The 60,496-nt window shown below is 38.1% G+C and overlaps 2 protein-coding genes and 1 pseudogene across 2 annotated transcripts; 2 read left to right on the forward strand and 1 right to left on the reverse strand.

The window, feature by feature from the left end:
* Positions 1 to 4,265: 4,265 nt before the first annotated feature.
* Positions 4,266 to 5,508, forward strand: LOC107828092 (large ribosomal subunit protein uL3-like; annotated as a pseudogene).
* Positions 5,509 to 33,852: 28,344 nt separating this feature from the next.
* LOC107813231 (subtilisin-like protease) lies at positions 33,853 to 36,402 on the reverse strand. The gene has a single exon (XM_016638472.2). The coding sequence runs from the start codon at positions 36,105 to 36,107 to the stop codon at positions 33,870 to 33,872; it is 2,238 nt and encodes a 745-aa protein (XP_016493958.2). The 5' UTR covers positions 36,108 to 36,402; the 3' UTR covers positions 33,853 to 33,869.
* A 15,194-nt stretch (positions 36,403 to 51,596) lies between these two features.
* Positions 51,597 to 54,168, forward strand: LOC107813232 (subtilisin-like protease 4). The gene has a single exon (XM_016638473.2). The coding sequence runs from the start codon at positions 51,829 to 51,831 to the stop codon at positions 54,061 to 54,063; it is 2,235 nt and encodes a 744-aa protein (XP_016493959.2). The 5' UTR covers positions 51,597 to 51,828; the 3' UTR covers positions 54,064 to 54,168.
* Positions 54,169 to 60,496: the final 6,328 nt, after the last annotated feature.

Below are 60,496 nucleotides of genomic sequence, written 5' to 3' on the forward strand. Positions count from 1 at the left end.
ACATGCACTTCTGGTGCATACAAAATCTGGTGAAAGCTTCATACTGATTTCTTACGACTCAGCTCTATGGTACGATCTGGAAATAAAAGAAGGGTAACATTTCCTAAATGCCCTATAGCCTCTCAATTATAAATATGGAGCGCAACACACCCATAAGTGAGACTCTACTAGGCACGGCTTTGTAGACTCCCTAGGACACGACTTGCTCTGATACCACTTTGTCACGCCCCCAAACCTTGGGAGGCGTGGCTGGCACCCGGTGTCGTGCTGGCCCGAGCAAACCACTATGTAACTCATTATCGTTCGACCAAAACTAAAACATACATAGGTCGAGTTAACTGAACTTATTCCTTTAGTATAGTTATATATATAATACTTCTCTTTGAGACTATTATCTATATCGTATGATGCATGACTACCCAACAGATCAGTGGTAACTGCCCGACCGACCGTAGCGCGGTGCTAAATGCATGACTGCCCGATCGGCCGTAGCTCGATGGTAAATGTGTAACTGCCCAACCGGTCATAGCTCGGTGGTAAATGTGTAACTGCCCAACCGGCCGTAGCTCGGTGATAAATGTATGACTGACCGACCGGCTGTAGCTCGGTGGGAAATGCATGATGCATATAATACCATTATGAACATTAACATCTTTATCACATACCTCAATAGGGACTTAGGCACATACTTAGACATGCTTGAATATCATTTTACAGGAATAAATAATATAGACATCCTTAACTGCTAAGAGTAGAAACACTTATGAAATAGCATTACGTTTGCGTATCGTTACTTGGATCATGCCAAAAGAAAGAAGGATTAGCCTTAACATACATGGACCGATTCTCTTGACAATTCCTCTAACACACGTCTTTTGTTATAAAACACGTAACGACAGGTTGAAGTAGGAAAAAATCCGTATGATATTTTTGAGAAAGATTGTACCGTGCTTTCTTAGATTCGCATATCACGTTATTGTAGCGTTATAAGGATTCATATGAAGTCTTGTTGGGATTTTTCATTTGTTGTCTCAAGATTTAGTCCCTTTTTGATATGTTATGTAGTGTTTTGCTGAAATTTCTATGAACATGAAGTTGGAATTTTCTTTGCTATAGGGGTTAGATAAGCGATGAACGTAAAATGGTAAAAGAGACATGAAAATGGCACATTCCGTGTGCTGTTAAAAATAGTAGCATTTGCAAGATTATACATCTTACGTGAATTGTCTTTATCAAAGTGAATATGGGCCTCACTTAGGTATGACTTGGCCTATAATTATCTCCTAAAGATGCCACCTTAACTAAAATCACTAATTATCCAATTATCCATATAATTAAGAATTATCTCAAACTACTTAAAATACTACTTACTTTTAACACACTTTATACACCTTACTATCATAGTCATGTGGTACCTTGTATGGTAATAGTCCATAAATACCGGGTATTATAGCTCGGACTGTATTTTATCCCAAATTGACAAACTTCGATGAAACTCATTTTCTTCGATTTGCTTACCCTCTCACCTTCACGAATTTACTTATCACTTGTTTGAAATAGGATAAATATTTATAACCTCAAAATAATCTTGTTCTCATCCTAAAGTATTACTATTAAAATATTAAAATATTAATAAATCATGGTACCATATAAAATCAATACATACACTATTATTTCATTAAAACATCCATGTAAAAATATATGTATTTTTTCAACTTATAATTTTCCTAATCTCATATAAAGAATACAAATTTTCGTATGCTTAATTCTTAAAATGGTAAAAAGATAACCTTCTTTTCTTGTGAGAAAATAATTTCTATCTTTACAATAAAGAAAATCTCGTAAAGATTCTCATATTATGTGTATAATTTAAAGCATATTCAAAAGTAGTAATATTTATAATTATATAAAATCATATTTTTCAAACTTTTTACAAAAATGTTTCACTCAAAATACCATATCAAATGTATATAACGATATCAAGGTTGTTAAACTTACGGGATCTTACAATAACATAGTCACAAATCCTCTATAATCTCATGAATGGTCTTAATCCCTTCAAGTTCATATGGATTACTACGACTCATCCTAATATTAAAGTACGGGATGTAACAATGTCATTGTTCTGAAACTTCTGGAAATATTGTATCCTGTTTTACCTGAACTTGGTAATGTGTAACTGACTTGACTTAAATTTCCCAGAATTGAAACATGTCTATTTTCATTGCTGAAATGAACTGTATTTGTATAGCTCGTCTTTATCTTTCAGTTCCTTAATTATTATTGTTACTTACTGAGTTAGTTGTACTCATGCTACACCCTGCACTTTATGTGCAGATCTAGGTGTTTCTGGTCACGAAGGACGTTGATCTCTTGCGTGGTAGAGTATCGGAGATTCACGAGGTAGATGCCGGCGTTCGCATTCCTTGTCTCTCCTTCCTTGTTATCTTTTCTTTCTGTATTGGTATTTTGGACACAGACTCTTATAGACACTGTTTCTTAGACTGGTTGTTTAGATGCTCATGACTTGGTGACACCCGATATTTGGGGCTATTTTTCCGCACTGTACTTTGAGTTTAACTCTTGTTTTTACGAAAACTTTGTCATGTAAAAGCTTATGACTTATCTTTTGTGAAACATTGGAAGTATTTTTGAGAATCGGCTTGCCTAGTACCATCGATAGGCACCATCACGACAGGTTAGGATTTTGGATCGTGACAGATAATTTAGTTTTGGACTATAGTGAAAGAGAATAATTTGGGCCTCAATAAGCTGAACTTCATCCGGCCCAGTATAACAATTCTAGCCATTTTCCTTAAATAATTGAATAAGCTAGCCCGCCTTTCCATAACTAATTTATTACATTTTCCATCAATAACTCCATAACTCTTGGACTTTCCCAATAATCTAAAATCTTAGGAAAATAATCAACTCATGAAACATTCGTAGAATACTTAGGCAGGCTTTTAATTTACTATCATAATTGTGTACACGTTCGCGTGACATAATTATGATTCCCAAAATAATCAAGGTATGCGTTCACACGACTTTGGGCCAAACAATCCTTAAGAATAATAAAGCGTGATTAATCGTGTACACGTACGCGTGACACGATTTTAGCGCCCCAAATAAAATGGATTCACGCACACGTGATCCGTTTCAAAGATAAATCCATAACGCCATAATTTAAAAGCGATAAAAGACAAAACGCACATAGGTTCTTAAACACATAATTAACAATTAATTCAGGTATGACTGAAGCGACTGTGCTAAAATCATGTAATCCAGGAATGCCTAACACCTTCTCACGGGTTAACATAATTCTTTACCCGGTCTTCTGTGTTCGCAAACCATAAATAAGAGTCAATTTCCTCGATTTGGGATTTAAAAATAAACCGGTGACTTGGGACACCATAACAAATATTCCAAGTGGTGACTCTAATTAAATAAATAATCTCATTTCGAATAATGTTACTTAAATTGGAAAAACTCCCATATCCCTTGGAAAAAAGGAGGTGTGACAGCTCTGGCGACTCTGCTGGGGACTCGATCCCAGAATCTCTGGTTCAGGGTTCAGAATTCGAGCTTGTAATATAATCTATACTTGGCTTTCTTGATTGTTGTTATTACTGTGTTTGTGGGCCTAGTGTGCTAATTGCCGCTTATTTAGTGCTTTGATATTATTTGAACTGTATTAAATTGGCTTCTTACGCTTCCTTTCTGAGTCTTCTAAATATATGTTTCACACGTACGCGTGGCCCACTTTTCTGTTAGAGTTCGTACCAAATAGAACGAGGCTGGATCAGCACCTAGGCCGGGTAGACTTTCGTGCTCCCGGTATATTGCCCCCACCTCGGCTCGAGTTGTCTGCTTGGGTAAGCCATGTCTAGAACACACCCCCAGGGTTTTAAACCTAGAATAACATAGCCTTATGCTAGATCCCTAGTAGGAACCTTTGTTTGTGTCACGTGTATTTGACTTTTTGGACTCAACACAGGGGTTGAGTCCGTCTAGGAAAGGTGTACCCGAAATAAAAGACTATCCTGATACATCTTACGTGCTATTTGTGCATTTATTTATTTCGGCTTGCATGTTGATCGACTAGGGAAAGAAAATCAAAAGAAAAAAAATAAAGAGTGAGTTAGGAGAGAGAGATTTGCCCGGTTCTGAGAACCTCGGTATTTGGAAAGTCCCGAAACTCTGCCGAAATTTTTGAAAAATAAAAGTCATTTCCAATTGAGTCAACATCTTCAAAAGCAGAGCGAGGCCCTGTAGTTCCCCAGTAGCCGTCTCTTGCAGATAGGAGGAGGAGAAAATATCTCATAGGAAGTTTGAGCATCCAAGACACGGTTCTTTGGGATTTCTGCCCAGGAAGCGTGCTGCCAGACACAGGGGAAATGTGAAGGCATTCCCAAAGGATGATCCAAACAAGCTCTGCAAGCTAACTGCCTTCTTGGGCTACAAAGTTGGCATGACACACACTGTTAGAGATGTTGAAAAATCTGGATCAAAACTCCACAAGAAAGAGACATGTGAAGTTGTCACCATCATTGAAACACCTCCAATGGTGATTGTTGGTGTTGTTAGGTATGTGAAGACACCACATGGTCTTCATTGCCTGAACACTGTCTGGGCTCAACATCTCAGTGAAGAGCTTAAGAGGAGGTTCTACAAGAACTGGTGCAAGTCCAAGAAGAAGGCCTTTTTGAAATACTCCAAGAAATATGAAACTGATGAAGGGAAAAAGGACATCCAAATACAGTTGGAGAAATTGAAGAAGTATGTTTGTGTCATCCGTGTTTTGGCTCACACTCAGATAAGGAAGATGAAGGGCCTGAAACAGAAGAAAGCCCATTTGATGGAGATCCAGGTGAATGGTGGGACAATTACTCAGAAGGTTGACTTTGTATATGGTTTCTTCGAGAAGCAGGTTCAGTTGATGTTGTTTTTCAGAAGGATGAGATGATTAACATCATTGGTGTCACCAAGGGTAAGGGTTATGAATGTTTTGTAACTCGTTGGGGTGTGACACATCTTCCTCGCAAAACCCACAGGGGTCTGCGTAAGGTTGCTTGTATTGGTGCCTGGCACCCTGCTAGAGTTTCCTACACAGTTGCCCGTGCTGGTCAAAATGGATACCATCACTGTACCGAGATGAACAAGAAGGTTTACAAACTAGGGAAGGTTGGCCAAGAGTCCCATGCTGCCGTAACTGATTTTGACAGGACCGAGAAAGACATTATTCCCATGGGTGGATTTCCCCATTATGGTGTGGTGAATGATGATTACCTATTGATCAAGGGATGCTGTGTTGGTCCTAAGAAGAGGTTTTTAACCCTTCGTCAGTCCCTGCTCAACCAGACCTCTCGTGTCGCTCTTGAGGAGATTAAGCTGAGGTTCATCGACACATCCTCAAAGTTTGGACATGGTCGCTTCCAGATCACTCAAGAGAAGCAGAAATTCTATGGCCGGTTGAAGGCTTAAGTGTTTCAGTATTCAGCTCATCGGGTGGAACACAAGTTTTAAACAAGTTATTATTGTTGTTACTCTTTATTTTCATCAGTTGTTTCAGAAGACAATTTTGACATTTTAAAGCTCTCTGCTGCATTGAGGATTCTAGTTGAGAATATTAGTAATGCAAAAGTTGTTGTTGTGGTTCAAAAAAAAATCTTCAAAAGAATATTTTTCCGGTTGTATCAAAACTGACCGAACTACGCGGGTATTATTCTCACCGGATGTGAGATACGTAGGCAAATTTCATCGGTTCCGGCCCTCAATTTTTAAAAATCCAAAAATATTTTCCTTTTTCCTTCTTTAGAAGTCATTCTTTGAGACGTCAAATCTAAAAATATTTTTTTCCTTTTTCAAAAGTCTTTCTCCAAAAAAAAAAATTCAAAATTCAAAAAAATATTTTCTTTCTTTCGAAAATTATCAAAAAATAAAAAATAAATAAATAAATAATAAAAATCCAAAAATATTTTCTTTATTGTTCAGAAGTCTAAAAATATCGGATAAAAAAAGAGAATTCAAAATCCAAAATATTTTCCTTGTTAGGAGCTTTTGTGGTATGATTTTCAAAAAATATATTGATAAATAAATTAGAAAAAGAGTTAGCTTATTTACTTTATTTCTGATATTCCTGAACTACGTAATGATCTGATTCATGCGGCGTCATGATACGTAGGTAATCCCCATTGGATTCAATCATAGCCATTAAATAAATCCAAAAAAAGAGAAGAAAGAAAGAAAGGAGTGACAAAAATAACAAACAAAAATAAAGAAAAACAAAGAGCGAAAAAAAAACAAGAGTGAAAAAAAAATCCAAAAAAAGAGAACTCTTTGTCCAATTTGAAAAAAAAGAAAATCGCGGAAAGTTTCTGTGGGTATGCTGTCAAATGGAACGAGCAAGCCGCCAGGGTAAAGCCTCCAATGGACGAAGAAGAAATGGTTACGGTTTTTCTACAGGCCCAAGAGACGGACAACTTCCAGAACATGATGTCCGCTATGGGTAATCCATTCGCCGAAACTATCAAAATTGGGGAAATGGTCGAAAATGGTTTTAAAACGAGTCGCATCTTGAGGCATGCTGCACCTCCCAGAAATGCCCGTCCCTACTAAGCTCCATATAATCCCCAACCAAATGTTCCCCAATATAATCCTCACCCAAGAGAGCCCCTCAGAAGGAATCAGTTCACCCATATTGGTGAATCGTATTCAAGTTTGTTTCAAAATCTAATCAGGCTAGGTCTGTTGCAGCCAGTGGCCCCGAACAGGCCAAACCCCGAGTCCCTCTCGCACCAAGCTGATGCTAGATGTGAATACCACTCTGGAGTAGTGGGACATGATACATAGGACTGTTGGACCTTCAAAAAGGCAGTTGAAGAATTGATGATCCAACATTGAAAGCCAAAGTATCCATTGCCGCAGCAGAAGAGAAACCTAAAAATGGTTGCCGAACCTGAAAAGTTCTCTGTCAGATAGCAGTCTCGGTAGCTGGTCTTGCTATCTTTTCCGCGTTTGAATTATTTTAGGGTGTAATCCGGATATTTTACTTCACTGCTTTGCTTTCTGATGTAAACTCTTCTATTTTTAAAAATTTTAAAAAAAATCAAATGAAATTAATATTTCATTGTCTAGTAATGTTTCTTTTCTTAATCTTGTCACCTTTTTTATTCTCTTTTCAGTTCTGTTAATACAGATTTTAATAATATGATATGCTTGCAGACTTTATACCCAGATCCTAAAACGTTGTCAGACCTCGAAATAATGAATCAAGAAGTAGAATGTGTTGAAGATAAGGTTTGTGAGAAAATAAATAAAGAATTGGAACATTAGGCCTAAGCCAAGTCCTAATGAAATTGGAAGAAGTTGAAATTCCCTCTCTTCGGATCACTGTTGAAGCCGAGATTGAGGATAAAGATTGGGTCAAGAATTGATTGGAACAATTGATACTGATTGATGAAAAATGATTGACCGCAATTTGCCACGGAGAGTTGTACCAATAAAGAATGGTCTGTGTCTACAACAAGAAAGTGCGGCCTAGGAAATTTGAAATAGGACAACTCATTCTGAGACGTATCCTCCCACCTCATGAAAAAGCTAAAGGAAAATTGGCTCCAAATTGGAAAGGTCCATACATTGTAACGAGATTACTGCAAAAGAGAGCGTTGTGCCTGGGAAGCGTTGAAGGAAATGTCCCTGAAACAACTTGTCAACGTGGATGCAGTCAAAAGGTACTATGTTTGACCCTCTATGTAGCATTAATGTTCTCTGATTGGGGTGACGAAGGCTTTCATTCTCGCTATCCAAACATTATCAACCATTTGCTAACCCTTTTGAGCCGGTTACCTTTCTTTGATTACCCTCTTTGGAACCTGAAGATGTTATTAAAAAAGAAACAAGAAAGAAAAACAAAACAAAGAAGACAAAAAAAAATGAGAAAGAAGAAGAAAAAGAAAATAAAACAAAAATCAAAACAAGTTCGACTTGATTCCAAAAGGATACGTAGGCAGCCTCTTTCTGCGGTTCAGTCACACCAAAATAAAAATTCACATTCCCAAAAAAAATTGATACTGGGGCAGATATTACAATGGTTCGACGATGGTTTCGCCTGAAAGGTTCCAGAGTTGTAATTCAATCCAAATCCTTTTTGCCCAAATCCTTTTCAAGTCCTTCCGATCAATCAACGAGAATGTTCAAGAATTGGAGGATATGATTACTTGGATCTGATACAACTAAATAAGAGAAATTAAATAAGAGAGTCTTATTGGTGAAAACACTCACAGGCACCGTAGGGCGATGGCGAGCAGAGAAAAAAAGAAAGAGTATTGTTAGTGAAAATCCGCAAAGGGCACTATAAGACTATGGTAAGAAGAGAAAAGAGCACTACTGATCCAAAAGAGGATCTTCACAGTCATTGGCATCGACACAGTCCTGAGCAAGGTTTCGAGGTTTCGAGGCAAAACTTGTGATGAATTTCTAAGGATCGAACGATTTACAAGGATCAGGCGTCCAATCCAAAAGGCATGTCATGTTCATTGAAGTCAGCATGTACTCCCAGATAAGTCCTTCTTTAATTTCTGTTCCCCGAAAAGGACACCTCTTGTTTAAACTCATTCTCTATTCCATTGTTGTTTTTCTTTGAATCCATTTCAGAATAACTTTGTGTCAAAATAAAGGCAAAGAAAGGATGGTCAGGCCGATTACAGGGCTCTCGTTTGAAGCGAACAGATTCATTAAAAAGGCACTCAACCTCAGTAAGGGCATCAAGGCCACAAACTGACCACCACTTTGAACACTCATAATTTTTCTTTGTTTGAAGCAGGAACAAAGCAATGTAGAATGGCGATTCCTAAAGGACGGATGTCACCAAAGTTAAGTTTCCTCAAAATCTCCAGTTTTCTTTATTTTTAGCATGCATGACTACTGTTCATACCTCTCATTTTCGTAGCTTAACCCAAGTAGAACCTTTTTCGCGTAGAGGGATCTAACTCATATTTTCGGGTAGAAGTATTCTTCGCCCAGTCTTGTTTTACGTAGCTTAACCAAGATAGAACCTTTTTGTCTAGGGAATCCCGCTCATAGTTCCGAGTAGAAGTACTCTTCGCTCAGGATGTTTTACGTAGCTTAACCTAGGTAGAACCTTGTCGCCTATAGGGATCTAGCTCATAGTTCTGGGTAGAAGTACTCTTCACTCAGGATATTTTACTTAGCTTAACCCAGGTAGAACCTTGTCGCCTAGGGGGATCCAGCTCATAGTTTCGAGTATAAGTACTCTTCGCTCAGGATGTTTTACATATATTAACCCAGGTAGAACCTTTTCGCCTAGGGGGATCCAACTCATACTTTCGGGTAGAAGTACTCTTCGAGCAAGATGTTTTATGTAGCTTAACCCAGGTAGAACCTTTTTTCCTAGGGGGATCCAGCTCATAGTTTTGGGTAGAAGTACTCTTTGCTCAGGATGTTTTACGTAGCTTAACCCAGGTAGAACCTTTTACGCCTAGGGGATCTAGCTCATATTTCCGGGTAGAAGTACTCTTTTCCTAAGCTTGTTTTTCGTAGCTTAACCCAGGTAGAACCTTTTCTCCTAGGGGGATCCAGCTCATAGTTCCGGGTAGAAGTACTCTTCGCTCAGGAAGTTTTACGTAGCTTAACCCAGATAGAACCTTTTCGCCTAGGGGATCCAGCTCATAGTTCCGGGTAGAAGTACTATTCGCTCAGGATGTTTTACATAGCTTAACCTAGGTAGAACCTTTTCGCCTAGGGGAATCCAGCTCATAGTTTTGGGTAGAAGTACTATTCGCTCATGATGTTTTACTTAGCTTAACCCATGTAGAACCTTGTCGCCTAGGGGATCCAGCTCATAATTCCGGGTAGAAGTACTCTTCGCTGAGATTGTTTTACAATAACTTAACTCAGGTAGAACCATTTTTCCTAGGGCGATCCAGCTCATAGTTCCGGGTAGAAGTACTCTTCGCTCAGATTGTTTTATAGTAGCTTAACTTAGGTAGAACCATTTCGCCTAGGGGATCCAGTTCATATTTCTGGTTAGAAGTACTCTCCGCGCAGGCTTGTTTTACGTAGCTTAACCCAGGTAGAACCTTTTCGCCTAGGGGATCCAACTCATATTTCCTGGCAGAAGTACTCTTCGCCCAGGCTTGCTTTTCGTAGCTTACCCCAGGTAGAACATTTTCGCCTAGGGGATCCAACTCATATTTCCGGGTAGAAGTACTCTTCGCCCAGGTTTGTTTTACGTAGTTTAACCCAGGTAGAACCTTTTCATCTAGGGGGATTTAACTCATATTCTCGGGTAGAAGTACTCTTCGCCCAGGTTTATTTTACGTAGTTTAACCCAGGTAGAACCTTTTTGCCCAGGGAATTCAGCATTTTATCAGCAATACAGGGCCCCAACCCCCGATTATATTTTATATCAGTAATATAGGGCACCGACCCCTGGTTATATTTTCTTTTCAGTAATACAAGGAGCTAATCCCTGGTTACATTTCATATCAGTAATACAGGGTACCAACCCCTGGTTACATTTCATTTCAGTAATACATATAGGGTACCAACCCCTAGTTACATTTCCTTACCGGTATGAGGGTACACCAATCCCTAGCTATGTTTTCCAACATAGGGTCTCCACTCGCTAGTTGATGTGATCTTAAATGCAGGGTACACCACTCCATGATCTCCTTACCAGTATAGGGTACACCAATCTCTAGTTGATTTTATTTTAGACATAGGGTCTCCACTCCCTAGTTGATTTGATCTTAAATACAGGGTACACCACTCCCTGATATCATTGCCAATATAGGATATACCATTCCCTGGCAGCATTTTCCCAATATAAGGTACACTAATCCTTAGTTGAGACATCTTTTTGACAATAAAGGGTACACCATTCCCGACACTTTAGTGTTTTTAATAAAGAAGTAGTTTAGAATTTTGTTACAATAACTCACGAAATTTTCCTTGTGAAAATTGGGGCAGAAAAAATTTTGTTTGTTTATTTATTTTGGTGTATGAGCAGGTTTTACCTCGAGGCACAAGGTTCGAGATGACCAAAAGAAGAATTCTCAATCCAGAATAAAGAAAAAAAAAGGAAAAGAAATGAATCCAAATGCAGAAGCAGATGGAAATGATATGGACTGCTCAAGACATGACTGAAGTTACGAGCTTTACATTTCCCGTTTTAATCAGAAGAATCCGCAGAAGAATGAACTAGCACCTGCAGCTAGCAAGTATCAAGGTTCAAATCAGAGTCTGCGTGAATAACTAGTCAAGACTCAAGATCAAGTTTTAAAAGACTTATAGATATAAATCTTGTAACTCATAGCTGATAAGGCTTGCTTAGTTTCTTTTGATTTTGATGTAATAACAGGACTATAGACCGGAGCCTCGACGGAACCTCACTCGGCTCTCCAACTCAGCATTCCATCCTTTTTCTTGAACTACACGCGACATGATTCCCTTATAACCCAGGATATGTAGGTTGTCCAAAACCAGGCTTCGGTTGCACTCTTTTCTCTTTATCTCTTCCTTTTTGAATAATGGTATGGCCAAAAATTAGTCATATCGCTCATCTTGTCTTTGCCTGAAAATTCTTCATGTTTCCAAGCAAAGAGGGGCATGTTGTGAGCACCTAATTTTTGATTATATTTAAATTTTTGTCACTTTCTACTATGTAAATATTTTTAGGAGTTTAATCTACAGTTTTTAGCTTTGTTACACCTTTTTTATGGGGTAAAAATTAAAAATAATTTAAAAGGTCAATTATTACTATTAATATTATTTTAATTTTTATCTTTATTTAAAATAAAACATAAAAAATAAAAAAGAAAAAAGAAAAAAAGGAAAAAATTATTTTTTTTTAAACTTTCGGTTTGAATATAAAAAAGGGGGAAAAGGAAAGTAGGGAATTAAAAAATAAAACTAAAGGAAAGAGGAAATTAAAAAATAAAAGTAAAAGAAAGTGGGAAATTAAAACAAAAATTAAAGGAATGTGGGAAATAAAAAATAAAATATAACACAAAGTGAAAAATAAAAAAATAAAAGTAAAGGTAGGTGGGAATTAAAAATAAATTAAAAGAAAGTGGAATTGTTTTTTAAAAAAAAATAGAATTGTTTTTAAAAATAATAGAAGAAAGTGAAAATTAAAAATAAAAGTAAAAGAAAGTGGTAAATAAAGTGGGAAATAAGAAAATAAAAGTAAAGAAAGTTGGGGAATATGTTTTTTTAAAAAGAAGGAAAATGGGAAGTGGGAATTGTTTTTATTAAAAAAAATAAAAAAAATCTGAAAATTTTCGAAATTTCTTCTATAAATAGAAGAGAAAAATGGAAAAAAAAAAGGAGGGAATAGAGAGAAATATTTTTCTTTTTCTACACTAAGGGAATTTCTACTCGTGTTATTCTTTCTTCCTCTTTCTTTCGAAAAATCCAGCCAAAAAGGAGCAGCAAAACCAATTGGGAAATAGCTTGAAAACAGCTTCAAAATCAGTCCAAAATCAGTTCCCAAACCATCGTTAAAGTGAGGTGATGTTCGAGTTCGTCGGTTCAAGGTTCCGGAGATGTCGCATTTAGAAGTCTCCAATCTTGGTTCAGATCTCTAGGAGAAGTATTAAGTCGAATCTCTTCATTGTACTTGGATTTGAGAGCTCCCATTTTAAATGAAAATTGCGGTTGATTGAGGTCCGTTCTTGCCTCTTTCGATTTATATTTTTTTGGTCGATCTTTTCATTATGGTTGTTCATGAATCTCTGTTTATGTGTTTGCTTGTGGTATTTGTTGAAGAATTTTCATTGTTTCCTATCCTGATTTGCCGTGAGTTTTGATTGTTTTGCTGATTAAATTTTAGAGTTTATATTTGGTTAATTAGTTAATAAATTAAGCCATGTGATTTGTTTGTAAATTTATTTTGGGCCGTGAAGATTTGGCAATTAGTTAGGATTGGTTGACATATGATAATCTAGTTTTGGACTATAATGAAAGAGAAGAATTTGGGCCTCAATAAGCTGAACTTCATTCCACCCAGTATAACAATTCTAACCCTTTTTCTTAAATAATTGAATAAGCTAGCCCGCCTTTCCATAACTAATTTACTACATTTTCCATCAATAATTCCATAATTCTCGGACTTTCCCAATAATCTAAAATCTTAGAAAAATAATCAACTCATGAAATATTCATAGAATACTTAGGCAGACTTTTAATTTACTATCGTGATTGTGTACACGTTCGCATGACATAATTATGATTCCCAAAATAATCAAGGTATGCGTTCACGCGACTTTGGGCCAAACAATCCTTAAGAATAATAAAGCGTGATTAATCGGGTACACGTACGCGTGACATGATTTTAGCATCCCAAATAAAATGGATTTACACACACGTGATCCGTTTCAAAGATAAATCCATAACGCCATAATTTAAAAGCGGTAAAAGATAAAACACACATAGATTCTTAAACATGTAATTAATAATTAATCCAGGTATGATTGAAGCGACCGTGCTAAATTCACATAATTCGGGAATGCCTAACACCTTCTCGCGGGTTAACAGATGTCCTTACCCGATCTTCTGTGTTCGCAAACCATAAATAAGAGTCAATTTCCTCGATTTGGGATTTTAAAATAAACCGGTGACTTGGGACACCATAACAAATATTCCAAGTGGCGACTCTAATTAAATAAATAATCTCATTTCGAATAATGTCACTTAAATTGAAAAAACTCTTCTATCCCTCGGAAAAAAAAAATGTGACAATTGAGTTTGATCGAACCCGCACCCGCACCTAATATATACATCTATCATGTTTTACACTTGAATTCTACATAGCCACAGTATTTAATAGGTAGTTGGGCATGCCAATCAGGCTAAAGAGTAAAGACCAAGTCCAACAACTTTCTCTCACTGATTTAAAGTTTTTGGATATGCTTATAGTTCAAGTCGCTCATTCACACTTGCGTTGTGTCGCTTTCTTTTCCTTATCTTTTAAGTAGTGCTTTTTCTTCTAATCGTGGTTTTTAATCCCCCACAGAATACTACTTTAATGATTAATATTCCGGATTTTGACATAAAATTAAGCTCATCAAAAGTTTTTTGATAACATACAACGTACTAAGAACTTTTAACTAGGGACCTGGGTTTGATTTTTGAGACTTAAAAAGTTCATCATAGAAGCGCTTTATCCTTTAATAGTCTCTACCCGATGCAAGCTCGTATTAGTAGGGCTAGTGAATTTCGGCGATAAGACTGTTAAATAAAAATTAAAAATATCATATGTACAACTTGATTTAGAAGACGTCGTTACACAAAAGCAAAATACGAGAAGAAAATCAGTCTTGTTCTTTACTGACCTGAAAAAGTATTCGGAGGTTGACACTTGGCGTATTAATTGGTCAAGAAATTAATTATTCCCTGTCAATTCCATTCTCTGTAATACAATTCAGAGGACAAGGATTAAATTAATTAATTTTTTTTGTGTGAATTCGAACATATAATTTTCAGAATTTTCAAAATAAAATTTACACGTTTAAAATTATGTAAAAAAAATACTACAAACTATATAATTAATAATTCTATATATTTAAACGATATTTGCAAATACTTGGTCAAAGAAATTTTTTTGTTGACTGTTCAAATAGACATCTGTATCTATATATATATTAAAGGAATAAAGTTACCATATATAATTAGCATTGTGGTTAAGCCAAGTGGCAAGCTATTAAAAAGTCACTCGACATTCTTAAAGTGAATTTAGGGGGAGATTTTCAAATAAGAAAATAGAACTTATATGGAATCCAATTTAATAGAAATCTTAGTTTTTCTTATATAAGAAATAAAGTTACCATATATAATTAGCATTGTAGTTAAGCCAAGTGGCAAGCTATTAAAAAGTCAATTGGCATTCTTAAAGTAAATTTAGGGGGAGATTTTCAAATAAGAAAATAGAACTTATATGGAATCCAATTTAACGGAAATCTTAATTTTTCTTAAATTTAGTTTTGACTCTTATATAGCAATCTTCACTTTAATTTTGTTATGGATCTTTAATTATTTCATATCCGGCTAAGTAGTTTATTTTGTCCCGACAAATCTTATATTTATTAAAGGAATAAAGTTACCATACATAATTAGCATTATGGTTAAGCCAAGTGGCAAGCTATAAAAAAGCTACTTGGCATTTTTAAAATAGGAATATAGGAGGAGATTTTCAAATTCTATATATATATTATATTAGAATAAAGTTACCATATATAATTAGCATTGCGGTTAAGCCAAGTGGCAAACTATTAAAAAGTCACTTGGCATTCTTAAAGTGAGTTTAGGGGGAGATTTTCAAATAAGAAAATAGAACTTATATGGAATCCAATTTAATAGAAATCTTAGTTTTTCTTAAATTTAGTTTTGACTCTTATATAACAATCTTCACTTCAATTTTGTTATGGACCTTTAATTGTTTCATATCCGGTTAAGTAGTTTATTTTGTCCCGATAAATCTTATATTTATTAAAGGAATAAAGTTACCATATATAATTAGTATTATGGTTAAGCCAAGTGGCAAGCTATTAAAAAGTTACTTGAAATTTTTAAAATAGGAATATAACAGGAGATTTTCAAATTCTATATATATATATATATAAGAAATAAAGTTACCATATATAATTAGCATTGTGGTTAAGCCAAGTGGCAAACTATTAAAAAGTCACTTGGCATTCTTAAAGTGAGTTTAGGGGGAGATTTTTAAATAAGAAAATAGAACTTATATGGAATCCAATTTAATGGAAATCTTAGTTTTTCTTAAATTTAGTTTTGACTCTTATATAACAATCTTCACTTCAATTTTGTTATGGATCTTTAATTGTTTCATATCCGGCTAAGTAATTTTTTTTGTCCCGACAAATCTTATATTTATTAAAGGAATAAAGTTACCATATATAATTAGTATTATGGTTAAGCCAAGTGGCAAGCTATTAAAAAGTTACTTGAAATTTTTAAAATAGGAATATAACAGGAGATTTTCAAATTCTATATATATTATATTAAAAAAATAAAGTTACCATATATAGTTAGCATTGTAGTTAAGCCAAGTGGCAAACTATTAAAAAGTCACTTGGCATTCTTAAAGTGAGTTTAGGGGGAGATTTTCAAATAAGAAAATTGAACTTATATGGAATCCAATTTAATAGAAATCTTAGTTTTTCTTAAATTTAGTTTTGACTCTTATATGAAAATCTTCAATGGGATTTTTTTGTTCCTATATAATATTTAAAATTTATTTATCAAAATTTTTCTAATTTCGTATATTACCCGTCCTAAACAAGGATTACTTATAAATTATATACATTCCACCTTAAAAGGCTCCCAATCCATTATTAGTGCCTTCAATCAAGAGATTTAGTTACACCCTTTTTTATTTTTCTCTCCTCTCTCCCCTCTTCTCTCCGGATCGAAAATATTTAGCAATCAAGTCCAGTAGCAGATTTCATCACAAAAATTTAAGTATTACGACACAACAACTGAGTTAGCAACAATTAACTTAAAAGAAGATAGGAATTTTCATTCCAAAAATTTTAAACGGAAAAATTTATTCAATCATTAAAGTCGATTACTTTAATTATCTCAGCATTGAAAGTCTTTTTATTGGTGAAGTCGAGAAAGAAAACTAAAATTTGCAAAGTTTCAATTAAAAATCTCAAAATATTCAACTTCAACTTTGAAATCTAAAATTTGTTAGTTGTTTTTGAGTGGGTGTGGCTGGAATTTATCGAAAATACTTGGACAAAGTTATATACAAAAGTTGAAAAAAATTGAAAATGATTTGGACTGGTTTGAATCAAAATTCGTAACTGAAATTGGTTGAAAAATGTCTTTACGACATATGTATCTCAATTGATACCCATGTATATAAAAATAAATTTCATACAACTAATTATATATTATACAACTTATTTACAACTTATCTACAACTTTCATACATTATTTCTACCCAGTTAAATACAACTACAATATCATACAACTTAAATATAAATTTTATACAATATGTATTTTGTATATATTTTATATCTGATTTGTATATATTTTGTCTGTGGTGTGTGCTTCCTCTCTAAAATTCCAATCAAAACTTACTCTCTTAATACAATTTTGATACATATCAACAATTTTATGTAAAAAGATAGTATTGATAACTTAAATACAAATTTTATATAACGATTCATATATTATACAACTATTTTTCAACTTTCATATAACATTCAAATAAAAAAAATATAACTACAATAAAATACAATTCACATACAATTATACTACAATTTTACTACAATTTCATAAGTATATTGTATAACTTTACTACAATTTCGTAAGTATATTGTATGTCATGTATTTTTCTTCTTCTTCTTCTTCTTCTTCGAAGAGTTTCAATATGAAATTAAGCCAAAATCAAGTCTAATCTTCACCAAAACACCCTCAAAATTGAGATATAAACTCCAAATAATATTCTCAATTGCTTGCAACAACACTCATTCCAAACAAATAACAGCTTTTGAAAAACCAAATTTGATTTCAAAGCTTCAAAGTTTTTCAATGGATGTCAATGGTGGAAAGTCAAACACCTTCAAAATTTATTGATTGACAATTTCAGTTTGAAAACCAATTGTGCAACATGAAAGGAAATTGCTAAGTTAAAACGATTGAAATCCATTGATGAATTCCATTAAAACTCTATACAACAAAAAAAACATAAAAAAAATCAGAGAACATCAACTGGAAAAAATAAATTCGGGAAAAAATGAGAAGGAGAGTAGAGAGAGAGAGAGAGAGAGAGAGAGAGAGAGAGAGAGAGAGAGAGAGAGAGAGAGAGAGAAAGTATAAAGGGATAAGAAAATAACTGATATTCTTTATTCAATTCCTAATATAAAGGGATACTCATTTAAAACTTATTTGTACATAATTGGTAAATTGTATATGACCATGTAATTTAATTGAAACTTGAGTAGGGAGGGTAATAAGGTTTCAAATAGTGTATAGGAAGGTAAAAATTCCATCTTCAATTCAATTTTGTTATGGATCTTTAATTGTTTTATATCCGGCTAAGTAGTTTATTTTGTCCCGACAATTCTTACATTTATTAAAGGAATAAAGTTAATATATATAAATATCATTATGGTTAAGCCAAGTGGCAAGCTATTAAAAAGCCACTTGGCATTTTTAAAATAGGAATATAGGAGGAGATTTTCAAATAAGAAAATATAATTGATATGGAATCCAATTTAATGGAAATCTTAGTTTTTTTAAAAATAATTAGTTTTGACGTTATATGGCAATCTTCAATTCAATTTTGTTATGGATCTTTAATTATTTTATATCCAGCTAAGTAGTTTCTTTTGTCCCGGTAAATATGCAAAAAAGGAAAAGTATGAATTTATTAAGATAATTAAAAGCCGTATCAATTTTCTATAAAGATGCACATGTCATATAGAATACTATAATTAAGGCAAAAAAAAAAAGAAGAAGAGAAGACAAATCCATCAAAACATTCATGGATATAAAAGCTATAAGAATTATAACAAAAAGGAAGACGAAATAAATAAATATATATGAACTGTTAAAAAATAGTAAATTACTCTTTCACACAATAAATAACGAAAATTTAAAATAAAATTAAAAATCAATATTCTATATTGAAAATAAAGGAGAACATAAATTTACGCTTCAAATAACTCTTATGCGTTATGCTATATCTTTAAGATTTATGTATTTTTTTTTGTTATGTGTAATAATAATAATAATAATAATAATAATAATAATAATAATAATAATAATAATAATAATAATAATAATAATAATAATAATAATAATAATAGTTTATATTCTTCTATCTATATATTTTGTTAAACAAAATCAAACAAAAACTTATCCAAGCTTTTGAATTGAAAAAAAAACTCCAAAAACGAAACAATAACTTGAGATTTTGGTAAAGTATAAGTATGCACATATGCACTTCTATTTTTTTTTTTTTATTATTAAATTAAATACTAGATGAAATAATTATATCAAATTTTATAGTAAGAGAAATAAAATAGAAAGAGGAGGTGGAGATAGTGTGAGAAAATTTATACTTTGAGTAGTGTAAAAAATAAAATAAAGATAATAAATAAATAATACTCAAAAACATTATTAATAAGTTTAAACATTAATCAAATGTAACGACCTGACCGATCGTTTTGCCTTCTGGAATCCCGTTTCCCAAGATAAGACTTCTCGTACTTGCTTTTACTGATTTATGACTTGCGGGGATGGTTAGTTCGGGATTTGGAAGAGTTCGGGTTGAAATCGGAACACTTGGTTCCTTAAGATTGGCTTAAAAGGCCAAGTTTGACTTCGGTCAACATTTTGAGTAAACGATTTCGGAATCGGAATTTGACGGTTCCAATATGTTCGTATGATGATTTCGGACTTGGGCGTATGTTCGAATCGGGTTTTGGATGACCCGAGAGCATTTTGGCGCCTAATAGCGAAAGTTGGTTCTTGAAAAACTTTAAAGTCCTTTAAATTTGGTTTGGAGCGGATTTTGGTGATATCGAGGTCCGAATTGAGTTCCGAGATCAGAAATAGTTCCGTAATATTATTTAAGACTTGCACGCAAAATTTGGTATCGTTCCGAGTAGTCTAAGTATGATTCGGCGCATTCGGCGAATTTGGAAAACTTGAAGTTCAAAATATGATTCAATTTGGTTTTGGGGTATGATTCTTGGTTTCGTTGTTGTTTTTCGTGTTTCGAGAGTTCGAACAAGTTCGTATTATGATTACAGACCTGTTAGTGCCTTTGGACGGGGTCCCGAGTGACTCGGGTGAATTTCGGTCCCCTCAGAGCAAAGTGTGAGAAACCAGAAATGCCCAGTTCTGGTTTCCTTCTTCGCAAACGCGAAGGGACCATCACGTTCGCATAGAAGGAGTTGGGGTTAGGGGGAAAATGTGTTACGCGTTCGCGATAGCTAGTCCGCGTTCGCGAAGATCTGGGCCAGTGACCTTCGCGTTCGCGTAAGGCGACTCGCGTTTGCGTAGAGTAGCTGAGCTGGGCTGGGGAGCCGCTTTGTTCTTCGCGTTCGCGAAGGGTAGGCCAAGCTAACCTCCGCATTCGCGAGACCTTGGTCGCATTCGCGATGAAGGGTCTTCGGGGGGCCTGAGTCCTTTGCCTTCACGAACACGAGGCCTCTTTCGCGTTCGCGAAGAAGGGGCCAGCTGGGCAATGAGTTTAAAAAATTGGGACTTAGGCATTTTTGGAGTCATTTATTACACTCTTGGGCGATTTAAGAGCTCTTAAGGAGGAGAGTTCGACCTAGCTTTGTGAGGTAAGTAATATTTACCTAATGTGAGTTTAATACATAGTTTATGGGTAGATTATAACATGTAAATTAGTGAAAATTATGAGTTTAGAGGAAAACCTAGGTTTTTGATAAAAAAGAGTTTTACCATGAAAATGATTATGGAATTAAATGAAAATCATATATTTGTGTTCCTAAGGTTATGGGTAACAACTTTCTTCAAAAAATTTCGGAATCCGGACCCGGGGGTGAATTTTAAGAATCTTGCATTTAGAGTTGGGAAATTACTTAAATAGTTGGGATATGAACTTTTAAGCATATATTTATTAGTATTCACACTATTTGGATAATTTTTGATTGTTCGGCACCAAATTGAGTGTTCGGGCATAAGCTTGGACCGGAAAGTATGCCTTGAAGTGAGGTAAGTCTCTTTTCTAACCTTGTAAGAGGAAAATTTCTCCATAGGTGAACTTAATTAATATATGATTATTTGTGGGGGCTACATACGCACGAAGCGACGAGAGTCCATACGTAGCTACTATTTTTGTTATGTCCAGGTAGTTTTAGGCTTACACCATGCTTTGTGGATACCGTTACCTAAACATATTTATGGGTTTGCGTTGAATGGAACTAATGTGAGGATTTCAACATTTCAAAGGTTTCAAGTAAATTATTATTTTGAAAAGAATTGAGAAAAGTCACGTATGTTTATATTTAACCGCGTCGCAAGTATATTCCGCGAGCGGGGTAACTATTTCCACTACTCTCATGGGAGCGAGCCGTTCGCCTCGGCAGGTTAATAGATGCATCTATGGTTCGCGCCGTTCGACTCTCGACAGTGCATAGTTTACATTCTTTATGTTGGATCGGGTCGAACCTCCTCGGTGGAATTTGTGTGTGATAATAGAACTGGAAACCCTTTTATAATTGGTATAAATTTACTGTTTTAGAGATCAATTGTTTAAAATGAAGGAAGTGCTTTGGGTTCTTAATTACGATAGAAGAACTGTTCAGTTATTTCTTGTTCTGAGTTTATTGTTAGTTCTGCATATCATGCTTAGTTAGAATTACACATTATTATATTGTTGGCCCTAGTAAGTGTCGAAGTCGACCCCTCGTGACTTCTTCTTCGAGGTTAGACTAGATACTTATTCGGTACATATTTTTATATACTCACACTACACTTCTGTACTTTATTGTACAGGATTTGAGGCAGGTGCATCTGGCCACTAGTCTGGCACGTAGACTTGATTCCCCAGCTTGAGACTTCCCGGTGAGCTGCCCTTTTGAGCCATTCTGCAGCAACTAAAGTCTCTCTTATGTCTTATTTTCTGTCTACTTCCTTTCATACAGTAGGCTAGCATGGTTTTGTATATTCTACTAGATTGCCCACATACTTGTGACACCAGGTCTTGGCACATACACTAGTAGACTTATGATTTTGGTTTACTTACATGATTACGATTCATACTTATTGCTTCCATTTATTGATGTTATAATTTCAAACTCCTAAATCTTTTAACGATTAAGGAGAAGCTATCACTTACTAATTTATTTAAAACAGAAATTCACTAGTTGATCAGTGTTGGCTTGCTTAACAACGGTGTTTGGCGCCATCACAACCTATAATGGAATTTGGGTCGTGACAACATGGTATCAGAGCGCTAGGTTCATGTAGGTCTCACAAGTCATGGGCAGGCCTAGTAGAGTCTTGCGGATCGGTACAGAGACGTCCGTACTTATCTTCGAGAGGCTATAGAGTGTTAGAAAACTACTCTTTATTCATCTCTTATCATACAGTTGATGGTATACTTAAATTTCCTTCTTCTATTCTCTCACAGATGGTGAGGACAAGTACAACGGACGTTCCATACCCAGAAGGAGTTGCTCCCCCCATTGCTAGAGGTAGAGGCAGAGGCAGGGGGAGGGCACCAACCCGAGGGAGGGGACGAGGGCATCCCAGAGCTTCCCCAATAGCACCACCAGCGGATCCAGTGGAGGATCCCATCATGGAGGAGCAGGGCGAGGTGCCCGTTCCAGAGCCAACCTAGGTAGATTTCATGACAGCACCGGGCTTTCAGGAGGTCATGAGCCGTATGTTGCGGTTCATGGACACTATAACTCAGGCTGGTTTATTTCCAGCAAACCCGGCCACATCTCAGACAGGAGGAGGGGCACAGACCCCTACTGCTCAGGATCTTAGGCACACAGTTGTAGTATATTGGACTCCGGGTACACTACCCGTGGGCGGGGCCCAGCCAGTTTTTGCGCTACACCTGAGCCTAGACTAACCGCGAACGTCAATCCGCAGAAGCTATTGGACAGATGGACTAGGCTACACCCTCCTATCTTCGGGGGCGAGCGGAATGAGGACCCCCAGGACTTCATTGATCGGTGCAGGGACAGACTGCACAACATGAGGATATTGGAGTCCCAAGGAGTAGATTTCACTGCTTTCCAGCTAGATGGCAAGGCCCGTAGATGATGGCGGTCTTTCCTTCTCACCAAACTAGTGGGTTCTCCTCCCATGACTTGGGACCAGTTTACACAGCTTCTATTAGACAGGTATATTCCACCCTCTCAGAGGGAAGAGTTGCGATGTCAATTCGAGCAGCTCGAGCAGGGTCAGATGTCAGTGACCGATTATGAGGCAAGATTTTCTGAGTTGTCTCGCCATGTACTTATGATACTTCCTACGGACGCGAAGAGAGTGCGGAGATTTGTTGCGGGGTTACACCCCAGTATTCGGGCTATCATGGACAGAGAGGTTGATATGGGTACTGATTACCAGCTAGTGGTAGAGATTGCTTGGAGGATTGAGGGCTACCGCCAGAGGGGTAGAGAGAAGATGTAACAAGACAAGAGGACCCGATTCTCGGGAGAGTTTAGAGGTGCCCCGGCTAGGGGCAGAAGTCAGTTTGGGAGGGGTCAACCTAGAAGGCCCACATATCCAGCACCACCACCGCCTCTTCGGGGTGCTCCAGTGCGACCCTATTTCAGTGTTATGCCATAGAGTTCTTACCGTCAGGGTTCTTCTGGTGCCTATTTCAGTGCCATGCCAGAGAGTTCATACCGTCCACCAGCCATTCAGGGTCCTTCCAGTGGGTATTCAGGCCATCAGGGTCAGACTTCGGGGCAATAGTCTATGGAACCGAGGGGTTGTTACGAGTGTGGGGATCCGGATCACATGAAGAGATTTTGTCCCAGGCTTTGGGGTAAGGGAGTACATCAGGGTCATTAGCCTATGATTACAGCACCAGCCGTCCGATCGCCCAGAGGCGGAGGACAGGCAGGTAGGGGCCGTCCTAGAGGTGGAGGTCAGGCAGAGGGAGGTCAGCCAGCAATTGTTCAGCCAAGCGAAAGCTAGCCAGCCGGCGCTCCAGCTAGATTCTATGCTTTTCCGGCCAGATCAGATGCAGTGGCCTCAGATGCCATGATCACAAGTGATATTTCTGTATGCGGTAGGGCTGCTTCAGTATTATTTGATCTAGGGTCTACCTATTCATATGTGTCATCTCTGTTTGCTCATTTCCTAGATATTCCTCATGAGTCCTTGGGTACTCATGTTTATGTGTCCACACCTGTGGGCGCTTCTATGGTTGTGGATCGGATCTACCAGTCCTGTGTGGTCACATTATGTGGTTACGAGACTAGAGTAGACCTTCTGTTACTTGATATGATCGACTTTGAGGTCATCCTAGGCATAGATTGGTTATCCCCATATCATGCCATCCTTGATTGTCATGCCAAGACTGTTACTTTATCGATGCCAGAGTTGTCGAGATTGGAGTGGAAAGGTTCCTCCGTTAGTGTATCTTATCTCTTTTCTGAAGGCTCGACATCTGGTCGAGAAGGGTTGTTTGGCTTATCTAGCTTATGTTCGGGACACCACCGCAGAGTCTTCGATGATTGATTAAGTGCTAGTAGTTCGGGAGTTCGCCGATGTGTTTCCTTCCAACCTTTCAAGCATGCCGCCAGATCGTGATATTGATTTCTGTATTGATTTGGCTCCAGGTACCAAGCCTATATCTATCCCACCATACCGTATGCCTCGAAAGAGTTGAAGGAGCTGAAGGAGCAGCTTGAGGAGTTATTGGCAAAGGGGTTTGTCAGACCGAGTGTATCACCTTGGGGTGCACCAGTGTTATTTGTGAAGAAAAAAGATGGAACTATGCGGATGTGCATTGATTACCGCCGGTTGAACAAAGTTACCATCAAGAACAAGTACTTGTTGCCGCATATTGATGATTTGTTTGACCAGTTGCAGGGTGCTAGGGTGTTTTCTAAGATAGACTTGAGATCGGGTTACCATCAGTTGAAGATTCGGGACTCGGATGTTCCGAAGACTGCCTTCCGTACTTAGATATGGTCATTATGAATTTCTAGTGATATCCTTCGGCTTGACTAACGCCCCAACGACGTTTATGGATTTGATGAACTGGTTCAGGCCTTACATTGATTCCTTCGTTATTGTCTTCATTGATGACATCTTGATTTACTCGCGTATCGTGGGGGGCACGAGCAACATTTGAGAGTGGTGCTTCAGACATTGCGAGAATAGAAGATATATGCTAAGTTCTCCAAGTGTGAGTTTTGGCTAAAGTCTGTGGCATTCTTGGGGCATGTTGTATCAGGAGAGGGTATTAAGGTGGATCCCAAGAAAATCGAGGCAGTTCAGAGTTGGCCACGTCCCACTTGGGTGACTAAGATCAGGAGTTTCCTAGGGTTAGCAGGTTATTATTGCCGGTTTGTGTAGGGTTTTTCATCCATTGCGGCACCTTTGACTAGATTGACCCAGAAGGGTGCTCCATTACGTTGGTCCAATGATTGCGAGGCGAGCTTTCAAAAGCTCAAGACAGCTTTGACCACTATATCAGTTCTAGTGTTGCCTTCCGGTTCGGGGATGTATACAGTTTATTGTGATGCTTCACGCTTTGTCTTGGGTTGTGTCTTGATGCAGGAGGGGTGAGTTATTGCATATGCTTCACGACAGCTGAATATCCATGAGAAGAATTACCCTGTGCACGATTTGGAGTTGGCCGCGATTGTGCATGCCCTTAAGATATGGGTACATTATCTATATGGGGTATCATGTGAGGTTTATACTGATCATCGCAACTTACAACATTTGTTCAAGCAGAGAGATCTCAATTTGAGACAGCGTAGATAGATTGAGTAACTGAAGGATTATGATATCACCATTCTTTATCATCCGGGCAAGGCAAATGTGGTCGCAGATGCCTTAAGCAGGAAGGCAGAGAGTATGGGTAGCTTGGCATTCATTTCAGCAGAGGAGAGGCCACTAGCCTTGGACATTTAGTCATTGGCTAACAGACTTGTGAGGTTGGACATTTCAAAGACCAGCCGAGTTCTTGCATGTGTTGTTGCCCAGCCTTCACTATTGGGGTAGATCAAGGCTCGGCAGTTGGATGATCCGAATTTGGCAGTTCTCAGAGAGACGGTACTACAGGGTGGTGCCAAGGAGGTTTCTATTGGCGATGATGGTGTTCTGCGACTCCAGGGTCGCCTATGGGTCCCTAATATCGATGGCTTGAGGGAGAGGATTCTAGAGGAGGCACACAATTCTTGGTATTCCATTCATCCAGGTACTACGAAGATATATCGTGACCTAAGACAACATTATTGGTGGCGGCAGATGAAGAAAGACATAGTTGAGTATGTGGCTAGGTGCTTAAATTGCTAGCAGGTTAAGTAAGAGCACCAGAGGCTAGGTGGCCTACTTCAGCAGATGACTATACCTGAGTGAAAATGGGAGCGCATTACTATGGACTTCGTTGTTGGATTGTCGCGGACCTTGCGAAAGTTTGATGCAGTGTGGGTCATTGTCGACAGGTTGACCAAGTCGGCACACTTCATTCCAGTTGTGACTACATATACTTTAGAGAACTTGGCCCAGATCTATATTCGGGAGATAGTTCGGTTGCACGGTGTGCCTGTTTCTATCATATCAGATAGAGGCCCTCAGTTCACTTCACAATTCTGGAGAGCCATACAGAGAGAGTTGGGGACCCGTGTAGAGCTCAACATAGCATTTCATCCACAGACCGACGGGCAGTCAGAGCGGACAGTTCAAATACTGGAGGACATGTTAACAGCATGTGTGATTGACTTTGGAGGACAGTGGGATCAGTTCTTGCCTTTGGCCAAGTTTTCTTACAATAACAGTTACCAGTCCAGCATCAAGATGGCTCCATTTGAGGCTTTATATGGTCTGCGATGTCGTTCTCCCATCAGGTGGTTTGAGCCCGGAGAGGCTAACTTATATGGTACTGATTTGGTAAAGGTAAAGTTGATCCAGGAGAGACTTCGCACAGCATAGTCCAGACAGAAGAGTTACGCAGATCAGAAGGCTTATGGTCAGCGAGAAGGTTCTCTTGAAAGTTTCGCCGATGAAGGGTATTATGAGATTTGGAAAGAAGGGGAAGTTGAGCCCAAGGTTTATAGGCCCATTTGAGGTGTTGAGGCAAATTGGGGAGGTCGCTTATGAGCTTGCTTTACCTCCCAGCCTATCAGGGGTTATTTTTCACGTGTCTATGCTCCGGAGATACCACGACGACTTGTCACATGAGCTAGACTTCAGCACTATTCAGCTAGATGAGAGCTTGAGTTATGAAGAAGAGCCAGTTGCTATTGTTGCCAGATAGGATTGCCAATTGAGATCCAAGAGGATTTCCACGGTAAAGGTTCAGTGGAGGGGCCAACCAGACGAGGAGGCGACCTTGGAGTCCGAGGAGGACATGTGGAGTAGATATCCACATTTATTCAGTACTTCATGTACGAATCTAAACCCATTCGAGGACGAACGTTTGTTTAAGAGGTAGAGAATGTAACGACCTGACCGGTCATTTTGCCTTTTGGAATCCCGTTTCCCTAAATAAGACTTCCCGTACTTGATTTTACTGATTTATGACTTACGGGGATGGTTAGTTCGGGATTTGGAAGAGTTCGGGTTGAAATCGGAACACATGGTTCCTTAAGGTTGGCTTAAAAGGTAAAGTTTGACTTCGGTCAATATTTTGAATAAACGATCTCGGAATCGGGATTTGACAGATCTAATAGATTCGTATGATGATTTTGGGCTTGGGTGTGTGTTCAGATCGGGTTTTGGATGACCCGGGATCATTTTGGCACCTAATATTGAAAGTTGATTCTTGAAAAACTTTGAAGTCCTTTAAATTTGGTTTGGAGCGAGTTTTGGTGATATCGAGGTCCGAATTGAGTTCCGAGTAGTCTAAGTATGATTCGGCGCATTCGGCGAATTTGGAAAACTTGAAGTTCAAAGTATGATTCAATTTGGTTTTGGGGTATGATTCTTGATTTCGTTGTTGTTTTTTGTGTTTCGAGAGTTCGAGCAAGTCCGTATTATAATTACAGACCTGTTAGTGCCTTTGGACGGGGTCCCGAGTAGCTCGGGTAAGTTTCGGACCCCTCGAAGCAAAGTGTGAGAAACCAGAAATGCCCAGTTCTGGTTTCCTTCTTCACGAACGCGAAGGGACCATCACATTCGCGTAGAAGGAGTTGGGGCTGGGGCGAAAATGTGTTACGCGTTCGCGATAGCTAGTCCACGTTCGCGAAGTTCTGGGCCAGTGACCTTCGCGTTTGCATGAGGCGACTCGCGTTTGCGTAGAGTAGCTGAGCTGGGCTGGGAGGACTCTTTCGCGTTCGCGAAGAAGGGGGCAGCTGGGCAGTGTGTTTAAAAAATCAGGACTTAGGCATTTTTGGAGTCATTTATTACACTCTTGGGCGATTTAAGAGCTCTTAAGGAGGGGAGTTCGACTTAGCTTTGTGAGGTAAGTAATATTCATCTAATGTGAGTTTAATACATAGTTTATGGGTAGATTATAAGATGTAAATTAGTGAAAATCATGGGTTTAGAGGAAAACCTAGGTTTTTGATAAAAATGGAGTTTTACCACGAAAATGATTATGGAATTAAATGAAAATCATATATTTGTGTTCCTAAGGTTATGGGTAACAACTTTCTTCAAAAATTTTCGGAATCCGGGCCCGGGAGTGAATTTTAGGAATCTTGCATTTAGAGTTGAAAATTACTTAAATAGTTGGGATATGAACTTTTAAGCCTATATTGATTAGTTTTCACACTATTTGGATAGTTTTGGATTGTTCAGCACCAAATTGAGGGTTTGGGCATAAGCTTGGACCGGAAAGTAGGCCTTGAATTGTGGTAAGTCTCTTTTCTAATCTTGTAAGAGGGAAATTTCTCCATATGTGAATTTAATTAATATATGATTATTTGTGGGGGATACGTATACACGAAGCGATGAGGGTCCATACGTAGCTACTATTCTTGTTATGTCCGGGTAGTTTTAGGCTTACACCATACTTTGTGGATACCGTTACCTGAATATATTTGTGGGTTTGCGTTAAATGGAACTAATGTGAGGATTTCAAGATTTCAAAGGTTTCAAGTAAATTATTATTTTGAAAAGAATTGAGAAAAGTCACGTATGTTTATATTTAACTGCGTCGCAAGTATATTTCGCGAGCGGGGTAACTATTTCCACTACTCTCATGGGAGCGGGCCGTTCGCCTCGGCAGGTTAATAGATGCATCTATGGTTCGCGCCGTTCGACCCTAGACAGTGCATAGTTTACATTCTTTATGTTGGATCGGGTCGAACGTCCTCGGTGGAATTTGTGTGTGATAATAGAACTGGAAGCCCTTTTATAATTGGTATAAATTTACTGTTTTAGAGATCAATTGTTTAAAATGAAGGAAGTGCTTTGGGTTTTAATTACGATAGAAGAACTGTTCAGTTATTTCTTGTTCTGAGTTTATTGTTAGTTCTGCATATCATGCTTAGTTAGAATTGCACATTATTATATTGTTGGCCCTAGTGAGTGTCGAAGTCGACCCCTCGTCACTGCTTCTTCGAGGTTAGACTAGATACTTACTGAGTACATATTTTTATGTACTCACGCTACACTTATGTACTTGATTGTACAGGATTTGAGGCAGGTGCATCTGGCCACCAGTCTGGCGCGTAGACTTGATTCCCCAGCTTGAGACTTCCCGGTGAGCTGCCCTTTTGAATCGTTCTGCAGCAACTGAAGTCTCTCTTATGTCTTATTTTCTGTCTACTTCCTTTCAGACAATAGGCTAGCATGGTTTTGTATATTCTACTAGATTGCCCACATACTTGTGACACCAGGTCTTGGCACACACACTAGTAGACTTATGATTTTAGTTTACTTACATGATTATGATTCATACTTATTGCTTCCATTTATTTATGTTATAATTTCAAACTCCTAAAACTTTTAACAATTAAGGAGAAGATATCACTTACTAATTTATTTAAAATGGGAATTCACTAGTTGATCAGTGTTGGCTTGCCTAACAATAGTGTTGGGCGCCATCACGGTCTATAATGAAATTTGGGTCGTGACATCAGAGCTATAGAATAAAAGAACACAAGAATAAAAGTAGATGAAAATATTTATTACAAGAAAAATAAAAACCAAAGTCATTATTATAATGAGAGTAGCGGAAGATATCAACAATTCTAAATTATGGGTAACTTAATAACATGGACAAGAAACCAAAAAATAAAAAGGGAGAAACAATATGTAAATATAAAATTTCCGTGTTGAGATATATAAAAGGATAAGATCTATTTGATCTTTGAGATGAGAAATGTTTTTGAAATAATTCATATGGTTATGTTATATAGATAAGATCACGTAACATAAAATATTATAATAGATAAAACTAAAACAAAGAATATAGACAATTGACATAATTCTAAGAAACAAATAAAAATATAATTTTTTATGTAGCAATTTTAATAAAAACAATTTAAAAGTCAACTTTCATACTAAATACAAAAAGGAAAGAGAATTTAATTTAATTGCTTATTGAAAGTGATACTAAAGTAATATTTATTACAGTTATTAGTAGATTTATGACATATAACAAACGAACTTATCTATTTAAGCTTTGAACTAATTCAACACTACGCATTTAGAAAAATAATATGACAATATTCATATTATAGATAAATGCTAAATAAAAAAAGTTAAAATATTATAGAATAAAAACTAATGTATAAAGAGAAAATAGAGATAATATGATTTTATCCATACTTTAAATTTATTTGACAAAAATAAGTAAATAAATAATACTCAAAAATATTATTGAAAAATCTGAACAACGAGAGAATTCTGAGAAATAGTCATACAAGATAAAGTCAAGTTAAATTTTATGATTAATACAGAACTATATCCATTTTATTATATTAATGTGGTAAGTTACTAATAGTTTCATGTCATAATTTGATAATACTAAGTAACGGATAATGCAATTAGAAAAAGCAAAGAACAAAAAAATATAAATATAAGAAAAAATAAAGAAATATAAGACTTATGAGTAAAATTATGATGATAAAATCCGTACATATACTCATAATAGAAATTATAATAAATAAATAGTCATAAATGAAGAATATTAAAGAAAGAAAGAATTTCAAGTGATAACGTAAATTGTATATATTAATTAATTTGTTTCTAAAGGAAATTTTAGTTATTGAATAGAAGAACATAACTCATAATTCCATAGTGAAAAATAATTTAAAAAATAAAATAATATTAGAATATTTATACATAAGATAAGAATATTATTTAAAAAACACAAAAAATAATTATTAAAAATATTAGTATATTTTTTAAAAAATATTAAAAGGCTTATCTTTTTATATTTTTGACAAATTTAAAATTATAATTTAACCAAAAAAAATATATTAAATAATTTTAATTATTAGTAGAATACAAAATGAGAAAACTAATCAAATATTACAGTAGAAAAGAATGTATAAAAAGAGAGGGATAAAGATAATATTAGAATATTTATTATTTAAATTAATTAATAAAAATGAGAGGTAAGTAAACAATACTCAAAAAATATACTGATAAATTTAGACAATAAAGAATTTTAAATAGTAAAAATAATAAAAATATTTTCAGAGTAAGAAAAAATATATATCTATCTTATATTATAGAAGCATAGTGACAAAATATTAATCCAATTTACAAGTTAATAAAAAGTCACATTAGTAAATATTTAGTAGTAAGTACTTTCTAATTTAATAGAAAATAAAATAAAAAAATAAATAATTTATTTAATTACCATATGATATGTATCCTTCTTTATTTATATAAATTTTGTTATATTTCTGCATACTGAATTAAAAAATAAAACAGCAACTAAAACTTATTAAAATAATACGATATATCATATCATAATTTCATAAGATTCTTAAATAAATTATTTCACACATGGCGCAGGGTATAACACTAGTATCATGTAAAGTGAAACAGAGTAATAGAAAATCCTATGATTTTTCTGAAGATTTTGCATTTAATGTAGATAGAAACGTAAAAATAGCACGGGCTAGTCAGTTTTCGGAGTGGTAATTCAAAAATAGTCAGCGTTTGCAAAGTCATTGAAAAATAGCCATTATTTTGCTGCAACACGGACCACTCCAGCATAATATACTGGAGATTGGTGCACCTGTGTATGAACTTCCAGCATATTATGTCGGAACTCCAACACGCGGAAAGTTCCAGCATAATATACTAGAGATTGGAGCACATGTGTATGAACTTCTAACATATTATGATAAACCGGTATATTATACTAGAACTTCATTATATTATGCTAGAATATTTTCCGGATTTTGAACAGTATTTTCGTTCAGATTTATCTTTACATGAAAAGTGGCTAAATTTTGATTACTTTTGAAACTGTGACTATTTTTCAATTACCACTTGTAAATCTGACTATTTTTTAATTTCTTTTGATGAAAACGTTCTACTACATGTTGCCTAGTCGAAAAATCAACAGCTAAGTATTGAATTATAGGAAGTAGAGGAATATACTGGAACTCCAGCATAATATACTAGAGTTCCAGTATAATATACTGGAACTCCAGTATAATATGTTGGAGTTCCAGTATATTATACTGGAACTTCAATATATTATGTTGGAATATTTTTCGGATTTTGAACAGTGTTTTCGTTCAGATTTATCTTTACATGAAAAATGACTAAATTTCGATTACTTTTAAAACTATAACTATTTTTCAATTACCACCCGTAAATTTAACTATTTTTTAATTTCTTCAGATGGAAACGTTCTACTACATGTTGCCCAGCCGAAAAATCAACAGCTAAGTATTGAATTATAGGGAGTAGAGAATGCCAACGATGTTAAAGACCAACTCCAACTTCCACAACTAAAGCGGACCAACGTAACATCATTTGATGTGATACAAATGTTACAAAGTAATTAAACCAACTTTAGCTTTGTCTATAAAAAATATATTCACAAAATGACAAGAACAAGAATTGGGAATGCTACAAAAACAACAACAAAAATAATCTAATCTTACAAGTGGGGTCTCGGAAGGGTTAAATATATGCAGACCTTACCCTTACCTTCAAAAAGGCAAAGAGGTTGTTTCCGGTAAACCCTCGGCTCATGAAAGGTAAAAGGAAATAGGTCAAGGACGGAACGAGAACCAACGTTTTTCTTCCTCTTCTGTTCTCTACTAAGATGGGCAGCAACAAGCACACCAATCAGAAAACCGAAGCAATAATACAAAACTAACGGTACGTAATGATGTAATCAGATAGCCGAAACAAAAGCAACAACACGTAATAACAGAAGTCAATGGATACAACAATACACAAAGGACACTAAGTCATATACTAAAGCTGACACACAGGACAAAGCTCGGCTACCTATCATAACACTTTACCTTTATTCTCAACTTCCATACCTTCCAATCGATGTTTATGTCCTCATTAAGGTGAAGTAATGTCATATCCTGCGTAATACCTCTCCATTATTGGGAATGGTAATGGGAGAAAATGCTTCGACCTAAGAAAATAACTTATTACCTGGTAATCAAGCTAAGACTTCATTTACACTCTTTTTGTTCAGCATTATTATGGAAAGAAAATCAAAGTTTATAGTTACATTCAATCTAGACCATTAAAAATTAATTGACCCGGTCACTTTGTCTTCTTCAATAATCAAAGTCAATGAAGTCCAACAATCATGTTTTTCAAGTTTATTCAACCAAATCAATTCAAATCAATCACAAATAAGCAATGAGTTTTCAATTTTTTATAACACAAATAAAGACGATGGAGGAGGAGAAGGAGAAGAGAAGTACACTGAGCTATTTTTTTAAGGGGGCCAAAGTTAAACATCAATTCTTAAGGAGGACACGTGGCAAAAATTCGTGAAAGAAATACTATCCACAAGAACGAGAATTAGGGGAAGGATTGCTACTAAATATTGTAGCAATGCAATATTACTAAAAAAAATTAACATAAAACCTGTACTGAAAAGAACAGCATTCCACTATAATCAAATGTGAGTACCTTCTGCACTTATTCTGCATTTTAGATTGAAAGCATTACTACAAGTACGTTGTTCATGGAGTCACAAAAAAAAAAAAAAAAAAAAAAAAAAAAAGAAGATTGCCAATCTTGCAATTTCATTCCACTAACAATACAACTGCAATTGGACTACTTACAGAGTGCCTATCAGAATTCCATTTCAAGAATCCCTGACCAACTTCTCTGTCTGAGTTATTGGTTGTCTTGGAAAATGTCACTTGGTATGTCAACTTCTGGTTCAATATAGAGAAGTTTAGCTTGGAGGGTTTAACTTTCACGGCAACTCCTTTTGGTGAAACTATTTCCACTTTGTAAATTGATGTCGCGTTACCAACATTGGTCACAGTTCTGGTATATGTCTGAGGAGTTGATCTAAGTCTGATGGAAAATGAAGGATAATTTAGTTGCGCTTCAGGGATACTTTTTACCTCCGAGCAATTCACCTTGCCTTGTAACAATTTACCTACCTCTCGATTTGTGTAGTTCAAACCACATAAATAAGGAACATAGTCCTCAAATGGTGTATCATAAATTAGTCCAGGATCATTTGCTCTAGACGGATTAACATGTCCTGCACCAATTGCAAATATATCAGCAGGAATGAGCCTTTCATCTAATATTGGATTCTTGGCAAGGTTTAATGTGTCAGTTGTTGTCATGATTGCGGACTTAATAGCAGCAGGAGACCAATTAGGATGTGCACTCTTCAGCAAAGCTGCTATGCCACTAAGGTGAGGGCAAGACATTGAGGTTCCAGATATAATATTGAATGTTGATTTTGTGTTCTTGTTGTTATCTACTGAGGTAGGCCAAGCAGCAAGGACATTAACACCAGGACCAATAATATCAGGTTTCAAGATGCCACGACTTGCTTCGCTTGGTCCTCGAGAAGAAAATGAAGCAACTATAGGAGCATTTTTATCTCCAATTACAGTTCCATGGAAGGTGATTGCAGCAACAGGATTCGACGTTGAGTTTATGTAAGCAAGAATTTTCTTTCCATCTACATCTGAAACATCCAATGCTGGAAGAACATGAGCTTCAGCTGATTTAGTGACACCATCTTCCGGATTATTGATGAGAATCATGCCAACACCTCCAGCATCCTTTACAACTTGTCCTTTATCAACCCTGCGAACGCCACCACCAACCAGGCACACGACTATCTTTCCTCTTATAGCAGGGTCAGTGAGTGATCCTGGTACACAGAAAGGGGCGTCAAATTGCTCATGTACTATCTTTTCAACATCAAATAGAGTGAAGAATGTTGAGTTTGATGTCTTTGGATGATAAGCAGATTCTCCTTCAAATTCTTCTTTATTTCCAAGCTTAACAGTGGCCTTTAGTTTTCTATCATGAGTGCTAGCGCCAACTGTGAGAATCCAAGGGGCGTCATTTGCTACAGTGCGTTGGGATGGACCACTATTGCCTGCAGAACAACTAACAAGAATACCTCTTTCTGTTGCACTATACGCCCCAAGAGCAATCTTGTCATTATGGAACGGATTACTAGTTCCACCAAGGGATATTGATAGAATATCTACCCCATCATCAATAGCTGCATCCATCGCAGCTAAAATTTCAACATCAGAACAACTGCCATCAGAATCGCATACCTTATATATGGCTATGTGGGCAAGAGGGGCAACACCAACTGCAGTTCCATTGGCATTCCCAAATACATTAGCACCTTTCACAAAGGCTCCTGCAGCTGTGCCTGCTGTATGCGTACCATGTCCATTTTCATCTATGGGAGAACCATTGGTAAGTGGGAAAGACCTGGCTCCAATGAGTTTGTTGTTACACTTGGTCGTGAAATTAGACTCACAAAATCCTTTCCATTTAGCAGGCGGAGGAGGCATCCCAACGTCGCTAAATGAAGGATGGTCAGGAATAATTCCAGTGTCCAAAACTCCGATGATCACGCCTTTCCCATAGTTGGAATCCTTCCACAAGCCCATGTTCTGTTGCAAACCAAGAAAACTTGGAGTATGAGTAGTGTGCAAGGACAATATCCTCTGTGGCTCTGCAGAAACAAAGCCTTGTTTCTTCTCCATTTCCTTCACTTGTGTTGTAGTTAATCTAGCTGCAAAGCCTTTCATCACATTGTGATAGGAATAGACCATTCTCGGCTCTTCATTTTCCCTTGAGCTAATTGATGTGGTTTTAGGCAAAAAAGAATGGTAATAGCTCTCTAAATCCATTGATGATGATTGAGTAGAAATTTGGCTTTCTGGTGCTTCAACTTGGACTATATAAGTTTCTAAATCACTCTGGAAACTAGGCAATGGGAAAGAGCAAAAAATGCAAAATAGAAGGATTTTCAAGAATCCCATAGCTGCAAATTAATACAAGAACTGATGTGTTACTTGGATAATGAATTTGATGAACTTTTGAGTTTTTCTGCTACTATATATAGTACTTTGTCTTTGAGCTATTCACTTTCATTTTTATTTTGCTCCACTTGCAATAAATTAATTTGATGAAGTAACTTTATGAAGCTTATTAACTTTAGTTGAACTGTTTTAGTCCACTTGCTGGCCCTTATTTTGGTTAGTACCATTATTGTGGAATATGAATTTGTGGGGAAGATAAAGACAACGAAAAGAAAGGCCTCTATTGTGAAAGAGACTAGACTACAATTGTTGAACTATATTCTATAAATTCATTTTTATCTTCAATACTTGTGAATGTATTTGATTATGATATAATAGAAAAGCTTAAGTTGGTATAATTTCTGTGAAACATATCACATATTTTAGAATTGCTTTTTTTTCTTTTTTCTTTTGTCACACAAACGTATCTTGAAAAATATCCTATTACAATTTGAATGGAGGAAAATGACTCTACAAAGATCTCTATTTAAACATCTCTTCTATTAATTTTCTTATTGATCCAGCTTAAGAAGGATAATATAACTAAATGAACATTTGTAATAGACTGTAAAACTAACCTTTACCGCTCTTGAATGATAAAGTTGGAATCGTTTCTACTTTAAACTAAAAAATTCAAATTCGGCAAATAGTATAATTTACTTTAATCATATCCCATTCTTGACCCATTTTTGTTATGCCAAACCAAATAAGTGTTAGATCGAAATAATATGGTGCAGGCGGAAGATAACAATGAGACCTACATTAATTTACTATAAAAGAAAAGGAACTTATATTGAGAGAGAAAAAATCTCCCCCTAAAAAAATTGTCTAAAAGGCTACATTGTGGATATTATTATTGTTGTGAGAAACAAAAATACTCAATTTATAAAAGTGTAAAACTTCTCTTTCAAAAAAAGGATAAGGCATATTAGGGAGACTTATTTTTTTTAGAATTCTTTTTCTCTTCTTCAAGAAAGAAGTCCTAATAGATTAAAAATTCAGGGCAAAAACAATAAGACGACCTAAATTGGAACCAAAGTCTTCAAAAATCTCTCTTTACGGATTCTTTTTTTTTCCTTGTTCCATATTCGGTACTTGGTTTAGGATCGTGATGAAAAATTTCGCTTTGGGGATCAAAGCGCTCCCTATAAAAAAAACGACTTCATTTTACTAATTACTTATAGCTCTCTACTTCATAGTTAAATTGGAGTTTGTTATAGAATTTTCATGAAATACTCATCATTCATCAATACCTTAAAATGGTTTTCGAGAATGTTGTTTCGGAGTAAAATTCTTTTCTGATTCAATATTTCTTGTTCACACCACGGAATCAATTGTACATTTCTATTAATGAATATGGAAATTTTTTTTTTTTCATTTTTTTTTTTGGCACATATGATATATATATACAGTTTAACCCGTTGGAACTACAGTGCATCAGCGTCTTATGAGAGTTAGCAGATCTCTCTTTAAAAGATGCAGAAAATATCAAACAACCATGCCTTCAGCTAAATTCTGAAATGGAACGAAATCCTAGTTTTCTTTTTAACAAAAAAAAATTAAAAGAAGAATTAGCTTAATAAGGAACTGATTAAATTCAAAACCTAAAAGAAAAATATATATCACCCAAACCAAATATCAACAAAAATTTTTTTTATTAAATGTCCCATAGTAATAGGACGTTGACGCCTGACGTAATGGGTAAACGAAATAAATTGTAGAAACCCTACGAAGGTTGTGGGAAGATGTTATGTATTTAATTTCGATAGAAAAATACTTTATAACATGTTGCCCACTTGTGAATTATACGGAGCCAAGTATTTAATAGGAAGACCAAGTCCAATTTCCATTTAAGGATTACTTATTTTTTTCCAAAATAAACTTTATATATTCCAATCGATATAAAATATTAGAAATCACAATTCTAATGGTTTTCAGATATTTAACAAATATCTATAATAAATAATTGAATTTTGATTTTCAACCTCTAAAGAAATTCCATTGACAAGAACAAGAATAAGGGAAAGCATTGCTACTAACTGTATATGGCCCGTTATTTACTAGTGCCATTACTATCTTTAAAAGTGTGAACAACTTAACGTGCTACTTGTCCCACAAGAATAAGAAAAATAATATAGTAAAGATGTGTGTATAGGTCAAAGTTGAGCTCGACTACAACTTGGTAGATTAAGCTTGGAACGTGGGGATCAAGGACTGAAGATCGACCTCGAGTCCCACCGAGTTAGAACCCGAGGTCACATAGACTGCCTTCCATGAACATTGAGTCCGGTGTCGACCTTAGCCATGACCGAGCTCGGTGAAACATTATTGAAATAACTAATAGAAGACCGAAATATCCGTGACCAGTCGGATATTACAGCGGAAATCTCGGCACGAATCAATAAGGAACCGGCAATCAGCGAATCAAGAGATCTTTTATCTTTTATATAATTGTACCTAAAGTAGAATTCCTGTACTATATAAAGAGAGGTTTGATTATTCATTGGACACATTGTAACACGCATCCCAAAATAATTTTTTTTTTTTTTAAGTTCTTATAATTCTCTTGTTGTTCTCTTCTGATATCAATTAAAGCACTTTTGACTCGAGAGTGGCTAACCTTCCAAGGCTAAGACTATCCAACTTGCGTGGTTTGCAGTTACTTTTCCATTGCTTATTTCAATTGCAATATGATTTATCATTTTGTATCAAGTTAAATCTCGTATCCTTAAAACCACTTACAAATTCAATTGTTATCCGATTTTAAGGGTAAACAGTTTGGCGCCCACTGTGGGGCTAAGGATAATAGTGGTTATTTGATATAAATCTCCATAACATACACTACTTTACACTTGTTCTTTGAAGTGTCTCTAATTTCAGGTTAAAATTCGAAATATCGAACTCTCAATCAGCACCCCTATATGTTGACAACGAGTCCGGTCATCATGGAAAAAATAACAACATAGCGACCGATGACGAAGTACCGCCCGTTGATCCCATCGGAATTTCGGTCGCATACTTGATTGACGTTAATTCACATGTGGCTATCGACGCGAACTTGCCTACTGACCCCGAGAATAGCGTCTGTGGTGGAGCCTGATCGATAACTCAAAACACACAAAACATTGGAGGAGACGGGATCAGTTTACGGGTGATCTTCGAAATGCTGCAGGCTCAACAGAAGGCGATAGCTTAGTTACATAACCAAAGTCGTGCACCAAGCAGGGTTGAACCCGATCACAGAAAGGTCAAATGGGCATGAATCGGGGACTAACCCCGAGATCATAAAGATGCTCGAAGAGCTAACAAAACGGATAGAATCAGGGGAGAAGAAAATCGAAGTTAATGACAAAAAGGTGGATACCTACAATTCTAGGGTAGATCAAATCCCACGAGCACCGCCAATATTGAAAGGCCTGGATTCCAAGAAGTTCGGGCAAAAACCTTTTTCCTCCGAGCGCGGCTCCGAAGCCGAAGTCACCCGCAGGGATGAACCGGTCACAGAAAGGTCAAATAGGCATGAATCGGGGACTAACCCTGAGATCATAAAGATGCTCAAAGAGCTAACAAAACGGATAGAATCAGGGGAGAAGAAAATTAAAGCTAATGACAAAAAGATGGAGACCTACAATTCCACGGTAGACCAGATCCTAGGAGCACCGCCAATATTGAAAGGCCTGGATTCTAAGAAGTTCGTGCAAAAACCGTTTCCTCCAAGCGCAGCTCCGAAGACGATCCCTAAGAAATTCTGCATGCCCGAGATTGCTAAGTATAACGGAACAACCGACCCAAATGAGCATGTAACCTCTTACACATGTGCCATCAAGGGAAACGACTTGGAGGATGATGAGATCGAATCTATCCTGTTGAAGAAGTTCGGAGAGACCATGTCAAAAGGGGCTATGATATGGTATCACAACTTACCTCCTAATTATATTGATTCGTTTGCTATGCTTACGGATTCTTTCATGAAAGCACACACCGGGGCCATCAAGGTCGAAACCAGGAAATTAGACCATTTCAAAGTAAAACAGAAGGATAAGGAGATGCTCAGAGAGTTCGTGTTCCCGGTTTCAAATGGAACGAATGGACCTGCCACTTGTCACTGATGATTGGGCCGTTTAGGCATTCACCCAGGGGCTCAATGTTCGAAGTTCGGTGGCTTCACAGTAGTTGAAACAAAACCTGATAGAATATCCGGCCGTTAGCTGGGTCGACGTACATAACCGGTATCAATCAAAGATCAGAGTGGAAGATGATCAACTCGGTCCCCCTTCGGGGTCTGTTTATCCCGTCAGAAACATCGACAGAGTCAAGAGAGACATCAATCGTGAACCGAGACCAACAGGGATTGGTACCAGCCATATAATAAAAACCGAAGAAGTAGTGGGTCCGAGCGGAACTCTATGAGAAACTAAAGGAGAAGTGACAGAGGTCAGAGCAACCGGGGACTCATGAGCAAAAACAGCTACCGCCGGGCCTAAAGAAGCATCGAGGTTATCGGAATACAACTTTAATGTCGATGTTACCGCCATTGTATCAGTTATCGGACGCATCAAAGATACCAAATGGCCTCGACCTCTATAATCTGATCCAACCCAAAGGGATCCTAACCAGATATGTAAATATCACGGCACTCACGGCCACAGAACGGAGGATTGCCGACAGCTGAGAGAGGAAGTAGCACGACTATTCAACAGTGGGCATCTATGAGAATTCCTGAGCAACCGAGCCAAGAATCATTTCAGGAATAGGGAGTCTAATAAACAGATAGAACAAGAAGAATTTCAACACGTCATTAATATGATCATTGGTGGAGTCGATATCCCTCAAGGTCTGATGTTGAAGCGCACCAAAGTATCCATCACAAGGGAAAAACGGACTCGAGATTATATACCAGAAGGAACCTTGTCTTTCAACAACGAGGACGCAGAAGGGATCGTGCAGCCCCACAATGATGCACTAGTGATATCTGTACTCATAAATAAATGTCGAGTAAGCGTGTGTTAATTGATCTAGGTATCTCGGCCAAAATCATCCGATCGAGGGTGTAGAGCAGCTCGGTCTACAAGATCAAATCGTGCCTGCAATCCGAATTCTGAATGGATTCAACATGGCATGTGAAACCACTAAAGGTGAGATAACATTACCGGTGAACACCATCAGGACCATCCAGGAAGCTAAGATTTATGTAATCGAAGGAGATATGAGATACAATGCTTTCTTCGGAAGGCTATGGATCCACAACATGAGGGCAGTACCATCGACTCTGCACCAAGCGTTAAAATTCCCAACACTAGGCGGAATTAAAACAATCTACGGAGAGCAGCCAGCCGCAAAAGAGATGTTTGCGGTCGAAGAGGCGATTCCGATATCCATACTTGCAACGACAAAGGGGGGAGTTTGGTCAGAAAGCCAGAAACTAAATAGCAATTACTGACACCAGCTCCGACCCAACTGGAGAAACAGGGGACTGATGAAGACGATGATTATGACTACGGGGTACCCAGGCCTTTTATAGTCCCCGATGATTCCGACGCCACTAAATCGACGGTCGAGGAGCTGGAACAGGTCATATTGGTCGAGCACCTACCCGATCGAAAGGTATACCTGGGCAAGGGATTAAATCCTGAGCTTAGGAAAAAACTCATTCAGTTTCTTATAGCTAACATAGATTGTTTCGCTTGGTCCCACCTTGACATGACAAGGATCCCGCTGGAGATAACCACTCATAAGCTAAGCCTGGACCCGAAATCCCATCCGGTGAAGCAGAAGAGGAGACCCAGTCTGAGATCAAACATGCTTTCATTCAGGACGAGGTATCTAAACACCTTAAAATAGGTTCCATTCGGGAGGTTAAATACCCAGATTGGTTATCAAACGTAGTGGTAGTCCCTGAAAAAGGGAATAAATTAAGAATGTGTGTAGACTATAAGGATGTGAACAAGGCATGTCCCAAGGACTTTTTCCCTTTGCCTAACATCGATCACATGATCGATGTCACGACCGGCCACGAGATCCTCAATTTTGTCGATAGAATGCCTATTCCAGGTACAACCAAATATGGATGGACCCGGGTGACCAGGAAAAAACTTCCTTCATCACTAAATATGGTACCTACTACTATAATGTGATGCCATTCAGGTTAAAAAACGTCGGTGCCACTTACCAACGCCTAATAAATCAAATGTTCGAGGAACAAATAGGAAAATCAATGGAGGTTTATATTGACGATATATTGGTTAAGTCCCTGCGAGCAGAGGACTATTTAAAATATTTACAGGAAACATTCAGCATATGGAAGAAATACAATATAAAGCTAAACCCGAAGAAATGTGCGTTTGGAGTTGGGTCAGGTAAATTCCTCGTATTCATGGTATCCAATCGGGGAATCGAGATCAACCCCGACAAGATCAAAGCGATCAAAGATATCACGGTTGTGGACAACGTGAAGGTCGTGCAAAGATTAACCGGGTGTAAAGCCGCCCTTGGGCGATTCATCTCGAGGTCCTCAGACAAGAGCCACCGTTTCTTCACACTATTGAAAAAGAAGAATAACTTCTCATGGACCCCGGAGTGCCAACAGGCCTTTGAGGAACTCAAGCGATATCTATCGAGCCCACCGCTACTCCACACGCTGAAAATACACGAACAACTATACTTGTACTTGGCAGTATCGGAGATAGCGGTAAGTGGAGTCTTGGTCCGGGAAGAGCAAGGTACGCAATTTCCAATTTACTATGTTAGCAGGACCCTAAGTGAGGCTGAAACTAGGTATCCTCACTTAGAAAAGCTAGCGCTCGCTTTGGTAAGCGCCTCTAGAAAGCTAAAACCATACTTCCAGTGTCACCCCATATGTGTCGTGACTATTTACCATTGAGGAATATTATGCATAAGCTCGAGCTCTCAGGCCGGTTGGCCAAATGGGCGGTTGAAATCAGTGGGTACGATATTGAATATTGACCCCGGACCGCCATTAAGTCCCAAATTTTGGCAGACTTTATAGCCGACTTTACGCCGGCCCTAATACCTGAGGTCGAAAGAGAGTTATTAATCAACTCAGGGACCTCCTCGGGAATCTGGACCATCTTTACGGACAGCGCCTCGAACGTAAAAGGGTCCAGACTTAGCATCGTATTGAAGCCACCAACAGGCAATGTAGTTAGACAATCTATTAGCACTGTGAAATTTACTAACAATGAGGCCGAATATGAGGCCATGATTGTAGGTCTTGAACTAGCCAAAAGCTTGGGGGCATAGGTAATTGAAGCTAAGTGCGACTCCCTCCTTGTGGTAAACCAAGTTAATGGGACGTTCGAGGTCAAAGAAGAACGAATGCAAAGGTACCTGGATAAATTGCAGGTAACATTGCATCGATTCAAAGAATAAACTTTGCAATACATACCTCGAGATCAAAATAGTGAGGCCGATGCCCTCGCTAACCTGGGGTCATCGGTCGAGGATGACGAGTTCAATTCGATGGCAGTTGTATAACTTATGAGATCGGTAGTGGAAGAAGGTCATGCCGAGATTAACTTAACGAGCCTAACTTAGGACTGGAGAAATAAATATATAGAATACCTAAAGACCAAATAACTGCCATCGGATCCAAAGAAATCGAGGGCCCTACGTACAAAGGCAGCGCGGTTTAGCCTATCCGAAGACGAAACCTTGTTCAGAAAGACATTCGATGGCCCACTCGCAATATGCCTAGGACCAGGGGACACCGAGTACGTTTTGAGGGAAATCCACGAAGGCACTTGTGGAAATCATTCAGGCACCGAATCATTGGTTCGAAAAGTTATCACAGCCGGCTATTACTGGATCGATATGGAAAAGGACGCAAAGGAGTTCGTATAAAAATATGATGAATGTCATAGATACGCTCCGATGATTCATTATCCCGGGGAGCTGCTGCATTCAGTTTTGTCACCACGGTCGTTCATGAAGTGGGGAATGGATATTGTCGGCCTCCTTCCATGGGCACCCGGTAAGGCTCAATTTATATTGTTTATGACTGACTATTTTTCTAAGTGGGTGGAAGCCCATGCATATGAAAAGGTCAGGGAGAAAGAAATCATCGACTTCATTTGGGATCATATCATATGCCGATTCGGAATGCCGACCGAGATCGTGTGCGACAACGGGAAACAATTCATCGGCAACAAGATAAGCAAATTTCTTGAAGATCATAAGATTAAAAGGATCTTATCAACACCCTACCACCCCAGTGGGAACGGGCAAGCAGAATCGACCAACAAAACCATACTCTAAAACCTCATAAAGTGGTTAACTGACTCCAAAGAAAGATGGAAGGAAATCCTTCCCGAAGTCTTATGGGCATACCGAACGACCTCGAAGTCCAGTACCGGGGCCACCCCGTTCTCACTATTCTACGGTGCTGAAGCTCTAGTTCTGGTCGATGTCGGAGAGCCAAGTCTCAGGTTCCGATATGCAACTGAGGAATTGAAAGACGAAGCTATGATTACGAGCCTAAATTTATTGGATGAAAGGCGCGAATCAGCCCTTGTCCGGTCGGTCGCCCAAAAGCAGCGGATCGAGAGATATTACAATCTAAGGACCGACCTTCGACACTTCAATGTCGGGGACTTGGTACTAAGGAAGGTTACACTAGACACCTGAAACCCGAACGAAGGGAAGTTGGGGCCAAACTAGGAAGGCCCTTATCAAATTATCGAGGTCACCAGTAAAGGATCGTACAAACTCGGAACGATGAATGGTGAGCAACTACTGAACAACTGGAACACAGCTCACTTGAAGTGATATTATTGCTAAGGTATAATCCCATTCATTTTCTTTTATTTATTTACATTCCGAACTAACACTTGCAGGGAATCATCAAAGAACGATACAACCTTTAGGCCTGAAAGCACGCATTGCACTCATTTTCCCTTGAACCGGTTTTGTCCCAAATGGGTTTTCCGGCAAGGTTTTTAATAAGGCAACAAGTAAATCGTGCTAATTTAAAATTGAAGGCCGGTTATGAACTGGTATCGAAGACCACAACAGTATTCGAGGCCTCTCTTCGATCGGCCCCGAAACTGGGGGCATAACCCTCAGATAACAACTTTAGCAAGGAAGAAAACTTTATGATTCAATAGTCTCGGCTCGATCGGTAGGATTTGTTGTAAGGGTCAAACGGTCAAATAAACCGTGCACGCATTGACTGCTCGAGACCTGGCACAAAGCTTGTACACATATGTAACTATTACGCACAAGAATAAAGTCTCTATCTTGCGGATAAATATCTTGTCCCTTAAAAAAAATTCTTTTTCGTGAAGGAAATTCCTACATATGATCCCCTAAAGGTATCGAGCCCAAAGGCCGCCTTAACCGGGTTCAAACGATCACCCCAATCAGGGACTGCCGTTCAAAAACAAACTTGGACGGCTTGGGATATCGAAGCCCGAGGGCGCAAGAGCTATTAGGTGACGCCCGAACTAAAAAGGCTACGGCCATACTAAAACGGCTCGGACACGTCCGAGACCCGTAACAAAAACAAGGCCTTCAAAAAAAAAATTAACCGATTCTAAAAGGCTACCCTCGGCAAAATACAATCTAAAAAGTCATAAGTACTTTGGGTAAAAAGGTTCTCGATCATGTCGAACCCCCATTCGAACCTCCGGACATGACCTAACTATTCTATGCTAAGGCATTTCGACCTTTGCAAACATAAAGAATAAAGCAAAGGAAAACAGAATATATAAACTGCCGAAGGGGAAAACAAGCCTCATATATTATATACAATCATTACAAAGGCCAAATGGACCTAACAAAAATACAAAAGTACACGAGTATAAAAAACAAAAAAGAAAAAAAATTACAAAGGCGTCTAAACAGCCTGGTCTTCTTCGCCCTCGGTTCCATCGGAACCTTCGGAGTCTTCTTCTTTTTCTTCGGGGCAGGCCAACTTCTTGGCCTCGACCTCGAGCCCCTTAGCCGTCTCGATCTCGATCGATAGATCAAAACCCCGAGCATAGATCTCCTCGAGGGCCTCTCTCCGTAACCACCGCTTCTCGTATTCAACGATATCTTTTAAGTGGTCCTAGGCCGCCTCGGCATCGGCCTTATATTAGTCCACCATCTTGTCGGCATCAGCCTTAACCACCACGATCGCTAACTTGGTCGTTTCAAGTTCCATAACCATATTTTCTCGATCAGAGGCAACCGAACTTAGCCGAGACTGGAGCTCTTCAATCCTTTTAACCTGCATCTCGGCCCTTTCCTTTGCTGCTCAAAGCTGGACCTCAGCCGAAGTCAGTTGCACCCGAGTAGCCTCCTTTTCTGAGGCCAGACGATCTATCCTAGCCCTCCATTCATCGGTCTCGGCCTTGACAGCGTCTCAACTCAAAGTTGGTCTATTCGGTTAATTTTCTATTGGACCTGCGGATTCTGATGATTAGTCACCGATCCTAGATCATCGTCACTAACCTCAAATATTTTTACCTGCTCGACCAAATCGGCATGATCCTTTCGAGCCACCTCGAGCTCAGCTCGGAGGCTCTTAGCCTCCCCCTCACGCTGCTCACTAAGAAGTTTGTAGGAATCTCTTCTCAGTGAGCCCTCGGACCTCGGCCTCAAAGTTGTTTCAGCTCATCCCTGTATTGGAGAAAAACCTCATGGTGAAGCACCGAGGACTACAAACACGAAGATAAAATGTTAGAGCTATCTACAAAATAGCCTAAGTACAAATTGAAAACCATTAAGGAATGCTTAAAGTTACCCGATTTAATGCCTATTGCACTTCGTTGAATAGGCACGGTGCATCCACCTCGTTTATCTTGGCCTCATCATCCTCGGTTATCAGACACTGAAGATAACTAGACACCCCTACAGGGATCCACACTCGGGGCAGGGAATTGGTTGACCAGTTTGGGACTCGAGGAAGGTCCACTTGCTCCCAAAGATGGGCTTTTCCTCGGTATCTCTAAATCTCTCAACCTGGTGACACCCTCCGTAGCCATAGAGTCCACTCTATCAACGAAGCCGCGGAAGGGATCATCCGCTCCGAGGACTCCCTCATTGGGACGTTCTTTCACCGTCTTAGCCTTATTGTACATGGACTCAGTGAACGAAGGTGACTCGGTGATCTCTATCACACTGAGTGCTTTCTTCGGTGCACTGCCCACATCCCGGGAAGCTTCGGTCTCGGCCTCCTCCTCGACCTCCCTAGCTCAATGAAGATCGGCATCGCCTCCCTCTGGTTTGGAGGCCCTTTTCCCTTCGAGTCATGTCGACACTCGGGATACTAGATTAAAGGTTACCCCCTCTTGTTCTTCTTCAGATTCATCCCTCAGCTGATAGAGGGAATACAAAGGTGGTGCTCGAGCGCTGGTGCTTTCTTTAGACTTGTGCACCAGCCTTCTCTTTATTTTCTTTTTCTACGAGCTCGGAGAACTCAGAGCCCTTTTTCTCTTCCTTTCTTCACCCTATTTCGGAGTATGGTACTCGGTGGGGAAATCATCACTACCGGATGCGGGCCTCATTTGGACATCCTTAGGCAAACATGTAAAAAGAAATAAAACAAGTAAGGTCTTAATAATGCAAAGGGGAAACCAAATATCACTTATGAAAAAGATCCCACCGTGCGAACGGGCCTCCCATCGGCCCTTTGAAAGCTCGTGCCACGAGCGCTCGGAATAAGGCCTTTGCGATACAATGCCCTCGACCCACTCCTTGAGTCGAGGAATTGCGTTCGGGATCTAGGCAACAGCTGCACCGTCATAAAACACCGATAAGAAAGAAGAAAAGGGCGATAAATAAAACCTTGAAAGCAAAATTATATACTTACGTTTCATGTTCCACTTCTCAGGGAATGGCATGTACTCAGCCGGGATCAAGTCTGAGGTCCTCACTCAGATGAAACGACCTAGCCATCCTCGATCCCTATCTTCATTGATACTCGAGAACGCAGCTTTACTAGCCCGACGGGCAAGCTTGATCAGTCCTCCCCGGTAGAGTCGGGGATTGTGTAAATACATAAGGTGGTCGATCGTGAAAGGGCACTCTTCGATCTTGCTCACAAAAAAATGGAGGAGGATTACGATCCTCCAGGAAGAAGGGTGAATCTGGCCGAGTGTTACCTCGTATCTCTTGCAGAAGTCGATGATGATCGGGTTCAAGGAACCCAACGTGAAGGGATAAGTGAAAATATTTACAAATCCCTCGATGCGGGTGGTGATGGCTTCGTCAGGTTCAGGAACCACCACATATTTGTCAGCCCAGTTGCAATCCTTTTTGACTTCAAAGAGAACATCCTTGGTGATCGAGCAGATGTACCTCGAGATGCCTGGTACGTAAGAAGGTTTTTCAACCTTGAAATTGGCATTGACCGAGCACCCCCCGGGAATAAATATTTTTAGAGGAGGCTTCGGTGCCGGTTCCTCGACAGCAGTGAGCGAGACGGTTTCCTCGATAGCCGGCCGCGAGGAAGAGGGAGTTTCTTTTTGAGGAACAGATTTTGAAGTCTTCGCCATTTATTTGAAAAATGAAGGAAAAAGAGGAAGTTAGAAGAATATGCTTGATGGTTTGGGATAAAGAACAGAAGTTCTTATAAAAGGATTTTAGAGTAACCAGAAAATTAATGCTTGGAAGTGTTGAAATTTCTATGGTACGAGGGCAAATGGTTTGAAAGTAAAGTTTGAATGAACTAATGAGAGGGTATTTATAGTTTCTTAGTGACTGTTCACATCTGGGAGTGGCCGACCGACAACTGACAGGCATTTAATGCTATTAAGACTTGATTGACGAGATGTTTCGACTGTTTTGTCGTTTCTATCACAAGATATCGAAGTCAGGATCGAAAGTTCATGTTGTTTCTCATCGTCTATTCTTCAAAAAATGAGGGGACTATCTGTATACGGTCGAAGTTGAGCTAGACTACAACTTAGTAGATTAGGCTTGGAATGTAGCGACCAAGGACTGAAGATCGACCTCGAGTCCCACCGAGCTAGAACCCAAGGTCAGAAAGCCAGCCTTCGAGGAACATTGAGTCCGGTGTCAACCTTATCCTCGAACGAGCTCGGTGAAACATTGTTGAGATAACTAACAGAAGACCAAAATATTCGTGACTGGTCGTATATTACGGCGGGAATCTCGACACGAATCAATAAGGAACCGGCAATCAGCGAATCAAGAGATCTTTTATCTTTTATAGAATTGTACCTAAAGTAGAATTCCTCTACTATATAAAAGGGAGGGGGGGATTTGATTATTCATTGGACATATTGTAATACGCATCCCAAAGTAATATATTATTATTCTCTTTAAGTTCTTATAATTTTCTTGTTATTCTGTTCTGGTATCAATTAAAGCACTTTTGGCTCGAAGGTGGCTAACCTTCCAAGACTATCCAACTTGCGTGGTTTGCATTTACTTTTCCATTGCTTATTTCAATTGCAATCTGATTTATCATTTTGTATCAAGTTAAATCACGTATTCTTAAAACCACTAACAAATTCAATTGTTATCCAATTTTGAGGGTAAACAATGTACAAATTTAATTCTGAAATAAAGATGTAAGGTTAGGGCATGTTGTTATTGTCTCATATTTCAATTTCAATCAAAAGGTCACTTGAACAAAGTGATTTTGTAATTAGATATTTCTAGTTTTAAAAGATACTCATTGAACCCAAATATAATCATTCATAGTCATACTTGCGTATGTCTCATAGCGAGTTTAACGTGTAATGAGCAGAATTAGGGTAAAAACTTACTCGCATCGAGTATTTAAACCAATTCAATAGATGCATGACATGCGTTTAGCGCATGGCTTCAAGCACTTGACCATGGTAAATTATATGCATTCTCACCTCATTGAATCACTTAACCATGATGAATTAACATGGTTTAGTGTAAATATCCGTACGAGTATTTCGTGTAAATACTCGTGCGGGTAAGTATTTAACCAGAACTGATAACAACACTTTTTTATAGATGTTTTTAACTACCCCTTCCGTTCACTTTTTGTTGTCAGTATTCTAAAAATAATTTTTTATTTTTACTTGTCACTTTTCGCATATCAAGAGAAAAATATATTTATTTTTTTTGTTTTACCCTTAGCATTAATTATTTATTCCAAATTATTTTTCAAATTCATTAAGACTATACACCAATTAATATGGGTATATATCATGATAAATTATATATTTTATTTATTATTTTTTAAGGGCAAAAAAATTAAAATGGAAAATTAAAAATGAACGGAGGGAGTGTTTTGGTTTAAATTTGCACGTGGAGGAAAATGAAAAGTAAGTTGCCGTACATAGCTCAAGGACAGAGCAGTATATGTGGACTGTAGTACCTCCAATACACTGAAGTCTTTAGTTGACTTAGACACTCGACGTATTAATAGGTCAAGGAAATTAATAGAGATTACCCTATGAGTTGCCCAATTGAGAAATCTATAGCCAAGTATTGTATTATAGCCAACGATGCATGTCAAAGACCAAGTCCAACTTCCATAATTAAAGGGGATCAATTTAACATCATGATATGTGGTACAAGTTTGTCTTGCAAAGAAATTAAATTAACCAACTTCAGCTTTTTGATAATTTTCTCACATGAACAAGAATTAGGGAAAGCATGGTTACTATTTGTGTCTGGCCAGTGGCGAAATTAGTATTTTCACTAAGGTGTCTCAAAATATAAAGAGTAAATTCACGAAAAAGTCAATAAATATCAATATGTAATATTTATACATAAAAAAAATTAACTAATTGTATAATATAATTTTTCAAAGAAGAAGTGCCAGCTGACACCCTTTCACCCCTTAGTACATGTGGCTCTACCAATTATTTATTGGTGCCATTACCACCTTTACTCTAGTGAATAGCTTTATATATCATGATCCAAAAGGAGAAAAGAAGAAAAAATCGTAAATATCTGCAAGTTTCTAGAACAACATCTACCCTTCAATATCTAGTTAGTTGGTCTGCCTTAAAAAGCATTAATTCCATTTAGAAAGAATATTTGCAATTTTTTATTATAAATAAAGTATGTATGGGTCGTTGTGGTCTTATAAAGAGATCATTTGTTAGCAAAGTGATTTAGTAGTTAAACATTTGTACTTAGAAAGATTTTCATTGTTTCCTAAGTAAACTTGCAGGGAGGAATAATGTCTTTCTAAGACATCATTAGATAAACTATTCGAGAACAAATTTCCAGTGGATTGTATAACAACAACAACAACAATAAAAATATAATAAGCCAAGTATAATTTCACAAGTAATGTGTAGGGAGAATAATGTGTACGTAGACCTTACTCTTACCTTGAAACGATTTCTGATGGATGGTCTTTTGAAAAAAATAAAATCACTTTATAGTAGGACACAGTTCTATTAGCTAGTCTTCATTCACACTAGCGGCCTTTCTTTTCATTATATCCTTTAGTACATTTAATTTTCTTCCCCACATAGTCCTTTTTCCACAATAATGGTTCTAACCAAAACAAGGGGCAAAATTAAGTTTAGCAGTGTGACCCAAAAAGACTCCTTCCAACATATGCACAAGAGTTCTTGATTGATTTTGCAAGTGGAGGAAAATAAAGTCATGAATGTGAAATTGTGAATAGCTCAAGGACAAAGCACAATATATAGACAATAACACCAAAACACAAAAGCTCATCAAATTCACTTTCCAAATACATCATCAGTTTGCAGTCATGGGATTCTTGAAAATCCTTCTATTCTGCATCTTTTGCACTTTCCTATGGCCTAGTATTCAGAGTGATTTAGAGACTTATATAGTCCAAGTTGAACCACCAGAAAGCCAAATTTCTACTCAATCATCATCATTGGATTTAGAGAGCTATTACCATTCTTTTTTGCCTAAAACTACATCAATTAGCTCAAGTGAAAATGAAGAGCCAAGAATGATCTATTCCTATCACAATGTGATGAAAGGCTTTGCAGCCAGATTAACTGCAGCACAAGTTAAGGAAATGGAGAAGAAACAAGGCTTTGTTTCTGCACAGCCAAAGAGGATATTGCCCTTGCACACTACTCATACTCCAAGCTTTCTTGGTTTGCAACAGAACATGGGTTTGTGGAAGGATGCCAACTATGGAAAAGGCGTGATCATCGGAGTTTTGGACACTGGAATTTTCCCTGACCATCCTTCATTTAGCGACGTTGGGATGCCTCCCCCGCCTGCTAAGTGGAAGGGACTTTGTGAGTCCAATTTCACGACAAAGTGTAACAACAAGCTCATAGGACTCAGGTCTTACCAACTTGCTAATAGTTCCCCAATAGATGATGATGGACATGGTACACACACAGCGGGCACAGCCGCAGGAGCCTTTGTGAATGGTGCCAATGTCTTTGGGAATGCCAATGGCACAGCAGTTGGTGTTGCCCCTCTTGCACACATAGCCATATATAAGGTATGCATTTCTGATGGTTGTGCTGATGTTGATATTTTAGCTGCCATGGATGCAGCTATAGATGATGGTGTAGATATCCTTTCAATATCCATTGGTGGAAGTCGTTCGAGTCCTTTCCATAATGACCCTATTGCTCTTGGGGCGTACAGTGCAACAGAAAGAGGTATTCTTGTTAGTTGTTCTGCAGGCAATAATGGTCCATTCAGTGGATCTGTAGCAAATGACGCGCCATGGATTCTCACAGTAGGCGCTAGCACTCATGATAGAAAACTAAAGGCCACTGTTAAGCTTGGAAATAAAGAGGAATTTGAAGGAGAATCTGCTTATCGTCCAAAGAATTCCAACTCAACATTCTTCACTTTATTTGATGCTGGAAAGAATGCAAGTGATGAATTTGAGGCCCCTTATTGCAAACCAGGGTCACTTACTGAACCTGCTATAAGAGGAAAGATAGCCTTGTGCCTGGTTGGTGGTGGCGTTCGCAGGGTTGATAAAGGACAATCTGTAAAAGATGCTGGAGGTGTTGGCATGATTATCATCAATGAACCGGATGATGGTGTCACTAAATCAGCTGATGCGCTTGTGCTTCCATCGTTAGATGTTTCAGATACAAATGGAACGAAAATTCAGGCCTATATGAACTCAACATCAAACCCTGTCGCTACAATCACGTTCCAAGGGACGATAATTGGTGAAAAAAATGCTCCTATAGTTGCTTCATTTTCTTCTCGCGGTCCAAGTGTAGCTAGTCCTGGTATCTTGAAACCTGACATTATTGGTCCTGGTGTTAACATCCTTGCTGCTTGGCCTACCTCCGTGGATGACAACAAAAACACAAAATATACATTCAATGTGATATCTGGAACCTCAATGTCTTGCCCTCACCTTAGCGGCGTAGCAGCTTTGCTGAAGAGTGCACATCCTAATTGGTCTCCTGCTGCTATTAAGTCCGCAATCATGACAACCGCTGATACATTAAACCTAGCCAAGAATCCAATACTAGATGAAAAGCTGATTCCTGCTGATATCTTTGCCATTGGTGCAGGACATGTTAATCCATCGAGAGCAAATGATCCAGGATTAATTTATGATACACCATTTGAGGACTATGTATCTTATTTATGTGGTTTGAACTACACAAATCGAGAGGTAGGTAACTTGTTACAACACAAGGTGGATTGCTCAAAAGTGAAAATTATTCCTGAAGCACAAGTAAATTATCCTTCATTTTCCATCAAACTTGGATCAACTCCTCAGACATATACCAGAACTGTGACCAACGTTGGTGACGCTACATCATCTTATAAGGTGGAAATAGTTTCTCCAAAAGGAGTTTTCGTGAATGTTAATCCCACCCAGCTAAATTTCTCCAAGTTGAACCAGAAGTTAACATACCAAGTGACCTTTTCCAAGACAACCAATAACTCAAACACTGATGATGTTGTTCAGGGATTCTTGAAATGGACTTCTAATAGGCACTCTGTGAGAAGTCCAATTGCAGCTGTGCTGGTCTAGTGAAACTACAAGATTGGCATTCTAGTTTTCTTTTCTTTTTCCCTTCTCTTTTTCTGTTTTTGGGTTACGTGAGCAACAGACTTATATTAATGCTCTCTTTATTTTCATCCAAGTTCGCAACTGAATGATAGCATATCCTCTTTGATAGAAGTGAGGATTTAAAGAGTTGAAGTGGATTTGACAACCTAAAAACAAATTAAATGGCTAAAGATTGTGTCTATGTCAGGGTAAAGAAGCTCCCGAGTCCTTCCTCGAGTAGTCACAGGCTCACAGCACAAGAATTATAATTTGGATCAGCTGTTATATGTTAAAAAAGGCTCCAATTCAAGGATGTTTTAACAAATAGAAGATAGACTTTCCAATGTAAAAGAGACCAACTTTGCTAGCATGATCTAACCTAAAGGGGAGGCCATTGGAAAATAATGAAACTACACATCGCATGTTTAAAATGGAAATAAACATATAAGAGTATAAAGAAAATACTGAAAATGCTATACAGACAAAAGATTACTCTGGCACAATATCAATGTCACCATTCACTTTGACATAGAGAGACATGAATCTCGACATGTCTAACAATGGCTGATTTTAGGTGTACAGTATTATGTTAGTGACGAGCAAGGACTGTAGGTAGTTAGGATTGACTTCAAAAAATGAAGATATATATAATTTTGGAAAAATATTGTTGGCTTGAAGCTTTTTTTGTTGAGAGTTGAATTTAAATAAAACTTCCACATCTCAAATTCCTTTTCATTTGCTACTTATAAGAACTATATATAAAGTAGGCTCAACATAATGCTGGAGTTAACAAGTTACTGAAGAACTTCACAAATATTCTTGAAAGTCAACCTTCTAATTCTGAATTTGCTGTCCTTTCATTATGTCGACAGGAGCTCCAAAGTGCCAAACCACAAATCTAGGAGTCAACTTGGCTTTTGCATCATGGCCAATTAAAGAACCAAACGCTTATTTAGCATTGCACATTTCCAATGTCATTATTTGTCCGGAAAAGTCAGTTACATACTCTGGTAAATCAACTTGACATTATAAGAAAAGATAAAAAATAAAAAAAAAGCATACATATTTATTATAATAGTGTCAGTCTAGTTAAGAAAATAAATAAAAGAATTACAAAAAAATACACGTGATTTCACGCCATACCAAAAACTGGTCCATGATAGAATTCGAGGGTCCACCAAACTATATTGAGAATCAAGTTCTCTATTTGTTTCCATAGATTACACAATCACAGCAGAAAGTAAATAACACTGAGAGTTTTTACGTGAAAAATTCCCAATTCAACGGGATTAAAAAATACGATCTACTCTTTTAGGATTTCAATTTCACTACTGAGCAACTTTAGATTACAACATATACAACATATGAATTCACCTCTTAATCCCTCACTAACTTGTAACATACTATTACAAACCACTTTGTAATAACTCTATTACAAAGACTTTACAACTCGACTAACTCTAGCCAAGACACAAACACAAGGGTTTATGATTTACAAAGGGTTTCCTATGGAATACTTCTAAACAAGCTAAGTAGGAATTACAATTGAAGAACTATTATAAAGTTATAACTCAACTAAGGACATATAATAACTTAATATGGGGAAATGGTCCTAGCAGTATTGTTCTTTTGTTCTTGGTGCACTTGAGAATCATTTTCTTAATGATCAATCACACAAAGTATTTTTTTTCTTCAAATTCTCTAAGTGTTCGAGTCATTTGTTTTACCTTACTTGATGTTAATAATGCATTTGTGACATCACTAGGATGATGTAAGCAAGGTAGGTAAAAGACACTCCCCATAAAGTTGATTGTGTCCTAATTCTAGGTAAAATTACTTTAATCAACACTAGGTGTCCTAATTCACCATAATTAATTAGGTGGCGACTCTTTAACTTTAATTTAATTCAGAATTGCCTAATATGTTGTACCTCTACTTTAACCAGTTTAAAAAAGGGTATAATTGATAGAACTTTCCCTTTTTGGAATGTCTCCATTCCTGCGAACCATCTTCTGGAATCTTCTTGTCAAGTGAGCTATATCACCATCCTCACCACTTGAATCATTGCTCTCTGTCTTGAGGATCAGAATCTTCTCCCTTTTGGGTTCTCTTCTTTCATTGTCCTTCTTCTTCTTCTTCTTCTTCTTCTTCTTCTTCATTTCATATGTTTTCAGATTGCCGACAAGCTCATCAATAGTTAGCTCCTACAAGTCCTTCGCCTCTGTAATAGCGTTCACTTTGCTTTTCCAAGAACTGGGCAGCACACTAAGGATTTTTCTGACAAGCTTGTTTCTTGGAATAATTTCACTAAAAGAGTGAAGCTCATTAATGATAGAGGTGAACTGAGTATGCATATCTTGGATGGATTCATCGTCTTGCTGTAATACCCCGAAAAATTTCAAAGTAATTAAGTGTAAGGTCTCGTAAAAATTGCAAAGAAAATAATATTTCATGGTGCCGGACTAGGCTTACGTGTTTGAGGATTGTAGAAATTCTTCTTTTTGGGTTGAACAATGCACGAAAAAGTACATTTCTGCGGTCCATTATGCGACTGCAGAATCACTCTGCGGACCGCATAATGGTCGCAGAGTGAGGCAGTTAATTGGGTCAGTTGGAAGCAACTATGCGGTCGACTATGCGACCGCATAACTGTTATGCGGTGCATTATGCGATCGCATAACAGTTATGCAGACCGCATAGTGACCGCATACACAGACAGTTCTTTTGACTATTTTGTAACCAACTATGCGACCGATATGCGGTCCGCATATTGGTTATGCGATCGCATACCTTGTTCCGGAGCTCCATTTTTAGGTTTTTAAAAACCCGACCCTATTTCGTTAAATACACTCTTTGGGTCATTTTTGAACTATTATCTGACATTTTAGAGTGAGAGAGGGTGACCTAGAGTGAGAAGGTGTTCTATAATATTTGTCCTTCAAATCTTGCCCAAGTTTTGGAAGATTAAGAAGGGAAACTCACTAGGTCTTCATCCTAGAGGTAATATTCTACACTCTAACCCTCAATTTCAAATTTTGTGTAAAAATAGATAATAAGAAAGATAATTTCTGGGCAAGAGGACTGGTTATTTTACATGCATATGTTATCAAAGGATGTAGAAAGATTGTTGAGCTAAAAATGGTAAAGATTGGGTTGTGGGATGATGGAATCCTCCATAAAAAGGGCCTTGAAACCTTGTGCACACCTAGTGTTTGATAAAATGCTCAAATGAGCTAGAACCATGATCATCTTCCTAATTTTGATTTAATTTGTTATATTTCTAAAATAGATTGAAGTTGCTAATAATTCCGGAACATTTAGAGTGCAAGGAAGCTCAATTGAGGTATGTTGGCTAAACACTTCTTTAAGAGTTGGAATTCTCATTATCCTTGTAAGTTCCGAGATGTTAATTATAAATCGAGTATTCCGATAAGTTTTGTGATGAAAATATATGTTCAATTCGTATTTCAAATGCTCTTATCATATTGCATTATAAATTGAGAATGTGTCCCAAACTATGGATTACGTATCCTCATGTTATAACTTCTAGTCGAGATTTATGTGAAAGTTATTATGCCAAGTTATGTAGAGATTGCGATTGTGATACACCTCCACCCGCATACATTGGGATAAAGCGGCATGACTGCTTTGTGCGGGGATTATGGTATAGAGATTATGATTGTGACACACCTCCACCCACATATATATTGGGGTGAGGCGGCATGACCGCTTTGTGTAGGGATTATGATACTGTGGGACTGCACCTCCACCCGCTTACATTGAAGTGAGGTGGTACGACCGCTTTGTGTATGGTTTTGGTATTGTTGTGGCACCACCATCCCCATACATTGGGATGTAGCGGTATAGCCTCTTTGTGTAGGTTCTTGGTATTGTGGTTATACATCCACCCGCATACATTGAGGTGAGGCGGCAGGGTCGCTTGATTAGAGTTGTAGAATTGTACGTACACCTCCACCTGCATACATCGGGTGAGGCGGCGGGGCCGCTTTGTGTGAAGATGGTTATAGAGGATCTCATCTTAAATCCTATAAATGTTGTTGATAGATTTTAATAAGCTTGCTATGGTTGAGACGGTTATCTATATTATTCTATTGCCGCACTGGTTCATCATAATTATCTTGTATTTTTAAATTCTTAAATTGGTGTTTAGTTTCCATACTAGTACTATTCGACGGTACTAACGTCCCTTTTGCCGGGGGCACTGCATTTTTAAATGGATGCAGGTGGTTCCACAGCAGGAGACATTAATCAGTGATAGCAGTATACCTTCTTCCCAGCTGACTTGGTGAGCCCCACTTTATCCCGGGGTCATGTATTTCTTTGTACTTTATGTATTTGGTTTGAGGTATAGCCAGGGCCATGTTGCCGGCATTATCATTGTACTCTTCTTCATCTATAGAGGCTCCGTAGACATAGTATGGGTTGTGTATTGGTGCTGGGAAAGACAAACTAAGCTATGTTGTGGTTGTATTACTGGTCCATTTGAGACTTTAAAAATGGTGAAACTTATGGTAAGAAATTGGTAATTGCAGACATGGCTACTTTATTGTTTAATTAAGGAAAACATATATTCTCTTTATTCATGAATGAGTTTGGGTAGAAGGAATCTAACAGGCTTGCTCGGTCGGATTCACTCGATTGAGCGTCGGTCGCGCTCCTCGGTTTTGGGCGTGACAAACTTGGTATCAGAATCTAAGGTTTTAAAGTGTCCTAGGATGTCTTTGAGCAGTGTCTAGTAGAGTCTTTATTATTGGTGTGTTGTCGACCACATCTATAATTAGGATGCTATATGGGCATTTAGGAATAATACCTTTCTTTCATGTTCATGATCGTGCGATAAAGCTGGTTGTAAGATTGTTCCTCATTTAACTCCTGCATTGCTCTAATTTTCAGTAGATGGCACCTAAGAAGAAGGCAAGAACTGGCCAAAGAGCCAATGTCACCCCAGGAGTGACAGTTGACCCTATAATTGATGATGCGGATGAGCACCCGAGGAGTGAGAATATTCCTCCAGTTACTATACTGTCTGACTCTACTAAAACTGATCAGACCGCACCTGTCCCTACACCTACAAAAGGTGCAACAGTTCCTCCAACTGATATTCCAGTTCCACCTCCACCTCCAGCTTCCGATTCTGGTGTGTCTGATATTGATATTAGGGGAGCCATACAAATGTTGACACAGTTAGTGGCTTCTCAGGCCCATAGATAGAGTGTTGGGCCTGCTTCTTCCAGTCATCCAGGGGAATCTGCTAGTTCCAAGGTGAACAAGTTTCTTCAATTAGATCCTCCAGTGTTTACTGGTACTGATCTCGAGGAGGACCCCCAGGACTTCATTGATGAGATGCACAAAACTCTCTGGGTTATGCATGCTACAGAGACGGAGGGAGTAGAGTTGGCCCCTTACCGCCTGAAAGGGGTGGCCTACTTTTGGTTTGAGTTGTGGGAGGAATCCCGTGAGGAGGGAAGCCCTCCGGCAAGGTGGGGTGAGTTCACAGATGCCTTTATGGATAATTTCTTGCCTGCCGAAACTAAGGCAGCTCGTGCCGTTGAGTTTGAAAGCCTAAAACAGGGTAGTATGAATGTCTGGGAGTACCATATGGAGTTTGCGCGCCTGTCCAAGTATGCTATTCACATGTTGCCCACTATAGAGGCTAGAGTGCACCGGTTTGTACAGGGCCTTAGACCCTTAGTTATCAATGAGGCCTCTAGAGCTGCCTTGAATTCCGATATGAACTATGGTAAGATGGTGGCATTTGCTCAAGCCACAGAGACCCGCAAATTGAAGAATAGAATGGAGCGTCAGAGTAGCAGCAAGGCCCGGTCCGCGGGCAACTTTGGTGGTTCTTCTGGTGGTAGTGGTGGTAGGTCAGCATTCAGGGGAGTGTCATCAGGACCATCCCAATTATTCGCCCAGTCTTCGATAGGTGCACAGTCATCTGGACCCATTCAGGGCAACAGGGGACCCCACCAGTAGGGTCGGCCCGACAGAAGGTTTCAGCAGCGGAGGCTTCCATGCCCTAAGTGTGGGAGGATGCACTTTGGGTCCTGTTTCATGGACCTACTGGTATGCTATGGGTGTGGTTTGCGGGGTCACATTCAGAGAGATTGCCACTTGTCCCTCCGAAATATGGGCAGAGGCACGGCACAACCAGCTAATTCTGCAGCTACTACATCCACAGCACCTCCAACTCGAGGCACCCCAGCACCTGCAGGGCGTGGTGTAGCTAGAGGTGGTGCACATAATTCGGGAGGACCCAACAGATTTTATGCTATGCGGATACGTCGGGAATCAGAGGCTTTTCCAGATGTTGTCACAGGTATATTGACTGTCCAATCTCATGATGTATATGCTCTTATTGATCCCGGTTCCACTTTGTCATATGTCACTCCTT

The sequence above is a fragment of the Nicotiana tabacum genome, chromosome 23, assembly GCF_000715075.1.
Source record: "Nicotiana tabacum cultivar K326 chromosome 23, ASM71507v2, whole genome shotgun sequence".
Taxonomy (NCBI): domain Eukaryota; kingdom Viridiplantae; phylum Streptophyta; class Magnoliopsida; order Solanales; family Solanaceae; genus Nicotiana; species Nicotiana tabacum.

What these genes read in the sequence shown, in the direction of transcription:
- LOC107813231 (XM_016638472.2), bottom strand. Translation starts at nt 36,107, where the DNA reads ATGGGATTCTTGAAAATCCTTCTATTTTGCATTTTTTGCTCTTTCCCA.
- LOC107813232 (XM_016638473.2), top strand. Translation starts at nt 51,829, where the DNA reads ATGGGATTCTTGAAAATCCTTCTATTCTGCATCTTTTGCACTTTCCTA.